The 71,787-nt window shown below is 48.5% G+C and overlaps 8 non-coding genes across 8 annotated transcripts; 3 read left to right on the top strand and 5 right to left on the bottom strand.

Moving 5' to 3' along the window:
* Positions 1-7,753: 7,753 nt before the first annotated feature.
* On the bottom strand, positions 7,754-7,825 carry TRNAP-AGG (transfer RNA proline (anticodon AGG)). Its single transcript has one exon. It is a non-coding gene; the product is annotated as a tRNA-Pro (tRNA).
* A 42,425-nt stretch (positions 7,826-50,250) lies between these two features.
* Positions 50,251-50,322, bottom strand: TRNAD-GUC (transfer RNA aspartic acid (anticodon GUC)). Its single transcript has one exon. It is a non-coding gene; the product is annotated as a tRNA-Asp (tRNA).
* Positions 50,323-50,835: 513 nt separating this feature from the next.
* On the bottom strand, positions 50,836-50,921 carry TRNAY-GUA (transfer RNA tyrosine (anticodon GUA)). The gene is given in 2 exon segments: positions 50,836-50,871; positions 50,885-50,921. It is a non-coding gene; the product is annotated as a tRNA-Tyr (tRNA).
* A 2,504-nt stretch (positions 50,922-53,425) lies between these two features.
* TRNAE-UUC (transfer RNA glutamic acid (anticodon UUC)) lies at positions 53,426-53,496 on the top strand. Its single transcript has one exon. It is a non-coding gene; the product is annotated as a tRNA-Glu (tRNA).
* A 715-nt stretch (positions 53,497-54,211) lies between these two features.
* TRNAQ-CUG (transfer RNA glutamine (anticodon CUG)) lies at positions 54,212-54,283 on the top strand. Its single transcript has one exon. It is a non-coding gene; the product is annotated as a tRNA-Gln (tRNA).
* Positions 54,284-55,344: 1,061 nt separating this feature from the next.
* Positions 55,345-55,417, bottom strand: TRNAA-AGC (transfer RNA alanine (anticodon AGC)). Its single transcript has one exon. It is a non-coding gene; the product is annotated as a tRNA-Ala (tRNA).
* A 4,603-nt stretch (positions 55,418-60,020) lies between these two features.
* On the bottom strand, positions 60,021-60,092 carry TRNAE-CUC (transfer RNA glutamic acid (anticodon CUC)). Its single transcript has one exon. It is a non-coding gene; the product is annotated as a tRNA-Glu (tRNA).
* Positions 60,093-61,436: 1,344 nt separating this feature from the next.
* On the top strand, positions 61,437-61,509 carry TRNAV-AAC (transfer RNA valine (anticodon AAC)). Its single transcript has one exon. It is a non-coding gene; the product is annotated as a tRNA-Val (tRNA).
* Positions 61,510-71,787: the final 10,278 nt, after the last annotated feature.

Here is a 71,787-nt window from a genome sequence, read left to right as displayed (position 1 = left end):
TCTCAGCCCCTTGTTTCTGGATGGGGTCTCGGCCCCTTGTGTCTGGATGGGGTCTCAGCCCCTTGTGTCTGGATGGGGTCTCAGCCCCTCGTGTCTGGATGGGGTCTCGGCCCCTTGTGTCTGGATGGGGTCTCAGCCCCTTGTGTCTGGATGGGGTCTCAGCCCCCTGGGGTCTCAGCCCCTTGTGTCTGGATGGGGTCTCAGCCCCTTGTGTCGGGATGGGGTCTCAGCCCCTTGTGTCTGGATGGGGTCTCAGCCCCTGGTGTCTGGATGGGGTCTCAGCACCTTGTGTCTGGATGGGGTCTCAGCCCCTTGTGTCTGGATGGGGTCTCAGCCCCTTGTGTCTGGATGGGGTCTTGGCCCCTTGTGTCTGGATGGGGTCTCAGCCCCTTGTGTCTGGATGGGGTCTCAGCCCCTCGTGTCTGGATGGGGTCTCAGCCCCCTGGGGTCTCAGCCCCTTGTGTCTGGATGGGGTCTCAGCCCCTTGTGTCTGGATGGGGTCTCAGCCCCTTGTGTCGGGATGGGGTCTCAGCCCCTTGTGTCTGGATGGGGTCTCAGCCCCTTGTATCTGGATGGAGTCTCAGCCCCTTGTGTCTGGATGGGGTCTCAGCCCCTTGTGTCTGGATGGGGTCTCAGCCCCTTGTGTCTGGATGGGGTCTCAGTCCCTTGTGTCTGGATGGGGTCTCAGCCCCTTGTGTCTGGATGGGGTCTCAGCCCCTTGTGTCTGGATGGGGTCTCAGCCCCTGGTGTCTGGATGGGGTCTCAGTCCCTTGTGTCTGGATGGGGTCTCAGCCCCTTGTGTCTGGATGGGGTCTCAGCCCCTTGTGTCTGGATGGGGTCTCAGCCCCTTGTGTCTGGATGGGGTCTCAGCCCCTTGTGTCTGGATGGGGTCTAAGGCCCTTGTGTCTGGATGGGGTCTCAGCCCCTTGTGTCTGGATGGGGTCTCACCCCCTGTGTCTGGATGGGGTTTCAACCCCTTGTGTCTGGATGGGGTCTCAGCCCCTTGTGTCGGGATGGGGTCTCAGCCCCCTGGGGTCTCCGCCCCTTGTGTCTGGATGGGGTCTCAGCCCCTTGTGTCTGGATGGGGTCTCAGCCCCTGGTGTCTGGATGGGGTCTCACCCCCTTGTGTCTGGATGGGGTCTCAGCCCCTTGTGTCTGGATGGGGTCTCAGCCCCTTGTGTCTGGATGGGGTCTCAGCCCCTTGTGTCTGGATGGGGTCTCAGCCCCTTGTGTTCTGGATGGGGTCTCAGCCCCTTGTGTCTGGATGGGGTCTCAGCCCCTTGTGTCTGGATGGGGTCTCAGCCCCTTGTGTCTGGATGGGGTTTCGGCCCCTTGTGTCTGGATGGGGTCTCGGCCCCTTGTGTCTGGATGGGGTCTCGGCCCCTTGTGTCTGGATGGGGTCTCAGCCCCTGGTGTCTGGATGGGGTCTCAGCCCCTTGTGTCTGGATGGGGTCTCAGCCCCTTGTGTCTGGATGGGGTCTCAGCCCCTTGTGTCTGGATGGGGTCTCAGCCCCTGGTGTCTGGATGGGGTCTCAGCCCCTTGTGTCTGGATGGGGTCTCAGCCCCTTGTGTCTGGATGGGGTCTCAGCCCCTTGTGTCTGGATGGGGTCTCAGCCCCTTGTGTCTGGATGGGGTCTCGGCCTCTCGTGTCTGGATGGGGTCTCAGCCCCTTGTGTCTGGATGGGGTCCTTGTGTCAGGATGGGGTCTCAGCCCCTTGTGTCTGGATGGGGTCTTGGCCCCTCGTGTCTGGATGGGGTCTCAGCCCCTTGTGTCTGAATGGGGTCCTTGTGTCTGGATGGGGTCTCAGCCCCTTGTGTCTGGATGGGGTCCTCTGGATGGGGTCTCAGCCCCTTGTGTCTGGATGGGGTCTCAGCCCCTTGTGTCTGGATGGGGTCTCAGCCCCTTGTGTCTGGATGGGGTCTCAACCCCTTGTGTCTGGATGGGGTCTCAGCCCCTTGTGTCTGGATGGGGTCTCAGCCCCTTGTGTCTGGATGGGGTCTCAGCCCCTGGTGTCTGGATGGGGTCTCAGCCCCTTGTGTCTGGATGGGGTCTCAGCCCCTGGTGTCTGGATGGGGTCTCAGCCCCTTGTGTCTGGATGGGGTCTCAGCCCCTTGTGTCTGGATGGGGTTTCAGCCCCTTGTGTCTGGATGGGGTCTCACCCCCTTGTGTCTGGATGGGGTCTCAGCCCCTTGTGTCTGGATGGGGTCTAAGGCCCTTGTGTCTGGATGGGGTCTCAGCCCCTTGTGTCTGGATGGGGTCTCAGTTCCTTGTGTCTGGATGGGGTCTCAGCCCCGGGTGTCTGGATGGGGTCTCAGCCCCTTGTGTCTGGATGGGGTCTCAGCCCCTTGTGTCTGGATGGGGTCTCAGCCCCGTGTGTCTGGATGGGGTCTCAGCCCCTTGTGTCTGGATGGGGTCTCAGCCCCTTGTGTCTGGATGGGGTCTCAGCCCCTTGTGTCTGGTGGGGTCTCAGCCCCTTGTGTCTGGATGGGGTCTCACCCCCTTGTGTCTGGATGGGGGCTCAGCCCCTTGTGTCTGGATGGGGTCTCAGCCCCTTGTGTCTGGATGGGGTCTCAGCCCCTTGTGTCTGGATGGGGTCTCAGCCCTGGTGTCTGGATGGGGTCTCGGCCCCTTGTGTCTGGATGGGGTCTCAGCCCCTTGTGTCTGGATGGGGTCTCAGCCCCTTGTGTCTGGATGGGGTCTCAGCCCCTTGTGTCTGGATGGGGTCTCAGCCCCTTGTGTCTGGATGGGGTCTAAGGCCCTTGTGTCTGGATGGGGTCTCAGCCCCTTGTGTCTGGATGGGGTCTCACCCCCTGTGTCTGGATGGGGTTTCAACCCCTTGTGTCTGGATGGGGTCTCAGCCCCTTGTGTCGGGATGGGGTCTCAGCCCCCTGGGGTCTCCGCCCCTTGTGTCTGGATGGGGTCTCAGCCCCTTGTGTCTGGATGGGGTCTCAGCCCCTGGTGTCTGGATGGGGTCTCACCCCCTTGTGTCTGGATGGGGTCTCAGCCCCTTGTGTCTGGATGGGGTCTCAGCCCCTTGTGTCTGGATGGGGTCTCAGCCCCTTGTGTCTGGATGGGGTCTCAGCCCCTTGTGTCTGGATGGGGTCTCAGCCCCTTGTGTCTGGATGGGGTCTCAGCCCCTTGTGTCTGGATGGGGTCTCAGCCCCTTGTGTCTGGATGGGGTTTCGGCCCCTTGTGTCTGGATGGGGTCTCGGCCCCTTGTGTCTGGATGGGGTCTCGGCCCCTTGTGTCTGGATGGGGTCTCAGCCCCTGGTGTCTGGATGGGGTCTCAGCCCCTTGTGTCTGGATGGGGTCTCAGCCCCTTGTGTCTGGATGGGGTCTCAGCCCCTTGTGTCTGGATGGGGTCTCAGCCCCTGGTGTCTGGATGGGGTCTCAGCCCCTTGTGTCTGGATGGGGTCTCAGCCCCTTGTGTCTGGATGGGGTCTCAGCCCCTTGTGTCTGGATGGGGTCTCAGCCCCTTGTGTCTGGATGGGGTCTCGGCCTCTCGTGTCTGGATGGGGTCTCAGCCCCTTGTGTCTGGATGGGGTCCTTGTGTCAGGATGGGGTCTCAGCCCCTTGTGTCTGGATGGGGTCTTGGCCCCTCGTGTCTGGATGGGGTCTCAGCCCCTTGTGTCTGAATGGGGTCCTTGTGTCTGGATGGGGTCTCAGCCCCTTGTGTCTGGATGGGGTCCTCTGGATGGGGTCTCAGCCCCTTGTGTCTGGATGGGGTCTCAGCCCCTTGTGTCTGGATGGGGTCTCAGCCCCTTGTGTCTGGATGGGGTCTCAACCCCTTGTGTCTGGATGGGGTCTCAGCCCCTTGTGTCTGGATGGGGTCTCAGCCCCTTGTGTCTGGATGGGGTCTCAGCCCCTGGTGTCTGGATGGGGTCTCAGCCCCTTGTGTCTGGATGGGGTCTCAGCCCCTGGTGTCTGGATGGGGTCTCAGCCCCTTGTGTCTGGATGGGGTCTCAGCCCCTTGTGTCTGGATGGGGTTTCAGCCCCTTGTGTCTGGATGGGGTCTCACCCCCTTGTGTCTGGATGGGGTCTCAGCCCCTTGTGTCTGGATGGGGTCTAAGGCCCTTGTGTCTGGATGGGGTCTCAGCCCCTTGTGTCTGGATGGGGTCTCAGTTCCTTGTGTCTGGATGGGGTCTCAGCCCCGGGTGTCTGGATGGGGTCTCAGCCCCTTGTGTCTGGATGGGGTCTCAGCCCCTTGTGTCTGGATGGGGTCTCAGCCCCGTGTGTCTGGATGGGGTCTCAGCCCCTTGTGTCTGGATGGGGTCTCAGCCCCTTGTGTCTGGATGGGGTCTCAGCCCCTTGTGTCTGGTGGGGTCTCAGCCCCTTGTGTCTGGATGGGGTCTCACACCCTTGTGTCTGGATGGGGGCTCAGCCCCTTGTGTCTGGATGGGGTCTCAGCCCCTTGTGTCTGGATGGGGTCTCAGCCCCTTGTGTCTGGATGGGGTCTCAGCCCTGGTGTCTGGATGGGGTCTCGGCCCCTTGTGTCTGGATGGGGCCTCAGCCCCTTGTGTCTGGATGGGGGCTCAGCCCCTTGTGTCTGGATGGGGTCTCAGCCCCTTGTGTCTGGATGGGGTCTCAGCCCCTTGTGTCTGGATGGGGTCTCAGCCCTGGTGTCTGGATGGGGTCTCAGCCCCTTGTGTCTGGATGGGGCCTCCTCAGCCCCTTGTGTCTGGATGGGGTCTCAGCCCCTTGTGTCTGGATGGGGTCTCAGCCCCTGGTGTCTGGATGAGGTCTCAGCCCCTTGTGTCTGGATGGGGTCTCAGCCCCTGGTGTCTGGATGGGGTCTCAGCCCCTTGTGTCTGGATGGGGTCTCAGGCCCTTGTGTCTGGATGGGGTCTCAGCCCCTTGTGTCTGGATGAGGTCTCAGCCCCTTGTGTCTGGAAGGGGTCTCACCCCCTGGTGTCTGGATGGGGTCTCAGCCCCTTGTGTCTGGATGGGGTCTCAGCCCCTTGTGTCTGGATGGGGTCTCAGCCCCTTGTGTCTGGATGGGGTCCTTTGTGTCTGGATGGGGTCTCAGCCCCTTGTATCTGGATGGGGTCTCAGCCCCTTGTGTCTGGATGGGGTCCTTTGTGTCTGGATGGGGTCTCAGCCCCTTGTGTCGGGATGGGGTCTCAGCCCTGGTGTCTGGATGGGGTCTCAGCCCTTGTGTCTGGATGGGGTCTCAGCCCCTTGTGTCTGGATGGGGTCTCAGCCCCTTGTGTCTGGATGGGGTCTCAGCCCCCCCTTGTGTCTGGATGGGGTCTCAACCCCTGGTGTCTGGATGGGGTCTCAGCCCCTTATGTCTGGATGGGGTCTCACCCCCTTGTGTCTGGATGGGGTCTCAGCCCCTTGTGTCTGGATGGGGTCTCAGCCCCTTGTGTCTGGATGGGGTCTCAGCCCCTTGTGTCTAGATGGGGTCTCAGCCCCTTGTGTCTGGATGGGGTCGCACCCCCTTGTGTCTGGATGGGGTCTTAGCCCCTCGTGTCTGGATGGGGTCTCAGCCCCTTGTGTCTGGATGGGGTCTCAGCTCCTGGTGTCTGGATGGGGTCTCAGCTCCTTGTGTCTGGATGGGGTCTCAGCTCCTGGTGTCTGGATGGGGTCTCAGCCCCTTGTGTCTGGATGGGGTCTCAGCCCCTTGTGTCTGGATGGGGTCTCAGCTCCTGGTGTCTGGATGGGGTCTCAGCCCCTTGTGTCTGGATGGGGTCTCAGCTCCTGGTGTCTGGATGGGGTCTCAGCCCCTTGTGTCTGGATGGGGTCTCAGCCCCTTGTGTCTGGATGGGGTCTCAGCCCCTTGTGTCTGGATGGGGTCTCAGCCCCTTGTGTCTGGATGGGGTCTCAGCTCCTGGTGTCTGGATGGGGTCTCAGCCCCTTGTGTCTGGATGGGGTCTCAGCCCCTTGTGTCTGGATGGGGTCTCAGCCCCTTGTGTCTGGATGGGGTCTCAGCCCCTTGTGTCTGGATGGGGTCTCAGCCCCTTGTGTCTGGATGGGGTCTCAGCCCCTTGTGTCTGGACAGGGTCTCAGCCCCTTGTGTGATGGGGTCTCAGCCCCTTGTGTCTGGATGGGGTCTCAGCCCCATGTGTCTGGATGGGGTCTTGTGTCTGGATGGGGTCTCAGCCCCTTGTGTCTGGATGGGGTCTCACCCCCTTGTGCCTGGATGGGGTCTCAGCCCCTTGTGTCTGGATGGGGTCTCAGCCCCTTGTGTCTGGATGGGGTCTCAGCCCCTTGTGTCTCGATGGGGTCTCAGCCCCTTGTGTCTGGATGGGGTCTCAGCCCCTTGTGTCTGGTCTCAGCCCCTTGTGTCGGGATGGGGTCTCATCCCCTTGTGTCTGGATGGGGTCTCAGCCCCTGGTGTCTGGATGGGGTCTCAGCCCCTTGTGTCTGGATGGGGTCTCAGCCCCTTGTGTCTGAATGGGGTCTCAGCCCCTCGTGTCTGGAAGGGGCCTCAGCCCCTGGTGTCTGGATGGGGTCTCAGCCCCTTGTGTCTGGATGGGGTCTCAGCTCCTTGTGTCTGGATGGGGTCTCAGTCCCTTGTGTCTGGATGGGGTCTCAGCCCCTTGTGTCTGGATGGGGTCTCAGCCCCTTGTGTCTGGATGGGGTCTTGTGTCTGGATGGGGTCTCAGCCCCTTGTGTCTGGATGGGGTCTCAGCCCCTTGTGTCTGGATGGGGTCTCAGCCCCTTGTGTCTGGATGGGGTCTCAGCCCCTTGTGTCTGGATGGGGTCTCAGCCCCTTGTGTCTGGATGGGGTCTCAGCCCCTTGTGTCTGGATGGGGTCTCAGCTCCTTGTGTCTGGATGGGGTCTCAGCCCCTTGTGTCTGGATGGGGTCTCAGCCCCTGGTGTCTGGATGGGGTCTCAGCCCTTGTGTCTGGATGGGGTCTGACCCCCTCGTGTCTGGATGGGGTCTCAGCCCCTTGTGTCTGGATGGGGTCTCAGCCCCTTGTGTCTGGATGGGGTCTCAGCCCCTTGTGTCTGGATGGGGTCTTGTGTCTGCATGGGGTCTCAGCCCCTTGTGTCTGGATGGGGTCTCACCCCCTTGTGTCTGGATGGGGTCTCAGTCCCTTGTGTCTGGATGGGGTCTCAGCCCCTTGTGTCTGGATGGGGTCTCAGCCCCTGGTGTCTGGATGGGGTCTCAGCCCCCTGTGTCTGGATGGGGTCTCAGCCCCTTGTGTCTGGATGGGGTCTCAGCCCCTTGTGTCTGGATGGGGTCTCAACCCCTTGTGTCTGGATGGGGTCTCAGCCCCTTGTGTCTGGATGGGGTCTCAGCCCCTTGTGTCTGGATGGGGTCTCAGCCCCTTGTGTCTGGATGGGGTCTCAGCCCCTTGTGTCTCGATGGGGTCTCAGCCCCTTGTGTCTGGATGCGGTCTCAGCCCCTTGTGTCTGGATGGGGTCTCAGCCCCTTGTGTCGGGATGGGGTCTCAGCCCCTTGTGTCTGGATGGGGTCTCAGCCCTGCTGCTGTGTCCAGTGTGCACCCCCACGGCTCACCTTTCTGTCCCCGAGGTTAGTTTCAATAAAAGTTTTCATCCCCTGTTCTCAGGTTCAACGCGAGTCACTTAAAAACAAACCCCTCCTGGTGCTGATGTGGGGGGTCGCTGCCCCGCCCCCTCCCCCAGCTGTTCCTGCAGCTGGCTCGGTGGTACAGGGCTCACGTTCTTCCTTTAGGTGCGTCAGGGTATGTTTGTAATCAAATGCAAAACCAACCCTGGTTATTTCAAAGTCACTTGTTTTGTTAATATTTATTGAAATATGACTTTATAAAAGGAAAAGAGGGCTCGTCCGGGATTTGAACCCGGGACCTCTCGCACCCTAAGCGAGAATCATACCCCTAGACCAACGAGCCAGCTGTGGTATGCAGAGGTACATGTTTTATATGTTGTGTCGATCTCTGCTAGGACTTTACCGGTATTTTATATCATTTTTGTCTGTTCCCTCCTTAGCCGCAGGTACTCCCAGAGGACAGACGGACGCTCTGTGGTAAATAAATAAATAATACCTCTATTTTTGACTAGATATACAATAACAGATAGCTCAATAAATAAGAGTCAAGATTCGAGGTAGCTGGAGTTTGCAGGTTTAATACAGCATAAAGGACAGGAACAGGACAACCTGCACAGGAATAGGATGGCAGCGCTGCACAACGGGGTAAGGGGGAAGTGGCGAAGAAGTGGGGACTTTAATAACAGTGTACAAGCATATATATACTTAAACGAAATACACGATGTTCAATACAATAGGCGTAGCAGTAGGCAGGGCCTGTAGCAGTCGCGAAAGATAAGGCTGAAAGTAGGTGTAACAAGAGGCGTGTACATAGACATGTGATGTAAACGTAACAGAATATGTCACAAATGGGGCGGAAACATGTAGGGGGCTACCTAAGGAGCCGGGACCTCTAACCTAGAGGTGCGCGCAAGCTGGCAATGACGTGTTACTAGGAGAAGCTGGGGGCTATGACTTCTGCGCTAGAAGGAGAGACTAAAGTCTGGAGAGTCAGAGCGACATGTACCTAAACACTATCTAGTATCTGATGTTTAGAGAACATGTTGATAGAATCCAAAAGTTATCAGGGTAAAGGCTAACAGACTCTAAGACTGGTGCATGCATTATTCTACATGTAGTGCGTGTTGAGGAATATTAAATGACCATTAATACAGTATTTCTCTTACATGGAGACGTAAAGGCTAGACCATGACGGAAACTATTGATGCGATTCAGTAGCTTAGGAATGCAGAGAAGGAGGGCTGGACTGATAACTAGAATCATAACATACTCTTGGCAGACTGGCAGGCAGAGCCAGGCCGAGCCGGGCACTGTGAGGCAGGAAGTAAGTGAAGGGTCAGGGATACAGGTGGGGGCTGTATCGCTCCTCGGAGAGGGTTCAGAAGACAGGAGCTGAATCTGAGTCCGGGCCCTTTTGAGGCCTAGAAACGGGGACTTTATAATGAAATAACGTGCACACTGTGAAACGTGGCAACGTAACTTTACATAGGCCTGATATTCGTTGTATTCACGAAAACTGGGAACTGGCATACTAGAGGTGGACACAACTGTAATTGCGTCTTAAATCGGTCATAAGGAATACATATGCATATTAATCATGCACATATAACATAAGATGGGGAACACGTAGGGACACAGAACATGGCAAAATTTACTTTTCCACATTCCCTCCTTGTCACTACGTTTCCATCAGGAAACATCTATATTCATGATACCATCTATCATTTCATACAGTATCATTTGCTCGTCTCGAATTTTCTTGGAACGGGATTTAGGACTAGGAATACAAGAGGTAGCACAAATGCCGCAAATCGCAGGGCCACATTGTATACAGAGGCAGCAACTGAATATGATCGCTACTGCAATACCTAGAAATGACAATACTTTCCATCCCCAGGCAGAAACTATACTCCAAAACCAACCGGACCATGTCCAGGTGCCTGGATTCTGGTGTAACTGATGGGCAATTTTATGAAGTCTGGTTATAGCTGAATAAACAGACGGCGCGTTATTAGGAATGAAAATGCAGCAACTAGATCCGATGACTCTACATGCTCCTCCTCTATCGGCCAGTATGACATCAAGAACGAGACGATTTTGGAGCACGACAAATCTCATAGCAGATTGCTCTTCGGTTAAATTACCTAGAGCAGAGGCAGTCTCATTCACTACTGCTTCAAGGGTTCTGGTCAATCTACGTATTAACTTACTATTCTGGATAGGTCCTATAAAAAAAAAGAAACCTTTATTGAAATCTGTATACTGTTCTAGAGCAGTTTCAGTTTGATCGACAATCGGGGACTCGATCTCCCTTCTATGTCTAATGTGTACTAGATGTGTGTTTCTATGATAATCGGATGGGGCTAGAAAAACTGGTGGCAGTAGGAAGGCAATGTAACAGGTTCCATCCCAATCGAGGGGCAGACGAACATATGCGGTCTGACCACAAACAAAATAAGAATGACGTGAAGCTTTGAAAATAGATTTCCCACTGTCACTATACTTGACAATAGTAGTACAATCACTATGTCCTACATGTGCGGAACCATTATTTCTGACACATAATTCGCCTTTGACTGGTAGTACTGAAATAGCAGGTAAGTCTGGAGTGGGATCAGACTGGACATTCAGGACCATGAAATTCGAAGAATAATTACCCAAATTATAAACTTCATTTTCTAGATCTAACCCTGTTCTGTGGGCGAGACCTTGCTTGTCTGGAAAACATGTACTGTTCAGAAGGGACATATCATTTGAAGATGACGTTAACATGGACCAGGCTCCACACGAACCATTATGTGAAAACGGATAAGGAAACAGTGGCAGAACTCCCTTCGGTGTCTGGAAAGGGGGGAGTCGACCACACACCCAACAATTAGTGGCATTGCTGGTCTGGTGTGAATAATGTAACATACGGATAAAGGAATTGTTGCGCATAGCAAGACGATAGGATAGTTCATGAGGAGGCAGATCACTAAACGTGTGCTCTACTGTAGCATTAGAAAACTTATTTACATCAGAAATTGGAAAACATAGATGAAATGCATAACTCGTGCAGGTAACCATCAAGCTTAAAAATAATATAAAACTTAGAAAAACTATACATCGGATTGAGTTTTGACTAACTCTCTCACTATGGGGGTCTATCTCATACATGTCAGATACCTGTCTAACCGTTTCACCCAGGGGGACTTAGACAATTAAACTGGCTGACTTATTTTACTAGACCGTAGCTTCTGTTTATACTCCTGTTGCGGAGTTCTCTCTAACAGGGGAGGATTTGAGGCAAAGTCATTAGCGGGACAGTCCTTGATAATAGGGCAATGTTCAGATTTGGAAGTGTCTGTAGAAGTGTCTTTGAGTCCGTGAAATTTCTTAACATGCGACAGATGCACCCAGCCTTTCCTGCCTTCCAACTTCACGGCCGTGCGGGTGGTTAGAAGGACTAACTTCGGCTCCTTCCAGCGAGGCTCCAGCGGACTTGAACGATCAAAATTCCGGATTAAGACCAGGGTGCCGGGAAGGACCTCGTGTGGCTTGACTTCAGTATTGTCGGGAAATGCAGCGGCAACCTGTGAACGACAAGAGTGTAGGGCAGACATCAAGGAAGCTAGGTAATCTGTCAGCATATTACTGGAAACATCTGTAATACTTCGGGGTCTGGGTGTACCCCACATGTTCGGGGGGCGGCCGAATACGACCTCATAAGGGGACAGGCCTGATCTGGAATGTGCGACCATGCGCATATAAAATAGGGCGACTGGCAGGGCAACTAACCAGTCTACACCTTTTTCTTGACAGACTTTGGCAATACGGATTTTCAAGGTTTGATTATGTCTCTCTACGAGACCGGCTGCTTCTGGATGGCGTACACAATGGAACTTCCACTGGTACCCTAGCAACAGGGAAACGTGCTTCATTAGTTCAGATGAGAATGGCTGGCCGTTATCAGAATACATGACCCTTGGGAGTCCATAGCGGGGGAAAAATTCACGAACCAACTGCTTGGCAGTGGTCGCGGCTGTGTAATCTGGGACTGGATATGCTTCTGTCCACCTGGACAAAGCGCATACAACTACAAGGACATACTTGAAACCTCGACATCGCTCCATCTGAATATAATCCATCTGGAGGACTTCAAAAGGGTGGTCAGGGGGCTGGAATCCACCTTGTTCCACCGGGACACTTTTACCTGGATTGAACTGGCAACATATCATACAGGTACGGACTTTCTGCTTGGCTGCAGCTCGTAAATGCTTGTTGAACCAAAGGTTCTGGATACTGTCATGGCTTTTTCTCCTAAGTGTGCTGGACTATGTGCGGTATTGATAATGACTTGAACCATAGAGTCGGGGAGAAACCATATGGCTTTTCCCTTTGTCACCCATCCCTGATCTGTCTGGACCCCTCCTTGTTCGGACCATTTCTTGATTTCTTCGGGAGTAGCATGTAACTGGATATCTATGACATCTTGAGTAGGGTCCTTAACTGTCATACAAGTAGTCTGTTCTAGAGTGGATGTCGGTGTCTTGTTAACTGGAATATCTGGTGTCTGTGCTGTAAGCTTGGCTGTTCGATCTGCTAGATCATTACCTTGGGAAATAATGTCAGTGACTTTAGTGTGTGCTTTGCACTTCATGATAGCGATAGCTGTCGGTAAATGTATTGCATCTAACAGAGCTTGAATAAGGAGACCATGCTGAATCTTGGTTCCATGAGAAGTCATGAAACCTCTCTCCTGCCAGAGCACTCCGAAGTCGTGTACAACTCCAAATGCGTAGCGTGAATCTGTGTAAATATTAACTTTCAGGTTCTTGGCGTGTATGCAGGCTTGAGTCAGAGCAACTAGCTCTGCTGCTTGAGCGGACAGGGTGTCAATACGGTGTGTTTCAATAACTTTAGTGTCAGTAGTCACTGCATACGCGGCTACTAGTTCTCCTGTACTTGTTCTCATACATGAACCATCCACATAAAGTGTCAGGTCGGGATCTGGTAAGGCAATGTCTGTCAGATCTTGTCTTGGCTTAGTCATAGTGTTAACAACTTCCACACAATCATGTGTGGCAGGATTCGAAGTAACTGACGGTAACAGTGTAGCAGGATTTAGAAAGTTGCAGCGTCTGATTTCTATGTGTGGCTGGAACAGTGTCAGTTCATAACCTGTCAAACGTGCAATTGTCAAGTGCTGAGTCTGTGTTCGGTTTAATAGAACTTCCACGGAGTGTGGAACTTGTACTGTCAAGGAATGTCCTAATACTATGGAATCACTTTGTCTGATAGCTAGTGCTGTGGCTGCAACTGACTTGAGGCACGCAGGTAGAGCCTGAGCTACTGGATCTAGTGTGCTCGAAAAATAAGCACAGGGTTTGTATTGTCCGGCTTGATCTTGTGTGAGAACAGATAATGCTGTACCATCACGTTCTGTGACAAAAAGTGTAAAAGGCTTACTGTAGTTCGGTGTTGCTAGAACAGGTGCTTGGCATAAAGCTTTCTTCAACTCATTAAAACTAAGTGTATGTTCAGATGTCCAAGGGAGAACAGTCGATACGGCTGCCTCCTGTGTCGTTAACTGTATCAGTGGCTTGGCTAGAAATGCATACTGAGGAATCCATTGTCTGCAATAAGAAGTAAGGCCGATAAAAGCACGCACCTCCTTCTGTGTCTTGGGCTGTGGAAGACTCGCTATTAACTGGATACGGTCGGGTGTCAACTGCCTACCCCACTTGGACAGTAAGTGGCCTAAGTAGATCACTTGCTGGACACAGAATTGGAGCTTCGAAGGGGACACCTTGTGCCCCATCTCGGCTAGGAAATACAGGACTGTAAGTGATGCTCGCTCGCAAGCACGTTCAGAACGGGCTGTGATCAGTAGATCATCGACATACTGGAGCAGGGCAGTGTCAGTTGGCATGTGAATATTGTCTAGTTGTCTCTTAAGTGCTTGACTGTAAATGCTAGGACTTTCTGTGAAACCTTGAGGAGCTCGTGTGAATTTATAGCTCCTTCCATTTAAACAAAAACCGAAAAGGTACTGGCTATCTGGATGAATTGGAACACTGAAAAATGCGTTCTTGAGGTCTATTACTGTGAAAAATATTGCCTCAGAATCAATAGCTGTCAATAGAGATGAGATATCTGGGACTACTGGATACTGGGGAATAATACATTTATTGAGTTCTCGAAGGTCAATCACTAATCGATATACTGGGGGTGCATTTGGATCAGTACGTTTCATGACTGGAATGATAGGAGAATTACATACATTGGAGTCAGTTTCTACAACTACTCCTTGAGCCATGAGCTCGTCAATAATTTTGGATAAGGCTGCTACAGCCTCAGGTGGCAATCTGTACTGTCTGATTCGTGGCAGGACTATACCTTGCTTGAGAGTCACACGATGGGGTGTGATCTGCATAAAACCAACATCAGTTGGACCTTGCGCCCATAGATGCTGCGGAACATTAGACAATCTCGGATCAAAATCTCGTAAAACATAGTGACCCTTGAAGTCACGTAAAAACAAACGTATTCCCTCTGGGGAACAACAAATAACTGCACCTAATTCCTTTAATGTCTTTATACCTAACAAATTTTCTGGACATGACTTCGTAAGTAATAGATCAGTAGTTCGGGACAATGGACCTACTTCTAGAGTAACTGGTTTTGATATCTCGTTTACAATAGGCTTTCCTGAAAATCCAAGGGAAACATTTCTAGAGCCTGAGAGCGGAGCCCCTGGAACTTCGTCATGACTTATAGTAGTCCTACTTGCCCCTGTATCAATCAGAAACTTTCTGTCTTTCCCTAATACTTGACTATGAACATAGGGACCTTCTTGATCTACAGGAATCTCGATGAGAGGCAAGCCTACCTCCCTCTCTAGGCTGTTTCATGAATACGCTTGATACTCTGGATACTCTGTCTGTGCATACTGGTACATCTGCTGTGTAACATGCTGTGTTGCAGCGATAGGCTGCGGTACTGGAACTGTCTGTTGTGCATTCTGTGGCTGAGAAGTCTGTGAAACTTGTTCTTGTCTAGGCGGACGTGGTCTTTCTTTAGTTTTACCAGTGGCTATATTGTGTTTCAGAACTGCACACTCGTTTATGAAATGACCTGGCTGTTTACAATAATTGCATGTCCCTTTAACGGGAGCTGTAGGATGACTGGCTTGACTCGGACCCCTCTTCTGACTGTCTTGAGGAACAGATTGTGCAACTAGTACTTTCATTTTCGTGTCTTTCATACGTATTCTCTCGTGTTCTTGTTCTTCTCTGATTCTATTCTGGTGATACTGGAGCATCTGTAACATCTGGGACGGGGTACTAGCTTGCCACGTACTTTCGACTTTCAAAACTCGATTCTTAACTTGTGGACTTGAATTCTCGACTAATTTAGTAACAAAAAGATGAGGGTATGACTCGCTACTCGTTTTCAAACCACTGTTTATTATAAAACATTTCTCAAATCTAGAATAAAAATCACTAGTGTCTTCGTCTTGTTTCTATTTACAGGCTGAGATTGCATCCCAGTCTTCCTTTTTAGTGGCTAATAATCTAGGCAAAACTTGTATTAACAGTTCAGGTAATTCTTTACATTTATCTCCAAGACCGGTACCTGGTACTCGTATCTTATCTTCAGCTTCTAGAGCTGTCCAATCAATCTTTTTCTCTCCCACCTCCCAATCTTTTTCCTTGAGTTTTTCATATATGCCCGCAGGCAACAGGACTTTTAGCATTTTAATAATATCTGGATACGTGTATTCTCCCATACGGAGCATGTCTTTTAATTCTCGGTGGAACCCTGCTGGATCTTTGTCGTGACAGGGAATTAATTTCTTCATTTCTAAGAGTTCCATCTTGGTAACTGGGGTGTAAACAAATACTCGTTGCATTTCACCACCCGCTGTCCTAACTGGGTGTACTTCTCGTAACGGATGCTGTCTATCTATGTAAAACGGTTTACTTTCCGGGGGTGAGACATGAACAAAATGCGGATTCAGAAACGTTCTATATTTGTGGCGCTGTTCTAGAATGACACTAATTAAATCGGTACCTAAACCTTTCCATCTATACTGGAGTAACTCGTTCAGGATATCATGTAACGGACCTGGATCAGAATGTTGACTCTCATACAATGTAATGAGGTGCTGGATCATATACATACCCACCAGTCGCTGCTCGGCTGGGGGCAGTTTCAGAAACATTTGTGCCACTATTTCGTCTGGAAAAGTGGTAGAATCAGTAATCCATCGGACTGCTGATCGGGCTAGTTCTTGTTCATGCATGGTACTTAACTCATTATAACCGATTCGTGATTTCAGAATTTGATCGGTGGCTTGAAATACTTGTTCTAGAGAGCCTTGTTCTGGCGCTGGAAGATGAAAGACTTTCTTGTGTTCCAGGCGTGACTGTCGGTCTGGAAATCTAGATTTACCTACATACGCTATTCTGGCGGTATTCTCGTCGTTTACCTCTTCACTAGAAGAGTCATTTTCTTTCTCGCTTCCTAGAGCTTCTTTGCGTTGTTCGTGTAACCTTATTATTTCTTTACGTATTTTCTTGTACATACTTTCTATACTATTGAGTGTTTTGTGCTTACCCTCGGCTATATTATCACTCCACCTTGTCAGAACTTTCATTTTGGTCGGATCTTTAGTCGGGGAATCTTGTTCCCGTATTAAACAATTGATCAGAAACTTTAATAACATAAACTGGATCTCAGATTTCCTGAGAGACATGACTTCACCAATACTTTCTGGATCTTGTCCTGTACGGATGAAACGATACATTCTGTCTAGATCCTCTTTCATATTCGGTAGGGTGACCAAATACTCGGACACCTGTCTTATACGTACGGAATATATAACCATACTATCCTCGCCTGGGACTGGATCATAACAGCATTCAGTAAGAAGTCGCCTGATTTCTGCAATGGACTTATATTTAGGCGTACGCTGTAACGCACGTTCATGTAACTCGACTGGCCCTAGACGTCTATTTGGCGGCGGGGTACCAGGAGGACCTCCTCCTGCGGCCCCTAAACTGGAATCGTCGACTGATACTCTTCGTGCTGGCAGAGTGACTGATGTGGCGGGAATTTGTACTACGGACTGGACCGGGGGTACCGTAACGGGTGCTGTAACAGGTGCCCCGGTGGCTGGAGGACCATGAATTACATTATTTACAGGAGCTGGTGGAACAGGATTTGCATATTCCGGGACTGTGTCGTCCAAATAGGACGAGAGAAAAATATCAGCTGCGGTCGGTTTGTGACGTAGCTTGGTCGGAACTAAAGGCGGCGGAAAATTACTGGATGCCTCCGGGGTTGCTTTTGGCAAGCCCTCAGCAAGAAGAGGATATATACCCTTAATGAGGGCATTTCTCTATCTATCTGACTGTTCGGTTTTAACTCGTTCACCTATCTCGATTAGTTCCCTTTCTTGGGCTCTTTCTAAGGATTCTCTACTTAATTCTGACTTTCTGATTTCTTTTTCGGTTCTTTTATGAGATTCTTTGCGCCATAACTCGATGGCATCTTTCTGTGACTGTCTGGCTTTCTTTTTCCATAATACTTCTTCTACTCGCATGATGCACTCGGCATCCCATGTACCCGATACGGGCCATCTATACTTTTCTTCTAACTGTTTGGTGTACTCTACCCATAAATCCAGATACAATATGGCACTTATGCCATGCTTTTGATACATAAAATGACCTGGACTGTCCCTAGGCGGGACAGGAACTGCTTCTTCTAACAGACCTTTTCTAGTTTTTAACTGACGTAATTTTGAGAACAGAGGCATGACTGAACTGTAGTCTAGACACAATACAATACACAAGGAACACGATAATTACCGAAGAACACCACTCTCATACCACGACATTGAAATACATGAATGACATTTAAAATAACAGTTCGGACAAAATACTACCTGGAATACCGAAAACAGAATACATGAATTTCTCGAAAACAGAACGGACTAGAACAGAAACTAGATGCACTGCTAAAACAGTACGAAACTTACCGGTCTCATAAAGAGACACGTCAGGACCCGCATCCACCTAAGTGGACACTTCGTGTTGGATCTGTGTACCCAAACCCTCGGACCAGAGACAATGCAATTGACCCTGTCTAGATACTACCCCAGCAACGGTACTCACCGGGCAGCAAGAACGGAAGGCCTCGGACTGGACTGGACTGCTACGACGACGGACGGACGAACTTCGGACTTCTGTTACGGGTGGGCCTCCGGATACCTCGGACCTTGGACTCTCGGCTTGGGCTCTGGTCGGGACTCGCCGCGTTCCTCCACCGCCTCGTCTGGATGCTGGACCGCAACCTCCGTCTCCTCCGTGGGCCTGAGGGATACTTGAAGCAGAAATATCTGCACGTGCACGGTATGGTTCCGTCACGGCTGCAGAGGATCAGGGGGCTTGCGTGGCTTCACCGGCGCGTGGGGAAAGGGCAAGTCCCTATTCGGGCGCCATTATGTGGTAAATAAATAAATAATACCTCTATTTTTGACTAGATATACAATAACAGATAGCTCAATAAATAAGAGTCAAGATTCGAGGTAGCTGGAGTTTGCAGGTTTAATACAGCATAAAGGACAGGAACAGGACAACCTGCACAGGAATAGGATGGCAGCGCTGCACAACGGGGTAAGGGGGAAGTGGCGAAGAAGTGGGGACTTTAATAACAGTGTACAAGCATATATATACTTAAACGAAATACATGATGTTCAATACAATAGGCGTAGCAGTAGGCAGGGCCTGTAGCAGTCGCGAAAGATAAGGCTGAAAGTAGGTGTAACAAGAGGCGTGTACATAGACATGTGATGTAAACGTAACAGAATATGTCACAAATGGGGCGGAAACATGGAGGGGGCTACCTAAGGAGCCGGGACCTCTAACCTAGAGGTGCGCGCAAGCTGGCAATGACGTGTTACTAGGAGAAGCTGGGGGCTATGACTTCTGCGCTAGAAGGAGAGACTAAAGTCTGGAGAGTCAGAGCGACATGTACCTAAACACTATCTAGTATCTGATGTTTAGAGAACATGTTGATAGAATCCAAAAGTTATCAGGGTAAAGGCTAACAGACTCTAAGACTGGTGCATGCATTATTCTACATGTAGTGCGTGTTGAGGAATATTAAATGACCATTAATACAGTATTTCTCTTACATGGAGACGTAAAGGCTAGACCATGACGGAAACTATTGATGCGATTCAGTAGCTTAGGAATGCAGAGAAGGAGGGCTGGACTGATAACTAGAATCATAACATACTCTTGGCAGACTGGCAGGCAGAGCCAGGCCGAGCCGGGCACTGTGAGGCAGGAAGTAAGTGAAGGGTCAGGGATACAGGTGGGGGCTGTATCGCTCCTCGGAGAGGGTTCAGAAGACAGGAGCTGAATCTGAGTCCGGGCCCTTTTGAGGCCTAGAAACGGGGACTTTATAATGAAATAACGTGCACACTGTGAAACGTGGCAACGTAACTTTACATAGGCCTGATATTCGTTTTATTCACGAAAACTGGGAACTGGCATACTAGAGGTGGACACAACTGTAATTGCGTCTTAAATCGGTCATAAGGAATACATATGCATATTAATCATGCACATATAACATAAGGTGGGGAACACGTAGGGACACAGAACATGGCAAAATTTACTTTTCCACAGCTCCATGGCAGGGTCTCCGGACTCAGATATTCTTCTTTCAGCAAATGCCTGCTTCCTTTGATTCAAAACTACAAAGAGAAGGAAACATCCACCACACACCTCTGCATAATATTGTAGGAGAGGATCACACATTGAGGGCTTCACTTACAAGAAACGGACGCTGCAGCATTGAGGCATCAGTTTCCTTGCGCCCGCACCAAATGCGACACTATGGATGCGCTATATTTACAATACAAGGCTCCATGGCGCACAGATTAACAGATGCGTCAGAAATTCTGACACATCTGTTGGCGCAAAAGTGATGCATTGCTGGAGTTGCTCCTAAAACTGATGCAACTCCAGCAATGCGTCAGAACACATAGGCAAAAACGGCCCTGTAACAAACTCGGCCCCCAGGGGCCCAAAATCGGCCCGACCGGTGCGGCGCACCGGGGGATTGCCCAGTGCCCACCTATGGCCAGTCCGGCCCTGGTTGGAGCAGGCAAAAGGATTTTAACTCAGTGAAATCATAGAGTGACGCAGTGAAATGTAAATTTCACTGCGCCCGCTCTACACCGCTTTTTGCGTGGAAACACCTACCCTGCATACTTTATACCTGACGCAGGTATAATGTACCGCAGTGCTCTACAAACTGATACACTGGACGCAACGTCAGTTTGTAGATATGGCACATTGTGGTGCACTGATTGCGCCGCCGCTGCATCAAAAAAAGTGATGGAGCGGGGGCACAAGGGGCTTGTAAATGATGCCCTGAGTCTGTCAACTTTATAAAAGTGTAATTCCTATTTCACTCAGGCTGAAGCGTTTACATTAGGAAAGTAAGAACATGTATTTCTCAGACAGGGATCATTCTACATTATTAATGGATCCATAGCACATGGGTTACATTTTTTAATTCATAAAGTCTATTTCAGTCCAATTAAGACAACAGACACTAAAGGGTTAAAAGGTCACAGCATGGCACTAATAAGAAAAAATCCCAAAACAATTAAAAAGGAGTTATGTTATGTTACAAGTTTTTATATAGCGCTCAGCTACCCCAGCCAAGGGGCGTCCCGGCGCTGTCAAATAGCAAGGAGGGCAGCTGCCTCTACAAAGCACGGCAGGCCCTAACATGACAAGCCCTAGGATTTAGTCTGAGGGAAAAAGGTAAGTCTTAATGGCTTTCCTGAAAGTCAAGAGATCATTTAAGCCAAGCAGCTGGGACGGCAAGGCATTCCATAATTTAGCAGCCAGATAGCGGAAGGAGTGACCGCCCATCCGAGAGCGTTTCACCCCAGGGACCGCAACCAGGTGCTGGCCTTCCGACTGCAAAGATCGTCGTAAGTAACGAACAAAGCATAGGTGGAGTCACAAGTTTTAGGATCTTGAATGAGAGACAGAGAGCCTTAAATTGAATCTGTTTAGCCACAGGCAACTAATGGAGTTTACTTAAGGTGCCCTCAACCGGATGAGAGCGAGGGAGGCCAACCAAAATTTTTGCTGCCGCATTTTGCACCCGCTGCATTCTTCCAATCTCTGCCTGGTTGGCCCCTAACAACAAGGAGCTCGCATAGTCCAAGCGAGAGAGAATAGTCGATTGCACTATGAGCTGGCGGGTAGGAGGATCAACATTTTTTAAAATAAGTTTGAGATTCCGTAGGATCCCAAAACATGTGCCTGCCGTTTTCTTGGTGTGGGTGCTAAGAATGAGAGAGGAATCTATCCAGACCCCAAGGATTTTCACTTCTGATTTTGAGTTGGGAAAGTTCCCCAAAGTATTGGGCCACCATTTTTCGCACCACGCAGAAGCGTTTTTTCCCACTAATAAAACCTCAGTCTTACTCGCATTAAACTGCAGATAATTAGAGGTCATCCAATTAACCACTGCCATTAGGCCACTCTTAAACCTGGTGGCACTCAAAACGGAATCCTCTGTCAGTGCCACCACTAGCTGCGTATCGTCAGCATATGAGACCATTGAGAGATCCCATAGCTTAGCAACCGCAGCCAAAGGCTGTACGTAAAGATTGAATAACGTAGGGCTGAGTGCCGAGCCCTGTGGGACTCCCTGCTCAATGGGTCGTTCTGTGGAAAGGAACAGGGGAGTGGAAACCCGAAAGGATATTCCTGTTAGAAAGGCTCTGAACCACTCCAGAGCGAGTCCCCCGACACCGGCTTCTTCCAGGCGATGTAACAAAACTGCATGCAAGACCGTGGCGAAGGCAACACTCAGATCCAACAGGATCAGTGCCGCCGTTTGACCAGAGTCCAGGATGGTCCGCAGATGTTCCGTCATACTCAAAAGTGCCGTCTCAGTGCTGTGACCGGGTCGGAAGCCATGCCGCTAGGCATCCAGAGTATTGTTAGAGCAGAGAAAGCTGATAAGAATACTATTGACGTGGGATTCTGCCACCTTGGCTGGCCAAGGGAGCAGGGAAATAGGCCTGAAATTCTCAGGTTTGGTGGAATCCAACATAGGTTTTTTAATAATGGGGGATACCCATGCCTGTTTCCATCTTGCCGGTATCACGGCTGATTCAAAGGAGGAGTTAATTATCTGGCGAAGAGGGTTAAGCACAAGCGCCGGTGTCTCCCTATATTGGGCAGGTTTTAAGGGGTCAGCAAGGGAGCCATACTTGATTTTCCCACATAGTCTAATGAATTCATCATGGGAGATTTCAGGAATCACCGTGAGTTTGGTAGTTGACTCAGCACTAACAGGGGTGGGTAAAGGTGTAGGCAAAAAGGATCTATAAATTGCACGCACTGTTTCGACAAAGATGGAAGCTAATTCTTCGCAGTGTGTTTCAGAGACAATTACCAGTGTCGAGGCTTTTTTGGCGAGTCTAAACTATGTTAATTTATTTTCAGCCTAGCTGTAAGCCATCAAAAAGTCCAACACCATATCCAATATGATGCAATTCCACAATATTCAATTTTCAAGAGTCTTGAAATTACGTTTCATAATCCAACTTCTGTTCATCTTTCAGAACAACACTTTTTACCAATCAGCCCAGTCAATGCGTTTCGCCCCTGAGGACTACATCAGGGTTCTGCATCCCAGTACCACATATTTCGAATGGTGTTTAGTTTACCGTCTGGTTCAGTGTCTTCCTGGGGAATCAGTCTCTTTCCCTGGGTAGTATAGTGCCTCCCTGATTTATCTCATCCGTGTGTCGAGGTAGAATGTCATGAAAAAGCACCTAGATTTTGGTTGCTCGATAGTTGTTGCTTATAAGAATGTGAGGTCACGAAAAGTAGGGCGTACAAGTTTAAAAGATATACAGTAAATCGCACTAATGCGACGCTAGGGCCCACACTGCTGGTGTTTATTTTTGGTGTCTAATAAGAGATAATGCCTAGTCAGGAAGGGTGCAGATGGTGTAAGCTCCAGAGCAGAGTGAGAGGGCATCAGGGTTACATGCTCACTCTATGACGGGCTGTGTCTGTGACCCTTGGCCAATCACAATCACTGGTGCATTCCTACTAAGGAAAGACACCTTTCCCCTTTAGGGAGTGTCTGCTGTCCTTGGCAGAGCCAGACAGGCCTTTTATTCCATCAGGCATTTCCCCAGTAGGCTACAAAACACAGTACACATGGAAAGAGGAAAAATTCAAGAGAAATACAAATATTTCTGCTCTTTATGCTGACTTTGTGAAGGCGTACGATTTTGGCGCTGCCCCAGGTTCATGTGATTAAGTAAATCTGGGGCAGCACCAAAATCCATGGGTGTTGCATGGGAAAACCCAGCATCAACACCCATGGAATGATTCCTACCGCAGAGTACGGCAACACAGTTACTTGCGCTTCTTTGTCTTACTCTATATCTATGAGGCCATGCGACGCCCCACAAAGTGACTTTGTGTTGCCTCATAGATGTGATTGAGGCGCCTGAGCCATTGGAGCATCAAAAAAAGTGACGACCCGGCAGTGCAGGCACCATTTATTGTCCGAAATATACGGTTGCTGTCCACGTGTCTTAATTAAGCAGCTTTCGGTACTTTCCACTGTAATGCAATGTATTAGCCCTAGTACTTTTCCATAGAAATAATTGCAATATTACAGCACGTACCAGACATATTTCTAAATGTGACATGCTGAAATTACTTGTGGCTCAGCTAGCATCCTTCGCTGTTCTGGTATCTCTCTTAGCCAAGCCTTGCGTTTGTGGTAAATAAATAAATTATTACCGGATCTATTTTTGACTATAATCAATAAACAGGTAGCTCAATAAATAAGAGTCAAGATTCGAGGTAGTTGGAGTTTGACAGGCTTTAATCAAGCATAAAGGACAGGAACAGGACAGCCTGTACAAGAGTAGGATGGCAGGGCCCGACAGCTGTCGGGCAGGATCTGGGAATTGGCTAGCAAACTTTAATATCCGGGCACAATATATATAGTTAAACAAAATACATTACATTCAATACAGTAGGCGTAGCAGTAGGCGGGGTTTGTAGCAGTCGCGAAAGATAAGGGCAAAACTGATGCAACAAGAAGGCGTGTACAGGGCGTATACATAGACATGTGATACAAACGTAACAGAATATGTCATAAACGGGGCGGAAACATGGAGGGGGCTGTCTGAGCAGCTGGGACCTCTAACCTAGTGGTGCGCGCAAACTGGCAATGATGTGTTACTAGGGAGAACTGGGGGCTATGACTTCTGCGCTAGAAGAGGAGACTAAAGTCTGGAGTGTCAGAGCGACATGTACCCAGGCATATCTAGTATCTGGTGTTTAGAGTACATGTTGATAGAATCCAAAAGTTATCAGAGTAAAGGCTAACAGACATTAAGACTGGTGCATGCATAATTCTACTTGTAGTGCGTGTGCGAGGAATATTCTATGAATATTAATACAGTATTTCTCTTACATGGAGACATAAAGGCTAGACCATGACGGAAACTATTGATGCGATTCAGTAGCTTAGGAATGCAGAGAAGGAGGGCTGGACTGATAACTAGAAACATAACATACTCTTGGCAGACTGGGAGGCAGAGCCAGGCCGAGCCGGGCACTGCGAGGCATGAAAGTAAGCTAAGGGTCAGGGATACAGGTGGGGGCTGTATCGCTCCTTGGAGAGGGTTCAGGAAACAGGAGCTGAATCTGAGTCCGGGCCCTTTTGAGGCCTAGAAACGGGGATAATTCAATGAATTAACGTGCACACTGTAAAACGTGGCAACGTAGCTTTACATAGGCCTAATATTCGTTGTATTCACGAGGACTGGAAACTGACATACTAGAGATGGACACAACTGTAATTGCGTCTTTAATTGATCAGAAGGGAATACATGCATATCGATCATGCACATATGACATAACATGGGGAACACGTAGGCACATACAACATGGCAAAATTTACTTTTCCACATTCCCTCCTTGTGCCCTACGTTTCCATCAGGAAACATCTATATTCATGATACCATCTATCATTTCATATAGCATCATTTGCTCGTCTCGAATTGTCTTGGAACGGGACTTAGGACTAGGAATACAAGAGGTAGCGCACATGCCGCAAATCGCAGGGCCACATTGTATACAGAGGCAGCAACTGAATATGATCATTACTGCAATACCTAGGAATGATAATACTTTCCATCCCCAAGCAGATATAATACTCCAGAGCCAACCGGACCATGTCCAGGTGCCTGGATTCTGGTGTAACTGATGGGCAATTTTATGAAGTCTGGTTATAGCTGAATAAACAGACGGCGCGTTATTAGGAATGAAAATGCAGCAACTAGATCCGATGACTCTACATGCTCCTCCTCTATTGGCCAGTATGACGTCAAGAACGAGACGATTTTGGAGCACGACAAATCTCATAGCAGATTGCTCTTCGGTTAAGTTACCTAGAGCAGAAGTAGTCTCATTCACTACTGCTTCAAGGGTTCTGGTTAACCTACGGATTAACTTACTATTCTGGATAGGTCCTATAAAGAAGAAGAAACCTTTATTGAAGTCTGCGTACTGTTCTAGAGCAGTTTCAGTTTGATCGACAATTGGGGACTCAATCTCCCTTCTATGTCTGACGTGAACTAGATGTGTGTTTCTGTGATAATCAGATGGGGCTAGAAAAACTGGTGGCAGTAGGAAGGCAATGTAACATGTTCCATCCCAATCGAGGGGCAGACGAAAATATGCGGTCTGACCACAAACAAAATAAGAATGACGTGAAGCTTTGAGAATAGATTTCCCACTGTCACTATACTCGACAGTAGTAGTACAATCACTATGTCCTACATGCGCGGAACCATTCTTTCTGACACATAATTCGCCTTTGACTGGTAGTACTGAAATAGCAGGTAAGTCTGGAGTAGTATCGGACTGAACATTCAGGACCATAAAATTCGAAGAATCATTACCTAAATTATAAACTTCATTTTCTAGATCTAACCCTGTTCTATGGGAGAGACCTTGCTTGTCTGGAAAACATGCTCTATTCAGAAGGGACATATCATTTGAAGATGACGTTAACGTGGACCATGCTCCACACGAACCATTATGTGAAAACGGATAAGGAAAGAGTGGCAGAACTCCCTTCGGCGTCTGGTAAGGGGGGAGTCGACCACACACCCAACAATTAGTGGCATTGCTGGTCTGGTGTGAATAGTGTAACATTCTTATAAATGTATTATTTCTCATGGCAAGACGATAGGATAACTCGTGAGGAGGCAGATCACTAAATGTGTGCTCTACTGTAGCATTAGAAAACTTATTTACATGAGAAATTGGAAAACATAAATGTAATGCATAACTTGTGCAGGTAACCATCAAACTTAGAAACAATATAAAACTTAGAAAAACGATACATCTTATAGAGTTTTGACTAACTCTCTCACTATGGGGGTCTATCTCATACATGTCAGATACCTGTCTAACCGTTTCACCCGAGAGGGACTTAGACAATTAAACTGGCTGACTTATTTTACTAGACCGGAGCTTTAACTTATACTCCTGTTGCGGAGTTTTCTCTAACAGAGGAACTTTCAGTTCAGGATTCAGATCAAAGTCTGGTTTCAGGCAGTCTTTAGAAATGGAACAGTTCTTTGAGAATGTTTTTTCTCGAACTCCATGGAACTTCTTTACATGGGACAGATGGACCCACCCCTTGCGGCCTTCCAACTTCACGGCCGTGCGGGTGGTCAGGAGGACAAGTCGCGGCTCTTTCCAACGAGGCTCCAGCGGACTTGAACGATCAAAGTTCCTTACGAGGACGAGGTCGCCTGGAATGACCTCATGCGGTTTCACTTCGGTATTGTCTGGAAATGCAGCGGCAACCTGGGAACGACAAGAGTGTAGGGCAGACATCAAGGAAGCTAGGTAATCTGTCAACATATTACTGGAAACATCTGTAATACTGCGGGGTCTAGGTGTACCCCACATGTTTGGGGGGCGGCCGAATATGACCTCATAAGGGGACAGACCTGATCTGGAATGTGCAACCATCCTCATGAAGAATAGAGCAACTGGCAGGGCAACTAGCCAGTCTACACCTTTCTCTTTACATGTCTTGGCAATACGGATTTTCAGGGTCTGATTATGTCTCTCTACGAGACCGGCTGCTTCAGGATGGCGCACACAATGGAACTTCCACTGGTACCCTAACAAAAGGGAAACATGTTTCATTAACTCAGATGAGAATGGCTGGCCGTTATCAGAATACACGACCCTAGGGAGTCCATAACGGGGAAAGAATTCACGAACCAACTGCTTGGCAGTGGTCGCTGCTGTATAATCTGGAACTGGATATGCTTCTGTCCACCTGGACAAAGCGCATACAACTACAAGAACATACTTGAAACCTCGACATCGCTCCATCTGAATATAATCCATCTGGAGGACTTCAAAAGGGTGGTCAGGGGGTTGGAATCCACCTTGTTCCACCGGGACACTTTTACCTGGATTGAATTGGCAACATATCATACAAGTACGGACTTTCTGCTTGGCTGCAGCTCGTAAATGCTTGTTGAACCAAAGGTTCTGTATACTATCTAACGTGGCTTTTTCTCCTAGATGTGCTGGACTATGTGCGGTATTGATAATGACTTGAACCATAGAGTCGGGGAGAAACCATGTGGCTTTTCCCTTCGTCACCCATCCCTGATCTGTCTGGACCCCTCCTTGTTCGGACCATTTCTTGATTTCTTCGGGAGTAGCATGTAACTGTATGTCTATGACATCTTGTGTAGGGTCCTTAACTGTCATACATGTAGTCTGTTCTGGAGTGAATGTCTGTGTCTTGTTAACTGGAATGTCTGGTGTCTGAGCTGTAAACTTGGCTGTTCGATCTGCGAGATCGTTTCCTTGGGAAATGATATCAGTAACTTTCGTATGTGCCTTGCACTTCATGATAGCGATAGCTGTCGGTAAATGTATTGCATCTAACAGAGCTTGAATGAGGAGACCATGCTGAATCTTGGTTCCATGAGAAGTCATGAAACCTCTCTCCTGCCAGAGTACTCCGAAGTCGTGTACAACTCCGAATGCATAACGTGAATCTGTATATATGTTTACTTTCAGGTTCTTAGCACGTATGCAGGCTTGGGTCAGAGCAACTAGCTCTGCTGCTTGAGCAGACAGGGTGTCAATACGGTGCGTTTCAATAACTTCAGTGTCAGTAGTCACTGCATACGCGGCTACTAGTTCTCCTGTACTTGTTCTCATACATGAACCGTCCACATAAAGTGTCAGGTCGGGATCAGGTAATGCAATGTCTGTCAGGTCTTGTCTTGGCTTACTCATAGTGTTAATAACTTCCACACAGTCATGTGTGGCAGGATTTGAAGTAACTGACGGTAACAGTGTAGCAGGATTTAGAATGTTGCAGCGTCTGATTTCTATGTGTGGCTGGAACAGTGTCAGTTCATAACCTGTTAAACGTGCAATGGTCAAGTGCTGAGTCTGTGTTCGGTTTAAAAGAACTTCCACGGAGTGTGGAACTTGTACTGTCAGGGAGTGTCCTAACACTATGGAATCACTTTGTCTGATTGCTAGAGCTGTGGCTGCAACTGACTTGAGGCACGCAGGCAAAGCCTGGGCTACTGGATCTAATGTGCTCGAAAAATAAGCACAAGGCTTGTACTGTCCTGCTTGATCTTGTGTGAGAACAGATAATGCAGTACCATCACGTCCTGTGACAAAAAGTGTAAAAGGCTTACTGTAGTTCGGTGTAGCTAGAACAGGTGCTTGGCATAAGGCTTTCTTTAATTCATTAAAACTAAGTGTATGTTCAGATGTCCAAGGGAGGACAGTCGATACGGCTGCCTCCTGTGTCGTTAACTGTATCAGTGGCTTTGCTAGAAATGCATACTGAGGAATCCATTGTCTGCAGTAAGAAGTGAGGCCAATAAAAGCTCGTACCTCCTTCTGTGTCTTGGGCGGTGGAAGACTCGCTATCAACTGGATACGGTCTGGTGTCAACTGCCTACCCCACTTGGACAGTAAGTGGCCTAAGTAGATCACTTGCTGGACACAGAATTGTAGCTTCGAAGGGGACACCTTGTGCCCCATCTCGGCTAGGAAATACAGAACTGTAAGTGACGCTCGCTCGCAGTCACGCTCAGAACGGGCTGTGATCAGTAGATCATCGACATACTGGAGCAGGGCAGTGTCAGTTGGCATGTGAATATTGTCTAGTTGTCTTTTAAGTGCTTGACTGTAAATACTAGGACTTTCTGTGAAACCTTGAGGAGCTCGTGTGAATTTATAGCTCCTTCCATTTAAACAAAAACCAAAAAGGTACTGGCTGTCTGGATGAATGGGAACACTGAAAAATGCATTCTTGAGGTCTATAACAGTGAAAAATGTAGCTTCAGAATCAATAGCTGTCAATAGGGATGAGATATCTGGGACTACTGGGTACTGGGGTATGATACATTTATTAAGTTCTCGAAGGTCAATCACTAATTGATATACTGGAGGTGCATTTGGATCAGTACGTGTTAGACGGACCGGGAGGGTCGGCCGAGGATAAGGGGAGAGGTCTCCGGGGAGAGCCGTCTCCAGTGAATCGTACAGACAAGTAACTTCCCCCCCACAGACGGACACCACACAATGATAAAGTTCAACGATACTTTATAGGTAATTCTCAAGTACGGTAGAATGGTACAAGGAGGTCTGGACTCAGGGGTCCCCTCTATTCTGGTCTCTGTTTGGGAAAAGGGTAGCGGGACAGTCTTGTTACCAAAGAGATGGAAATAGCTCTCAATCCTCGAGCTCGGTGGTGTAGATGAACGGGCCGCGGCGGAGCCAGCAGGGCCCGAGATGGATGAAGGAAGACGACGGTCCGCGGCAGAGCCAGCAGGTCCCGATGAAGGTGGTGGTTACAAACGGTCCGCGGCCACGCCAGCAGGTCCCGACGAAGGTGAAGGATAGGGTGGTTCCCAAAGCCGCGGCAGCGCCAGCAGGCAAGACGAAGGTGCACAAGACAGAGCTACGGCAGCGCCAGTAGTCCGTCAAGGATGAGTTCTTCTTTGCGTCTCTCGACTCCAAGATACAACTGCCGTCCGGCTCTGGAGCTGCCCCAGTTATAGGGCTGGTGTGCTTTGATGTCCGGACCCTCGCACTTGGAGGTCGGGAGGTCCGGGATGAGGGGGTTCAGACACCCAGCAGGGGGGTGGAGCCAGCGCCCGGGGAGGCGATGGGCGAGCGGTACTTGGCGGGGGGAAGCCATCGACACCTCTTGCTCCCATTGACTGACCAAGTAGCCCGCTCACCTCCTGGGTGGATGTTGGTGCCGGAATGTCTGAGGCCTGGCCGGGCCCAGGGTTGAGGTCGATCGGGGGCCAGGCGGCCTCGTGGTGGTGTGTCCAAGATGGCGCCCAGGATGGGCGCGCAGACCGGCAGTGGGTCGGCCTATGCGGTCAACAGGTTCGAGTGTAGGGGTCCCTGCGGGGACGGTGGACGTGTAATGGTGGTGTGTGGTACTTGCGTGGCTGGTTCGGGCCTGGTTGTGCCGGGGGAGAGCGGCCCTTCATGTGGCCTGTCCAACATGCGTCCCCCCCAGCTGAAGGCGGGGAGAGTTACCCATTCTCTTGGGGACTCTTTTCGTCGAGGCGGAAGAACCGGGACAGGCCATCTGCGTTGGCGTGATCTGGCCCAGGCCGATGTTCAACTGTGAAGTCCATCCCTTGTAGGGAGATGGACCAGCGTAGTAACTTCGGGTTTTCCCCCCGCATCTGCATCAGCCACTGCAGGGGTCGGTGGTCGGTCTGTACCCGAAAGGGTGTGCCAAAAAGGTAGGGCCGGAGCTTCTTGAGGGCCCATACCACTGCAAAGGCCTCCCTCTCTATGGTGCTCCAGCGTTGTTCCCGTGGTAGGAGTCGCCGGCTGATGAAGGCCACCGGCTGATCACGGCCTTCGGTGTTCACTTGAGACAGGACTGCCCCAATGCCATGGTCGGAGGCATCCGTCTGGACGATGAACTCCCGGCTGTAGTCGGGGGCTTGGAGCACAGGGGCGGAGCACATGGCGGCTTTCAATTGTTCAAATGCAGCTTGACACTCTGGGGTCCAGTTGACTTTCTGGGGCTGATTTTTTGACGTGAGCTCTGTGAGGGGCCTCACGATAGTACCATAGTCTTTCACGAACCTTCGGTAATAGCCCGTGAGGCCCAGGAAGGCCCGTACCTCGGTCTGGGTAATGGGGGGCTGCCAGGACTGGATGGCGGCAATTTTTAGCTGCAGAGGGGCCACCAGGCCGCTTCCCACCTGGTGCCCGAGGTAGGTTACAGACCCTTGCCCAATTTGACATTTGCTGGCCTTGATCGTGAGGCCAGCTTGCTGAAGGGCGTGCAGCACTGCTCGGAGGTGGCGGAGGTGCTCGGACCACTGGTTGCTGTATACAGCGATGTCGTCTAGGTAGGCGGCGCTGAATCCTTCGAGCCCCGCCAGGACCTGATTGACGAGTCGTTGGAATGTTGCTGGGGCATTCTTCATGCCGAAGGGCATGACTGTGAAATGGAAATGGCCATCGGGAGTGGAGAAGGCAGAACGTTCTTGTGCCCGGGGGGTGAGGCCGACTTGCCAGTAGCCCGCCGTTAGGTCGAAGATACTGAGGTAGCGGGCAGCTCCCATGCGGTCGATTAGTTCATCTGCCCGGGGGATGGGATGTGCGTCTGTCCTGGTGACCGCATTCAAGCCCCGGTAGTCGACGCAGAACCGGAGTTCTGGTGTGGTGCCGGGGGCAGCTGCTTTGGGGACCAGTACTACAGGGCTGGCCCAGGGGCTGTCTGAGGGCTCGATGACCCCGAGCGTGAGCATTTTGGCTACTTCCTCCTGGATGCAGGCCCGTACCCGATCTGGCACGCGGTAGGCCCGGTGGCGGATAGGGGGGCTGTCCCCCGTGTCCACATCGTGCGTACACCAGGAAGTGACACCTGGGGTGAGGGAGAACAGGCTGGCGAATTGTGACAGGAGAACCTGGCACTCCTGGCGTTGCTCTCGGGTGAGGGCCTCTGAGAGTCGGACCCCCTCTACGGAACCATCTTTCTCCCGCGTTCGTAGGAGGTCCGGGAGGGGCTCGGAGTCCTCTTCAGCCCCATTGTCTGTGGCCATCAGGAGGCTGAGTTCCGTCCGTACAAAGTGCGGTTTCAGTCTGTTAGCGTGGAGGACCCGGAGGGGGTTCCGGGAAGATTCCAAGTCGATGAGATAGGTAGCCGGACCCTTGCGCTCGACCACTTTGAAGGGCCCGGTCCACTTGTCTTGTAGGGCGCAGGGTTCGGTGGGGGACATCACCCATACCTGTTGCCCAGGTTCAAATTCGATGGAGGAGGCATTCCGGTCATACCACCTTTTCATGTCCTCTTGACTGGCCTCTAGGTTGGCTTTTGCTAGTTCTCGGAATCGCCGGGTCTGGTTGCGGAGTGTTAGGAGGTAGCGGAAAACATCTGGTGGGTTCTTTAGCGGGGGCATCTCCCAGCCTTCCTTAACTAGGCTGAGCGGCCCGCGCACGGGGTGTCCATATAGCAGTTCAAATGGGCTGAAGCCCAGGGACTTCTGGGGAACCTCTCGATATGCGAAGAGGAGGCACGGCAGCAGCACATCCCACTGGCGACGGAGGGGCTCTTCCAACCCCCCGATCATCCCTTTGAGCGTGCGGTTGAACCGCTCAACGAGGCCGTTTCCTTGAGGGTGATAGGGGGTCGTGAACCGGTAGGTAACCCCGCACTGTTGCCAGAGAGATTTCATATATTTCGAAATAAAGTTCGTGCCCCTGTCACTGACGACCTCCCGGGGGAAGCCCACCCGGGAGAAGATCCCCATCAGAGCCCGGCCGACTACCGGGGCTGTCACAGTCCGCAGGGGAACAGCCTCCGGGTAGCGGGTGGCGTGGTCCACTAGCACCAGGATGAATCGATGGCCTTGTTTTGTGCGCGGGTCCAGGGGCCCTACGATATCGATTTTCATGACTCGAATGATAGGAGAATTACATACATTGGAGTCAGTTTCTACAACCACTCCTTGAGCAATGAGCTCGTCAATAATTTTGGATAAGGCTGCTACAGCCTCAGGTGGCAATCTGTACTGTCTGATTCGTGGCAAGACTATACCTTGCTTGAGGGTCACACGATGGGGTGTGATTTGCATAAAACCTACATCAGTTGGACCTTGCGCCCATAAATGCTGTGGAACATTTAGTAATCTTGGATCAAAATCACGTAATACATAGTGACCTTTAAAGTCACGCAAAAACAATCGGATTCCTTCTGGGGAGCAGCAAATTACTGCACCTAATTCTTTCAATGTTTTAATGCCTAACAAATTTTCTGGACATGACTTCGTAAGTAACAAATCAGTAGTTCGGGACAATGGACCAACTCCTAGAGAAACTGGTTTTGAAATCTCGTTAACAATAGGCTTTCCTGAAAAACCAAGGGAAACATTTCTAGAGCCTGAGAGCGGAGCCCCTGGAACCTCGTCATGACTGATAGTAGTCCTACTTGCCCCTGTATCAATCAACAACTTTCTGTCTTTCCCTAATACTTGACTGTGTACATAGGGACCGGACTCAGATTGTTGTCCCTCATACAGTGTAATGAGGTGCTGGATCATATACATACCCACCAGTCGCTGCTCGGCTGGGGGTAGTTTCAGAAACATTTGTGCCACTATTTCATCTGGAAAAGTGGTAGAATCAGTAATCCATCGGACTGCTGATCGGGCTAGTTCTTGTTCATGTATGGTACTAAGTTCACTATAACCGATTCGTGATTTCAGAATGTGATCGGTAGCTTGAAATACTTGCTCAAGAGAACCTTGTTCTGGTGCTGGAAGAGGAAAAACTTTCTTGTGTTCTAGACGTGAATGTCGGTCTGGAAGTCTAGATTTACCTACATACGCTATTCTGGCGGTATTCTCGTCTTCTACCTCTTCGGTAGGAGAGTCGTCTTCTTTCTCGGACACTTGTGCTGTTTTACGTTGCTGGTGCAACCTTATTATTTCCTTACGAATTTTCTTGTACATACTCTCTATACTACTGAGTGTCTTGTGTCTTCCCTCGGCTATATGATCACTCCACTTTGTCAGAACTCTCATTTCGATCGGATCTTTAGTCGGATAATCTTGTTCCCTTATTAAACAATTGATTAGAAACTTTAATAGCATGAGCTGAATCTCAGCTTTCCTTTGAGACATGATTTCGCCAATACTTTCTGGATCATCCCCTGTACGGATGAAACGATATATTCTGTCTAGATCTTCTTTCATATTCGGTAGGGTGTCCAAATACTCGGTCACCCGTCTTACGCGCAATGAATATATAACCATATTATCATCGCCTGGGACTGGATCATAACGGCATTCGGTAAGAGCTCGCTTGATATCTGCAACGGACTGATGTTTGGGCGTACGCTGTAACGCACGTTCATGTAACTCGACTAACGTTACACGTTTGTGTGGCGGCGGGGTACCAGGAGGACCTCCCCCCGCGGCCCCTAAACTGGAATCGTCGACTGATACTCTTCGTGCTGGCAGAGTGACCGATGTAGCGGGAACTTGTACTATGGGCTGGACCGGGGGTACCGTAACAGGTGCTGTAACAGGTGCCCCGGTGGCTGGAGGAACAGGAATTACATTATTTACAGGAGCAGGCGGAACAGGATTCGCATATTCCGGGACTGTGTCGTCCAAATAGGACGAGAGAAAAATATCAGCTGCGGTCGGTTTGTGACGTAGCTTAATCGGAACTAATGGCGGCGGAAAATTACATGGTGCTTCCGGGGTTGCTTTTGGCAAGCCCTCGGCAAGAAGAGGATACATACCCTTAATGAGGGCATTTCTCTGTCTGTCTGACTGTTCGGCTTTTACTCGTTCACCTATTTCAATTAATTCCCTTTCTTGGGCTCTTTCTGAGGATTCCCTACTTAATTCAGACTTTCTGATTTCTTTTTCGGTTCTTTTATGAGATTCTTTGCGCCATAACTCGATGGCATCTTTCTGGGACTGTCTGGCTTTCTTTTTCCATAATGCTTCTTCTACTCGCATGATGCACTCGGCATCCCACGTACCTGATACGGGCCATCTATACTTTTCTTCTAATTCTTTGGTGTACTCCACCCATAAATCTAGATACAATATGGCACTTATGCCATGCTTATGATACATAAAATGACCTGGACTGTCCCTAGGCGGGACAGGAACTGCTTCCTCGAGCAGACCTTTTCTAGTTTTTAACTGACGTAATTTCGTGAACAGAGGCATAACTTAGACTGGAGTCTAGACACAATACAATACACGATAAACACAATAATGACTTTAAGAAAACAAATCACTCATACTACGACATTGAAAACACATGTAATAACATTTAACATAACAGTTCGGACAGAATATTACCTAAAATACTGAGAACAGAACACATGAATTTCTCGAGAACAGAACTTACTAGAACAGAAACTTTACTAGAATGACTAGATGCACTGCTAAAACAGTACGAAACTTACCGGTCCCATAAAGAGACACGTCAGGACCCGCGCCCACCTAAGTGAACACTTCGTGTTGGATTTGCGTACCCAAACCCACGGACCAGAGACAAATTAATTGACCCTGTCTAGATACTACCCCAGCAACGGTACTCACCGGGCAGCAAGAACGGAAGGCCTCGGACTGGACTGGACTGCTACGACGACGGACGGACGAACTTCGGATTTCAGTTACAGGTGGGCCTCCGGATACCTCGGACCTTGGACTCTCGGCTTGGGCTCTGGTCGGGACTCGCCGCGTTCCTCCACCGCCTCGTCTGGACGCTGGACCGCAACCTCCGTCTCCTCCGTGGGCCTGAGGGATACTTGAAGCAGAAATATCTGCACGTGCACGGTATGGTTCCGTCACGGCTGCAGAGGATCAGGGGGCCTGCGTGGCTTCTCCGGCGCGTGGGGAAAGGGCAAGTCCCTATTCGGGCGCCATTATGTGGTAAATAAATAAATTATTACCGGATCTATTTTTGACTATAATCAATAAACAGGTAGCTCAATAAATAAGAGTCAAGATTCGAGGTAGTTGGAGTTTGACAGGCTTTAATCAAGCATAAAGGACAGGAACAGGACAGCCTGTACAAGAGTAGGATGGCAGGGCCCGACAGCTGTCGGGCAGGATCTGGGAATTGGCTAGCAAACTTTAATATCCGGGCACAATATATATAGTTAAACAAAATACATTACATTCAATACAGTAGGCTTAGCAGTAGGCGGGGTTTGTAGCAGTCGCGAAAGATAAGGGCAAAACTGATGCAACAAGAAGGCGTGTACAGGGCGTATACATAGACATGTGATACAAACGTAACAGAATATGTCATAAACGGGGCGGAAACATGGAGGAGGCTGTCTGAGCAGCTGGGACCTCTAACCTAGTGGTGCGCGCAAACTGGCAATGACGTGTTACTAGGGAGAACTGGGGGCTATGACTTCTGCGCTAGAAGAGGAGACTAAAGTCTGGAGTGTCAGAGCGACATGTACCCAGGCATATCTAGTATCTGGTGTTTAGAGTACATGTTGATAGAATCCAAAAGTTATCAGAGTAAAGGCTAACAGACATTAAGACTGGTGCATGCATAATTCTACTTGTAGTGCGTGTGCGAGGAATATTCTATGAATATTAATACAGTATTTCTCTTACATGGAGACATAAAGGCTAGACCATGACGGAAACTATTGATGCGATTCAGTAGCTTAGGAATGCAGAGAAGGAGGGCTGGACTGATAACTAGAAACATAACATACTCTTGGCAGACTGGGAGGCAGAGCCAGGCCGAGCCGGGCACTGCGAGGCATGAAAGTAAGCTAAGGGTCAGGGATACAGGTGGGGGCTGTATCGCTCCTTGGAGAGGGTTCAGGAAACAGGAGCTGAATCTGAGTCCGGGCCCTTTTGAGGCCTAGAAACGGGGATAATTCAATGAATTAACGTGCACACTGTAAAACGTGGCAACGTAGCTTTACATAGGCCTAATATTCGTTGTATTCACGAGGACTGGAAACTGACATACTAGAGATGGACACAACTGTAATTGCGTCTTTAATTGATCAGAAGGGAATACATGCATATCGATCATGCACATATGACATAACATGGGGAACACGTAGGCACATACAACATGGCAAAATTTACTTTTCCACACGTTACAAAAGAATCTTTACTTTCAGTAGCTTCAGTAACTTTTAATTAATTTGTTTGTGTCAACATTCTACAGGCCTTTAAGGTAGATATTTTGTATCACATTATAAAGGCAGCTTCTACTCTACAAACTAGAGAGGAACAAGCATTTGTAATGCACTAGGTCTCGCAATTGCGAGATTTTGAGCTATTGGCATTGTAAATAACAATGCCTTTTATTTATATGTTTAAAAAACCTGCAATAATAAAAGGCATTGTCATTTACAATACCAATAGGTCAAAATGTATAAAATACGAGACCTATTGCATTGCAAATGCTTGTTGTTTACAAACGCCCCATGCTGCTCTTTCATGTTAATAGAGGCCACGCCCCTTTCTTTAGACGAGCCGTGTCTAAAGAAACATCAGCGGCTGCTATTAAAATGAAAGCGCTGTAAGGGGTGCTTATTTTTGTAAAAGCGTCCCGTGAAAGCACGCATGACGCGCTGAATGTTGAAGGAAAGCATGTAGTGCCCGCAGTAGGAGAAACTCATTAAAGAAAATAGTGCTTACAGCAGCCACGACCACTGCAGGTGAGAGCGCTGGGGCGGTGGGGCCAGGTGAGGGGGGATATTGAGAGACTCTCGAAATTCCATCTCACGCGGCCCCACCGCTGTTACCTGCAGTGGTGACGGCTGGCTTGCAGACTAAAAAAAGACCTACTGTGTAACAACCGAACTAAAAGGGCAAGTCCTAATGGGAGCTTACAAATGAGGACAAGGCAGTATTAAGGAGGGACTAACAAGCCTATTAAGGAATCAGGAGCCAGCATTTATGAAGGACAATGGTACAGGCCAATGACAAATATGGGCGGAGAGTGGCCGGGACTCCAAGTACAAATTCCAGAACAGCATGCATCGTAGACCAGCGCATTCGCTGCCCAGGCTCGACCTAAAAATATCAGTGACCAATGAACCAAGAAAAATAGAAAGTACAATGCGTGGGTCAGAGCTTCTTCTCAGGGACCTTGCAGGAGGGCAGCCCCAGGTTTCCCAGACATGCATGTGCATGAGCGCCTCCCCTGGACAGTAGGGTGACCAACCGTCTGTAAATTTCATGGACTGTCCAGAATTTGGATCTCACATCCCTAGTCTGTGACAATCCCTTTTATGGATGGCTTTTGTCTGTAATTTTGGGCATTGGGCAATAGCACTGTTCCCCTGCATGATGCCTCAGCTCCCTGATGGGGCCGCCTCGCAAACTTGACTCATGACTTCTACTTTTTCAGATTGCCTATGTTCAGGGGCATAGTGAACCCTACCCCCACCCAACCCCTTGCTTTAGGAACTACAGCAAGGGTGAAATTCTTGATGGGCCTCTTCTATCTGCAACTCTGCAGTCAAGGGCTCAGTTTATAATTCATATGAAAAGGTGGGCGAGTGAGTAATTGAAGGGATGGGTGGATGGCTGGATGGATTAGGGAAAGTGTGAATGGATGAATGAAAGGGTGAATGGATGGATAATGAGAGAATGGATGGATGGATGAGTGAGTGGAAGGATGGATGAGAGAAAAGGTAAATGGATGTATGGGTGGAAGGGTAGAAGGATGGGTAAATGGGTGGATGGATGAGTGAAAGGATGGATGGATAAGTGAAAGGATGGCTGATGGGCGAGTGAATGGGTGGATGGATGCGTGAATTGATAGATGGATTGATAAGTGACAGTGTGAATGGATGGACAGATGAGTGGAAGGGGTCCCAACAACAAGCAGCACTTACCGGCGGAAGCTCCGGCCGTGAGGGAAACGGCAACGGCGGGGCAGTGCAGCAGTGTTTTCCAGTGCCGTGAGGGGAACGGCTGTAATTAACCACAAATCCCAGGTGCCCCAGTAGCAGCACATCGGCGCACCGGTGACGCTACAGCCAGCGCCCGGAGGCGCTATTTAACATCAGAGCGCCGAGTGCTCTGGGGGTCCCAACAACAAGCAGCACTTACCGGTGGAAGCTCCGGCCGTGTGGGAAACGGCGACGGCGGGGCAGTGCAGCAGTGTTTTCCAGTGCCGTGAGGGGAACGGCTGTAATTAACCACAAATCCCAGGTGCCCCAGTAGCAGCACACCAGCGCACCGGTGACGCTACAGCCAGCGCCCGGGCAAAGGGCGGGCCGTCTGTGGCCGTCCGGGGCCGGGAGAGGCTGGGCAGGGCCATGTCCCTTGGCAGTACAATCATCATTGCAGACAGTACAGTAGGACTAAATGGCAATGGAACAGATCTGATCCTCAAATATTGACCTTATATTTTTTATTGTCCCCTATTACTATTTTGTATTTGTATTGGTTGTTTCTACATCCCTGAAGGCTATATCCCAAACCTTATTAAGAATGGGTAAAAAAACTCCTGCTTTATCGTGGTCGCAAACTAGGCTGAAAACTATCACCACCCCTGTCCCAAGTTTGACTGCGTTTGACAAAATGCTACAAAAAACTATAGTGGTTGTGGCTACAGTCATAGAGAACACCGAGAGACGCCTCTCACTCCCTCCAAGCATTCTCCCATTTACCCAATTAGTAAATACATCTATGGCCCTGGCTAACTTCTCTGAATCTTTACTCATGGACTCTTATGCAGGACTTCCTGGAGCCGTGAATAATGGGAATAGTTTAAAATAAGACCTGGCATTGATAGAACATTCCCTTATGGGTAGCAGGCTTTCATCTACCCCTACTCTGCAGTTGCCCCCGTCAGATAAAGATTCTTTATCACATGAAACTGGTGACTTGGTAGTACTGGAGGGTTCAGACATCTACCCACGTAGTGAATTAGTAACTATGGATGGGGTAAACATCGATAGCCCACCAGCACGAACCAGGGGGCAGAAAGCAAAGAGTAAAATGAAACATGTTATCAATGAACAACTTACAAATAAACAAAGGGGTAAAAGTAGCCGCACATATCGGAAGGTGACACAAAATCCTGCTGGGCAAAGAGGTGATAAGGGTGTGAATCAGCTTAATGCTATAGATGCCCAATCCCTTGAGGATAACACAGAGGTGGGGATGCCAGATTCTGGGTTCGTATGGAGACTCTGCTTTCTACTTTATTAGGGCCTATCTGTCTAAAGATGTTAAATATTGAAACCAGGATGGCCTCTATGGAAGAACAAATAGTAAAAATTGCAGAACGCAGTGAGATTTCTGGCGTCAAGCAATGTTTGCTACCACGAGCATCCACTTCAAACGGGGCATTGCCAAAGATCATCCCAAATAATAAAAACAAAGATGGGGGAAGGAAATAGAAAGATCAGAACTTATATATAAGGGGATCACTAATGCCATAAATACCAACAAGGGTCCATCGTCTGTTGGTAATGACTCAAACAATAAGAATAACGCACCGAGCAATAGTAAGGGAGTTACACAGGGGATACAACATACCCCACTTAAGGAGACAAGGGCAACCGCCCAAGGCGGGGTTGGGTCTACAGGGAAAACTGACATGGAAGAGAGGAAGGGCTCCTGCCCTTCAGGAATTTCAAAGCGCAGTGACATACCCCGGGTAGTGAATTTACCCCCAGAATGCAGTACCTACGTCACTGTCCTTTGTAATGTACCTAAATTGCAGGAAGGTCAAACGGAAACGCAAGAAACACTTAGGAACAAAACCCTTTATTGGATGACTAACAATTGTAATTATCCCATATCTAGTGCTGAACACATATTACTTACTCAAAGAGTGGGATGGATAGGCCCAGCTCCTAATACTTTTGACGGGGACTGTGTGATAATAAGTTTCAGGTCACCAAACTGGGCGCATGCAACTTTAATTAACGCCCCCCCCACCATCATGTACAGAGTATAATATGACACTACTACCTTTGGGGTATTTCTATAAACATTTATGGGCCAATCACCTAGAACCTGAACGTAGAATGCTGGGCCCCAACCTTAACATTAACTACTTACCTTTTCCACGAATAGCTCATCCAATGCGACTCCTCATCCCGCTGCTTAACAGATTTGAATGTTTGACAATGATGGAGGAAAATGACTGACATAAAGTCTCGGAAAGGGTACCCCAGGTCACAAGACGGGCCAGTTGACAGTAGATGGTACCCCTGAAATGGGTTGGGCTGAAAGAAATAGCCTAATTACTAACATAGGCGATCATTTGGGGAGTAGGGACGACGGAACCCATGAGGATAGCGTGACTTGTAATCCAGGTACAGTAACTACTGCAGAGCGTTTGGTAAATGGGGACGAGCAGTTAAACGAATGTCTAATTTTAGATCTAAATGTAGAGTCTATTGGGGGCCCGGTTGGTTTAGGACAAGAAGGGTACACATTAACAACCTGGAACATCGCAGGCCTGAAGAGAAAGTTGGATACCACATTTTGGCAGGATTTCATCAGAGATGGTAGTGACTTCATCTGCTTACAAGAGACATGGAGTACTGAAGAGGTTGTAGTGGAGGGTTATACCTCTTTCTGCTTAAGTGCTGTACCCTCCCAAACAGGAAGAGCCAAAGGTGGGTTATTGCTGCTCATATCAACAAAACTAGTGGGGTGTAAAATTACAAGTTATGCATCAATTGGCAATAATAGCCAAGTCCTGAGACTAACCTTTCCGAAGGGTAAGGACTTGGTTTTAATAAATTTTTATAATAATAATTTTAATAAGGAAAGACAATCACCATTAGGCCCATTAGAAAAGGAAATAGATAGAGTATTAAATCTCTCCAGAAAACTCGTAGTTATTCTGTGAGCGGGTGATTTTAATATTCGTGTTTGCCCAGCGGCACTAACCAATTCTTGTGGATTAATGAAGTCCCATTGTACCCCCTTTACAAATGATGACAATACTTTACATTTTTTGCATTGTGATTATGGCATGGCTATAAATACATTTATGGCAAAATTCGACCTTGAGCTTTTAGATTGCCCTATGACTAAAGGCCATATCAAATGCCCAACATTTACTGGGAGGAATGGGAATAGTAACATAGACCACATTGCATTATCTGAACATAGTTTTTTTACTGATCTCTGGGTAACAGAGCAGGTGGTCAGCGACCACAATAGCATCTCTATAGCACTACTAGATTGGGGCGGGAAAAAAGTTAACAATGAGGACCGACTTGTAGATATTGTCCCTGTTAGGCCCAATGGGATGAGAATAAAGTGGGCTAGTGTGGATCCACCAAAGATTCAAGCAGAGGTGGTCACCAGATGCAGGGATGCTATTGATTGTTGCTTAAATAAGGATGTTATACCTGGAATTTTATTAACTAACTTTGCAGAAATAAATAATGTAATCAAGAGTGTATTAACAAAAATCCCTAGAGTAGACAAACAGGGTGGCACAAGGTGGTTTGACTCAAAATGCACCCAGGCTTTACAGAAACTTAAAATGGCGTTAGGGTCTAAGCCTCGTAATCAACTGTTAATCCAGGAACTTAGAAAAAGTTATAAAATAATTTTGCTCACACATAAAAAAGATCTGAGAACTGCAGCCTGGGACCAATTAAATATGGCTGCGGACACCAAAAACAGCAAACTCTTTTGGGAAACTGTTAGTAGCCCTTTTTTAAAGGAAAACTGTGTACCCGAATTAACATCTTACGTTAATTACACCGAATGGATCCAACATGTTTCTAATATTTTTAACCCGGATAGGTTGGCGTTAAATTTTAATTTAAATTTATTTTTAGATAATGATGATACGTGGCCAAGACTACCGCTGTTAATCGATGTGGAAGAGGTGCGGGAAGGGTTGATAAATAGCAAAGGGGGAAAAGCACCGGGACCGGACGGCGTCCCAATAGATCTATATAAGGATCTGATGGACTTGTGGGCACCAATCCTAACAATAATTTTTAACAAATCAGCTATGGGGAATTTTCCTGTATCATGGGCACAGTCAATCATTGTTCCATTACATAAAAAGGGATCACGCACAGAGGCCTGTAATTACCGGCCAATCTCATTACTGGACTCCTCTATTAAGGTAATGAGCAGGGTACTCCTAAAAAGACTGGAAACCTGGGCCACAGATTACAGAGTATTAACTCCAGTCCAATTTGGATTTCGGAAGGGTTTAGGCACGATCGAACAATGTGTAAATCTGGATCTACTCATCAGCAAGTACACAGTTGCCAAGGAGGGTAACTTGTTTCTGTGCTTTGCTGACCTGAGTAGCGCGTTCGATCTGGTGGACCATGCCCTGCTATGGAAAGTGTTGCTTGAATCTGGAGCCCCTGAGGAGATAGTATTCTTCCTGGCAAGAGTATACGAGAGGTTAACATGCAGTGTGCGTTATGGGCCCACAGGTGAGCGAACCCCTTTCTTCCCTGTAAAAAGAGGTATAAGGCAGGGGTGCGTATTGGCCCCTGTGGTATTTTCCCTCTTTATCAACCAAATAGCTACAATTTTAAATAACATCTCGGCAGATGCACCTAAAATTGACGATACAGTGGTATCTGTCTTGTTATTTGCCGATGATGCTGTTTTAATTTCCCGTACCCCTCTAGGCCTCCAGCGACTTATTAATGAATTTGTAAATTTTATAAAGGATAGGAAACTTTTAATTAATAAATCAAAAATGTATACCATGGTTTGCGGGAAGAAGAAGAAGACACTAAGGCCTTTCTTTCTCGAAGGTTCAAAGATAGAAGCCGTCACATATTTTTGTTACCTTGGTGTTACTTATGAACATAATAGTAAATGGGGAGGGGAGCAAGAAAACATTAGACATAAAATGATAAGGAACACAAATGGAATTTTTCGTTTTGCTAGCAAATTAGGGGTGTAGATTACAGAATATGGTAACCATATATAACACTAGATGTGTTTCCTCAGCCTTGTTTGGAGCCGGAATATGGGGCCATTCATCTACAGACCAACTTCAAAATAACGAAAATTGTTTTTTAAAACAACTCCTGAGTGTCCCGGCTTCGGCCTCTACTGATTTGATCCACCAAGAAACCGGCCTTAATTATATATCGGATCTAGCAGCTCTACGCCCTCTACTTTTGTGGCGTTCGATCTGGTATAAGAGTGAGACAGAGTTCACTCAGAAAATAATTCAAGATTGCCTTAAATTAGAGTACGCTTCCCGCATCCCATGGCTGAGTTATATTATACATTGGTATGGTATACTGTTTGATTTTAATATTTTAAAGGTGTCCGAATACACAATCCCCTTTTCAAAGAAGGAAATTAAGGATTCCTTCTTGTCCTTTAAGAGGGGAGAGCGACTGAAACTAACTAGGACCCAAAAGACTGTTGTGTTTTATAGGCAACTTGAACTCGAAAGTGGTTTTCAGGCTTATTTGTCCGATGTGTCCAGATTGTCACATCGCTTTGTTTTAATACGCCTGAGGCTGGGCATTGTACATCACTTGGTATCCTTCCCAGAAATAGGAGAGCGATCTACTATGATATGTCCATGTGATAGTACCTCTAGCCAGAGTTGTTGTCATTTTTTACTTTTCTGTAAATTTTATACATTTTTACGGAAATTTTACCTGAAGCCTATCTTTTTAAAATATAACGTTCGTACAACAGTGGATGCAATGAACTTACTATGTGCCCTTGAGAATACGGATATTTGCTTTCGGGTTGCATTGTATATATTGAAATGTAGAGCAGCCAGGAAATCCATAATATTTTAATCAATTGCCATGGTGAAACTGTATACAAGCACATGACACTTTTTTGTCGGGATGGAAATATGTTTATTATATGTTGCAAGAACCCGAATGATTACTTAGGCATATGTCACTTTAAAGAGTACTGGCTAAAGTCCAAGCTAAAGTACTTCTTAGCACTATGCACTTTTATTGTAATATTTTTGTTATGCTGCTACTATTTTGTATGTGATTGTTCGAAGTATTTTTAGGCATATGTCATTTTAATGAGTACTGGCTAAAGCTCTAGTTGAAGCACTTTCTAGCACTATGCACTTTTACTGTAACACTCCTTTCGTCTGCTGCTACTAGTTTGTATGCGATTGTGACCGCACTGATCCTCTCAGACGCGGCCGCTCCACACACTGCTCCCGACCCTGCCTGATTGCACCGTATCGTAGCGCTCCCAGCCTGACTGCATACCGCTACCCCGCCTTGCTGACTAACGCGCCTCGACATTATTTAATTAATGTATTATTTACTCGTTATTCAATTAAGTTTGCAACGCAAAAGGGCCAGATTGCTGCTTATTTGTATTCCGCCTGGCTGAACATTTTATAGCGCTAGTTGACAAAGTGCGCTTTTTAGTTGTGCTGCGCTGCCTGCTGGTCTCTTGGGTGTACGATTATTTTAATTGCTTTGCTCTGATTGATGTATGTGCCCGCCTTGGCTCGCTGCCATTTTGTGGAGATTGTTGTGCCTACCTGACCGGATATCCGACCCACACCCGCCTCCCAGCTGCCCCTCCCTCCCACTGACACAGTAAGGCCATCGCTCCCACGGCCTCGCTGTGACCGCCCTGATCCTCTCAGACGGGGCCGCTCCACACACTGCTCCCGACCCTGCCTGATTGCACGGTATCGTAGCGCTCCCAGCCTGACTGCATACCGCTACCCCGCCTTGCTGACTAACGCGCCTCGACATTATTTAATTAATTTATTATTTACTCGTTATTCAATTAAGTTCGCAACGCAAAAGGGCCAGATTGCTGCTTATTTGTATTCCGCCTGGCTGAACATTTTATAGCGCTAGTTGACAAAGTGCGCTTTTCAGTTGTGCTGCGCTGCCTGCTGGTCTCTTGGGTGTACGATTATTTTAATTGCTTTGCTCTGATTGATGTATGTGCCCGCCTTGGCTCGCTGCCATTTTGTGGAGATTGTTGTGCCTACCTGACCGGATATCCGACCCACACCCGCCTCCCAGCTGCCCCTCCCTCGCCCCTCCCCCCTCACTATCCACATATGACAGATACTCTTGCGCGCAGCGTTCACGCGCAGCGATCGCGCCCAATTCACGCCGAAGGTGCGCCAAAGGTAAGCCCGTCTACGCCCGTCCGTGCCTGGACCGTGCCCAGCGCCAGACCCCCTGGTCCCCGCCACTCCCAACCCTCTAGAGTCACATATGATGCCACTTTTCTCCTCGCCCTCAACCCCGGACGCACCCCACTATGCTGCGAAGCTACCCCAGGACGTACCCACGGCCCATTCACCTGCCTCTCCTGCAAGTTCAACTGCTTCAGGACCCTCACCAAACCCACTTCCTCCACACACAGCTCCGAACTCAACAGCCTGAAATGCATCCTACTGAACACCCGCTCAGTCCACAGACATGCAACAGAACTCTGGGACCTAATCGACACTGCGTCACCTGACGTCGCCTTCCTTACTGAAACATGGATGAACGCATCTTCTGCCCCCGACATAGCCATAGCTATACCGGACACTTACAAGATCATTCGAAAAGACCGCACCAATAAAAAAACTGGAGGAGGCATCGCCATCGTCCATAGAAACACCATCAAAATCACAACCAGCTCTGACGACTATCTTGCAACCGCCGAACATCTCCACTTTCAGATCCACACCGACCCCAGGACCACCCTTAGAGGCACCCTCATTTACAGGCCTCCAGGCACGAGATCTCAATTCAGCGACGACATCACAGACTTCGTCAGCCCGCACGCCCTCGCCTCCGAGAACTACATTCTTCTAGGAGACCTCAACTACCACCTTGAAAACATACTCGACAACAACACCACCACCCTTCTGGACAACCTGTCCAATCTCGGACTCAAACAACTTGTTGACACCCCCACTCACACAGCCGGACACACGCTCGACCCTATCTTCACCTCCAGCAAGCACATCTCCTTCGATCACACTACAGCTCTCCACTGGACGGATCACAGCTGTGTTCACTTCAGCTACAAAACCACCCTGACCCACAACTGTCCACAACCCATTCCCCGGAGAAAATGGAACAAAATCACCACCGACCAACTCCTCACATCACTCAACCAAAACCCTCCCACCCTAGCAATGGACCCTGACCAAGCGGTCACCAACTTCAGGCAATGGATTACCCACAGTGCGGACGAACTAGCACCCCTGAAAAAACACCAGTTGAAATCATCCAGCAAAAAGGCTCCCTGGGTCAGTGATGACCTTAAAAAATCCAAGAAGACATGCCGCACCCTGGAGAAGAATTGGAGAAAAGAACCAACCTCAGACAACATGGCCTCCCTCAAGACAGCCACCCGCAAACACCACCAACTGATTCGATCCGCCAAGAAATCAGCATTCAAGGACCGTCTCGACAACAATTCTCATAACAGCAAGGAACTCTTCAATATCGTCAAAGAATTCACCAACCCTTCCGCAGCATCCAACGACATCACTAACTCCCAAGACCTCTGCGATGCGCTATCCTCCTTCTTCTACAACAAAATTGCCGACATCCACAACAGCCTCAAGAATACTCCCAGTGACCAACCCGCCCCACCCCCTTCAGATCCCACCCCTCCAACTAACAACCTCAGCTCTTGGAACCCAATCACCATTGAAGACACCATTCGCCTCATGAACTCAATCCACTCTGGCTCGCCTTCTGACCCCTGTCCCCACTACATCTTCAACAAAGCTGACTCCATCATCGCTCCCCAACTCCGCAATGTCATCAACTGCTCTCTCAACTCTGCCACCTTTCCAGAAATCTGGAAACACGCCGAACTCAGCGCCCTTCTGAAAAAACCCACAGCAGACCCCTCAGAACTGAAAAACTACCGACCCATATCCCTCCTCCCTTTCCCGGCCAAAGTAATCGAGAAAGCCGTCAACAGCCAACTCGCCGCCTTCCTTGAATCCAACAACTCCCTGGATCCCTCACAGAACGGCTTTCGAGCCAAACACAGCACCGAAACCGCCCTCATTGCGGCGACCGATGACATCCGAGCACTCCTGGACAACGGAGAAACAGTGGCCCTCATTCTACTCGACCTCTCCGCCGCCTTCGACACTGTCTGTCACAGCACCCTCATAAAACGCCTCAACAACATCGGCATACAAGGAAAAGCCTTGGACTGGATCATCTCGTTCCTAGCTGGGAGAACCCAGAGAGTCAGACTCCCCCCATTCTACTCAGAGCCCACCGAAGTCATCTGCGGCGTACCTCATGGTTCCTCACTCAGTCCCACCCTCTTCAACGTCTACATGAGTCCTCTCGCCTCCATCGCACGTCAACACAACCTCAACATCATCTCCTACGCCGACGACACCCAGCTAATCCTTTCACTCACCAAAGACCCCAACACCGCCAAAACCAATCTTCACGAAGGTATGAAAGAAGTAGCCGAATGGATGAAACAGAGCCGCCTAAAACTCAACTCAGACAAAACGGAGGTGCTCATCCTAGGATCCTCCCCCTCAGCTTGGGACGACTCATGGTGGCCTTCCGCTTTGGGATCAGCACCCACACCCACAGACCATGCACGTAACCTTGGCTTCATTCTAGACTCCTCTCTCTCAATGTCCAGACAAGTCAACGCCGTATCGTCCTCCTGCTTCAACGTCCTTCGCATTCTCAAAAAGATCTTCCGCTGGATCCCCCTCGAGACAAGAAAGACTGTCACCCATGCACTGGTCACGAGTCGACTAGACTATGGCAACACACTTTACGCCGGAATTACAACAAAATTGCAGAAAAAGCTCCAGCGTATCCAAAACGCGTCAGCGAGACTCATTTTAGACATCCCGCGCCAAGAGCACATCACCGGACACCTAAAAAATCTCCACTGGCTTCCCGTCAACAAGAGAATCACTTTCCGCCTTCTTACCCACGCACACAAGGCCCTTTATAATCTGGGACCCGAATGCCTCAACACCCGGCTGTCCTTCTACATTCCCACCCGCCAACTAAGATCATCCAATCAAGCCCTCGCCGCAGTCCCGCGCATCCGAAAAACCACCATGGGTGGCAGATCATTCTCCTTCCTGGCTGCCAAAACCTGGAACTCACTCCCCACCCACCTTCGCCTTACTTAGAACCACATCTCCTTCAGAAAAGAACTGAAAACCTGGCTATTCGACAAATAGTGAACCCCTCCCTCTAGCGCCTTGAGACCCTCTGGGTGAGTAGTGCTCTATATAAATGCCCGAACTTATTGTTAAATTATTCTTAGTATTTATTAAATAATGTTGCTCCGTTGGTGCATCACTTCATGGGCCAGCTATGGAAGGTACAGTTACGTTTCCTTCCAATTTAGTAGGGTAATTATAAAATTTGCATTATGATGATTTTATAACATATAATTTGGATGTATTCTTGTTTTATTGTTGCTTTTATGGTTGTGTTATGCAAACCGAATAAAGTTTTCTAAGAAGAAGAGTGGAAGGATGGATGTAAGGATGGATGAGTGAGTGAAAAGGAGGGTAGATGGACAAAAGGATGGATAGTTGAGTGAAGGGGTGAAAAGGTGGATGGATGAGAGAAAGGATGGATGGATGAGTGATAGGGTCAATGGATGGATTCATGAGTGGATGAGTAGATGGATGGGTGGATGGATGGATTGATGGCTAAGTGAAAGGGTCAATGGAGAGAGAAAGGGAGGATGGATGGATGACTGAAAAGGTGAATGAGTGGAAGGATGAATGACTGGGTGGATGAATGAGTAAGTAAAAGGATGGCTGATGGGTGAAAGGGTAAACGGCTGGATGGATGAGTGCACGGATGGTTGGTTGGAAGAGTGGATGGATGAGTGTACGGATGGATATTGTGAAGTGGTGGAAGGATGAGTGAAAGTGTGGATAGATGAATGAAATGATGGATGGAAGGAAGGATACATGATGGATAAGTTAGCAAATGGAAGAATATGTTTGGATATTGATGGGCTTACTTATATACTATTGCGCGACCTCCTCTGATGTGTCTGTAAAACGTTACTTTTGTCTCAAAGTTTTGTCCTGAATTTACACCCATGCCAGTTTGTCTCCCTACTGGACAGGGTTTTACTTACAATGCAGGGGCCTGTAGTCCTATCATGTCCCAATACAGAGGGTAAACACCGACCTGTGTTAGGTACTCATGCTGGACCTGGGAATATAAGATCTCTGATGAGGGTGGAGGGGCGTGCACGTCCGCCCAGTGGCACTTTTACTTTCACAATGTGTCTGTAAGTTTTACACTTTTACGCTTAAATAGATAAATGTGACACCTTCGTATAAAACAATTCCCCATTCAGATCCCGCCCCATCATTCTATTTGTTTAGCATGAAGAATACTCGTTAAAATGCATTTTCCATGTAGTTCTTTGATTTTAATATCATATATGTTTATATAAATAATAAGCCTCAATTACTTTTTACTTTTTCAATTACTTAAAAGAAAAGGCACAAATGCAGTCCAAAAGGTAAAAGACTTCTAAATATTTTAACATGTAAAGGTGTGGCCATTAATAAAAAGAATCAGCAAATTGTAATATCAGTATAACTGTATAAATTGCATTTAAAAAAGGTTTTCTATCGTTAAAACGTTTGCTTAGTTTAAAAAAAAGTGAATCTCCCCGTCGGGGAATTGAACCCCGGTCTCCCGCGTGACAGGCGGGGATACTGACCACTATACTAACGAGGATTTGATGGGTGCACAGTCGCTAAGCAGCTCCTTGTCGCGGCTTCAACCCGCCCTGTCCCGCCTGTGACTGATGGGTCTCATTTCCAGCTCCTCGACACCAACGCAAGGGGCCACAGGTTCAACACACACACTCCCTCCCACAATACACACAAACGCACTCCTCCCTCACACCTCACAGCAGCCCTCTCGCCTCCCAGCAGACGCTCTCAGCAGCATCCCCTGATGCCAGAGTCGCCACAACCAGCTCCCAGGGCTGCTCCAGACGGGGCCCGGCCTGGCTCTTCAGCCCAGGGGCCCCTGGCTCTGTCTGATGAGGGGGCATTGCAGCGGGGGCTGCACACAGGGAGGGGGGCGGGAGACTCTCCCACAAGCCTCCCCCCCCCCAGCCGGAGGAGAGAGCTGGGCTGTAAAGGTGAAGAGAGGAGGCAGGAAAAGCCCAGGCATATGAGGGTCTGAGAAAGAGGCGCTTTCTATTGTGAAGCAGAGGGGAAAAAAGTGAAGAGTTTACAAAAGTCCTTCGAGCCGGATTTGAACCGGCGACCTAAGGATGAGAGTCACTCCACTACAGTCCTCCGCTCTGCCAACTGAGCTATCGAAGGCTAGGCTGGTTACACATGACTAGGCGCTATATGGCATTAGAAGTGGTTCTGGACTGGGCACTATTCTGTGTCTTAACACTTGATAAAGCTGCAAACCCGACAAATATTTAACTAACAGGGAAACGTCTGAGTCTTGACTGATTTTCATGATATATTTACAATTATTATTTTGGGATCCAAAAGTTAATAATGGGGTTATGTTATATAGTTATATATATATATGTAGCGCTCAAACACCGTAGGTTTCCTGGTATATTTGTTTTTTATTTATTTAGGGTGTTTCGTGTTTACTGTTGGATACATTATTGCTGTAGATCCTGGGTAACATGTGTTATGGTCTTTTAAGAGTTATTTTTTTAGTTCGGATGTTCTTTGTAGCATTAAATACTTAAATGTGTTTTTGCGGTTCGTGCATTTTAATTATAAAAATGGTAATCACCATGGGATCCACAAGTTAATAATGTGGTTATGTTATCTAGTTATATATATGTTAAACTTCATCAGGTGTAACATTTTATGTTTTGCTCTGTGACACCAGGGGCTGGTTTTACTTAAAGTTCAGGGGCTGGTCCTTGTAATAGGATCTGTTTAAACACCAGAAGGTGACAAGAGGGCTGTCCCCTCTGACCTATCAGAGCTCTTATATGCTGTGGGTGTAACAAAGATGATAATAGGAGGAGACTGGGTTGAAATGCGGAGCCATTGTCAGCCCTTTGCCCCTCAGCAGCATCGCCTCAACGTCAGTCCCACCTCCTCTATAAAAGAGGCCTGCAGGAATCCAGTCTGAGGGGTCAGAGGGCAATCAGAGGTTACTGGGCCATAGTTGTATCAAGGAGGGGTGTTTACTTCTGGTGCCCCGGGGCCTCCGTACTCTGGGCCCCCAAACTAGGGACCAGGCCCCCCTTTTAACACCTGACTCAGAATAACAAGACAGAGCAGCTGAAAGCTTACTTGGGGACCCACATGTATGAAAGGAAGAAATGGGGGAAATAAACTGCACCCTGACCCTATTAGTGCACACTTTTTACATCCGGTATAAACATAGATACATATTTTGATTTATAACTTGTTTACATTTGACATGAATAAATATGGAATCAGTTGTACTTTAGAATGTTTAACCTGCCCTCCCATGCTTCAGTCGTATCTTATCCTACCCGATTTAAAAAAAAAATAAGTTTTTCCATTCGGTTCTTTTAAATTGAAATGATGTCAGAAAGGAACAACACAGCAGAGAATGATTACAAATGTGTGTTTATTGCTTTTAACCTCAGGGGCCTTATTTATGAAGGCCTTGCGCCGCCGGTGCGCCACTTTTAAAATGGGAAAAAGTGACGCACTGCGGCGCAAGGCCTTCATAAATAAGGCCCCAGGGGCCTCATTTATGAAAAGTGACGGCATCGCTGCGTGAAAACAGTGATGTGTCACTTTTCACTCCGCCCTCCTTGTGACACCAATGATACGTCATATTTAATGTATGACGCATCATGGCGCTCGGAGTTACAGATACGTCAGTATTTCTGACGTATCTGTAAGCGCAGAAGTGACGCATTGCTGGAGTGTGTCACAAAAGTGACGCAACTCCAGCAATGCGCCCTTTTCACATGGGGCAAGCTCCATGTGAAAGGGCCTGCATCAGTCTTACGCCTGCTGTGAGGCAGGCGCAAGATTTTGACGCAACGGCGTCCTAAAAGTGACGCAGTGAAATTTTATAGATTTCACTGCGTCACTTCTACGACCCTTCCTTGCGTCAATACGCCCCCCTTGCATACATTATACCTGGCGCAGGTATAATGTAGCGCAGGGGTTTACAAAGTGACGTATCTACCTAGATGCGTCACTTTGTAACTATGGTGCAACAAGGCACATTATTTACGCTGCTGGTGCGTCACAAAAAGTGACGCACCGGCGGTGTAAAAGTGACGCACGGCCTCATAAATGAGGCCCCAGATGTTTACTTTTGTAAACACACACCGCAGAGGCTCTTCCCTCCGCTCTCCCAGAATGCTGTGCGGGATTATTCGGGGTCTGCCCCTGTCAAGGCTGCTGATGCCCCATTGCTGCTCCAGGGCCCTGTGGGCTGTGAGTGCTGTGGCGGTGCTGCCCCCTGGCGGTCAACCTGAGCATCTGAAGATACCAAGGAAGCAGCTGGCCGGTCACTGGAGAGCGGTCTGTGGGGCCCTCAGCCTGGTGAGGAGACACAGGAGTGAAGTGTCCTGGGGAGAGGGGCGTGGCTTTGTCTGGCTCCTGGGGGGGCAGTAAGAGTCAATGTGGGGGCTGCTGCTGTCCTCTGGTCCTGGGTCTGGGGAAGTTCCAGGGTTGTAAATAATGAGACATGAGCAGGTTGTGGCACAAATCCTGACCCCTCATTCCTTCGGGTTTGTCTGGAGTGGGGGGGGGGGGGTCTGTGACCCATTGATGGTCAGACTATAAGAATGATAGTATAACTATAAATGTACCAGAGTGATGGGACAGAGACTGAGCCACAGGGGTTACTGACAGCCTCCCATATGGTCTAGCGGTTAGGATTCCTGGTTTTCACCCAGGCGGCCGGGTTCGACTCCCGGTATGGGAAGTACAGCTTTTTGCTAATGCAACATTATAAAATGTATTTTATTCCATCCAAACTAAAATGGCTCTGAAAGTCCTAATAATCTCTCTTGCTTTCTATCAGTCTAAAGCCCTCTGTGGTTTACACCGACCCCTCAGCTCCTGTTCCCGCCCCAGCCCTTCCTGTTCAGCTGCTGTAGTATTAATGAACGCTACAGATCAATACTGTGAAGGGTTAATCGATGTTTGCCTTTTATCACACAACAAAGAGTACAGATTATATCAATAGCGCGTGGATTACAAGGCACCCGTGCCCTGAGCTCTCACCGTGTGAAATGCTCGTTTATTTCCTGCTCCGCCCCTGCTGTGGAAGAGGCGCTTTCAGAGTCTGTGTTGTGACATTAATCTCGCGCTGTGTTGATTTATAGGAGATGAGCATTTAGGAAGTTTGTTTATTCTCTCCTCTGTGGTGGCAGCTCCTGTGTCCGCCGTTTCTCGGCCCTGCACTCCTCTAAGAGTACGTTAAAGCTCTGCCCTAAAAGGACAGTTTAACGCATCAAAGAGTCATTTCCATGTGTTGGTTAAAAACAAGTTGTGTGTGTCCTGTTTAAGGATTGAATTGTAAAATTGACTTTTTTATGTTGGATGTTTAAGCAGACACTATTGACCACTAGAAAGTCAGCAAGTGACTGACGCCGCATCCTTACATGATTGAGCGGTGACGCAAGCAGTGTCCAGGCGGTTCCATGGTGTAATGGTTAGCACTCTGGACTCTGAATCCAGCGATCCGAGTTCAAATCTCGGTGGGACCTGAGGATTTTCTTATTTGATTCCAATTATTCTGGGTCTTACGCAGAGGATCATTAGTATCCCTAACATACCCCCTCCCTTCCTGTTTTCATTCTCCTGGTCTCTGCTGATATCCATACATTATCTTTAGGCGGTGCTGGGCGGCTCGTGACGCTGCACACAGGTGTTTTATCATTCCTGTGCCTGTGTAGACACCTTTCTCCTGTGGATATCCATACATTATCTTTAGGCGGTGCTGGGCGGCTCGTGACGCTGCACACAGGTGTTTTATCATTCCTGTGCCTGTGTGGACACCTTTCTCCTGTGGATATCCATACATTATCTTTAGGCGGTGCTGGGCGGCTCGTGACGCTGCACACAGGTGTTTTATCATTCCTGTGCCTGTGTGGACACCTTTCTCCTGTGGATATCCATACATTATCTTTAGGCGGTGCTGGGCGGCTCGTGACGCTGCACACAGGTGTTTTATCATTCCTGTGCCTGTGTGGACACCTTTCTCCTGTGGCTGCACAACAGTAACACACACAGTGTGGACCGGACTCCAGCGCCCTTCACACCGGATAACTTACAAGGAGACACACAGACGGGAAAGCAGTGTGGAAAAGAAAGGCTTAAATAAAGTGTTAACGGATACAAATTAAAAATGCTTTTTGTTTTATTTCTGCTCTTTATTGGTAACGGTTGATGACGGTTTCCTCGCTGCTGCACCTTCGGATTATTTGGAAGATAGTTCAGTTGGTGACAGCACAGGTCCCCCCCACCCCCTTCGGTTTTGTCTCCATGAGAAGCCCATACTAGTCCCCAATAAACTTTTTTCCTCTTTACACACTACGTTTAGCAAAACCAAATGAACCATTTTCCAAACACCGACGCTTGGTTTTGGCAAATTTAACAAATTGCAGGAGAAGTTTCTTATTTTAATAACAGCAACTAAATGAGCACTTAATCACATAACACCCTCTGAAAAACCAATAAACGCAATTAAATGAGTAAAAGTGCATTTAATCACATAACACTCTCTGAAAAACTAATAAATGCAATTAAATGAGTAAAAGGCATAATTTGGAGAATGCGGGCATCGATCCCGCTACCTCTCGCATGCTAAGCGAGCGCTCTACCATCTGAGCTAATTCCCCTCCACAACATCGAGGGGCAGCGGGATTGATAACGCATTCTCCAGACCGGTCCATTTTCATCTTAAATCACATTTCCCTTCCTAAAATGAGCCTTTAGACAGAGGTTTGCTCTGTAAATGGAAATGTATATGTAAATGTACAGGAATTTATATAGCGCAAAATCACCGAGCGGTTTCTAAGCGCTTGCTTAGGGAACCCGTCCTGGTATTCCCCTGTGAGATAACCCCAGCAGGGTATCCGCAAGGTGAAAGCCAGGCATCCCACCGCGAAGGGCCGTTGTGGAGATTACGCAAGCTATTGTCCAGAGTCGCAGAGTGTGAACCCGTGAATCGAGTAGGCACCGGAGCAAGAATTGTTGAGTCCATGGACATTTTAGGTCTCAAGACCCCGCCGAGCCGGGAATTGAATCCTGGTCCCGGGCTGACCTCCGCTTCCAGGTCTGCCTCCTCTAACCAGTGAGCCACACTTCTCCACACTCTGTGATCTCCAGTTGCTCAAACTGTTGCCATTGAAGCGTCTGACAGAGCTCGTGCATGTCGTGTGCTCGTGCATGTCGTGTGCTCGTGCATGTCGTGTGCTTGTGCATGTCATGTGCTCGTGCATGTCGTGTGCTCGTGCATGTCATGTGCTCGTGCATGTCGTGTGCTCGTGCATGTCTTGCCCTCGTGCATGTCGTGTGCTCGTGCATGTCGTGTGCTCGTGTGCATATCGTGTGCTCGTGCATGTCATGTGCTCGTGCATGTCATGTGCTCGTGCATGTCATGTGCTCGTGCATGTCATGCGCTCGTGCATGCCTTGTGCTCGTGCATGCCTTGTGCTCGTGCATGTCGTGTGCTCGTGCATGTCATGCGCTCGTGCATGTTGTGTGCTCGTGCATGTCTTGCGCTCGTGCATGTCGTGTGCTCGTGCATGTCATGTGCTCGTGTGCATGTCGTGTGCTCGTGCATGTCATGTGCTCGTGCATGTCATGTGCTCGTGCATGTCATGCACTCGTGCATGTCGTGTGCTCGTGCATGCCTTGTGCTCGTGCATGTCGTGTGCTCGTGCTTGTCGTGTGCTTGTGCATGGTTTCATGTAGACACCAGCCCCTGCCCCAGTTACATCATAGTAGTCTGGCATTCATCGGAGTGACCCTGTTGTGCCCACGGGTGGCAGAACGGGGGTCTTCGCCACACATCACATTTACTCCAGGTTCACCTCACTCATCCTTAGTGCTCTTTAAACTCGCCTCTGCAGGGTGCTGCTTTGTAAGGGTTTTCTGTGCACAATACGGCAGGTCGCGTTTTATTAAAGATTTCTGTAAATTGTCAGAATTGGCAAAATATGAGATAATCTCATGTGAATCATTGACCCTGCTGCTATAGAAGCGTCTGGCACATAAGGTTGGCGCATAAGGCTGGCGCATAAGGCTGCGCGTGTTGTTTCCTGTAGATAGGGGCGTTCATTGAGCGTTCTGCTGTCATCAACCCTGTGCACCAATTATGTAATAACAGCTGGGCAATCATCACACTGAGGGGCTTATTATCAAAGAGAGGAAAAGCCCCTCTGCGTGACTTCTCCTCTCCTTGTAAATATCACCCCTTCACTCGCAGCGCTGTGCGTGGAAGGGGCGTTCCATGGGTATTGCTGTGGGTGTTCCCACGCAACACCCATGGAACAAGCACATCTCCAGATTTACGAGAAATCGTAAATCTGGAGATGCGTGTGAATGCTACGCCACCCTAGAGGTGGCGTAGCAAGGCGCAACGAGGAGAAATGTTTTCATTTCTCCTCGTTTTTCCCTCTTACAATGAAAGAGGAAAAAGCCTCTTGTGATTGTATTTGTGCAGGAAGGGGCACCCTCCTGCACAAAAACAATCTCGCCACTACGCAGGCATCCTTGCGCCATGGTGGAAGGGTGCCTGCGCCGGCGCATGGCTGCAGTTTGTGCGCCAGCGCAAGGGAAGCACAGAGATGCGACATATTCTTGAAAATATGTCACATCTCTGTGCTTTCCAAATTAACGCATCACAACGCAGCACAATGACTTGCTGCACCGTGCTGCGTTACTTTGTTGTAAATCTGCCCCTTAGAGATTACAATTAAAATTAAAATTCTCTGTGAAGGGATTTTAAATTAAAGGCTAAAAATGAAGTTGTAGCAGCACAAGTAGAGCCAGAGTGTCGTGGAGGCTGTTGGCCTCACTGAGGCACTGTCTGCGCCGAAGAAATTACAGAGGCCGGTTTAGGAGCTTAAAACAACAAGCATTGGCGTTGCCAATAGGTCTCGCAGTAGGAAAGTTGGAGCTATTGGTTTTGTAAATGACATTTTATATTTATATATTGTTATTGACAATGCCAATAACGATATATAAATATAAAATGTCATTTACAAAACCAATAGCTCCAACTTTCCTACTGCGAGACCTATTGGCAACGCCAGTGCTTGTTGTGGAGTGTGGCATTACTGCAAGAGCTGTCGCCTTTGGAGTTGGGGAACCAAGTTCGAGTCTCTGCGCTGGCTCAGCATCCTGTGAAAGAGGGCAAACAACTTGGTTGAAGCTTTTATTCGATATGCAAGGGCAAACAACTTTATTCTCACCGAGCCTAAAAGCGCTCCAATAGTTTAGGGTCACTCTATATATAGCGGAACTATATATATATATATATTTTTTAATTTATTTGTTTTGCTTACTGGGACCGAGGGCATTTGAGCGCTTTTCATGAGCACCGTATAATGTAACAGAAGGTCAGGTTCATGTTTTTGAAGACACTGGGAGATGAAATGATTGCTCAGTACTACAGTGTGTTGATTTATGCTGGAACTGGAACCTGGCCCCCGACCCGCCTCCCCTCACTGCCAAGGTATGCAGTGTTTCTGCCACTTCCAAGGTATACAGCTCTGGCCATGTGTCCACATCTCCTCCCCTAGATCGGTGAGCTTATGGCAGAGCCTGTTCAGACAAAGCAAGAGTAAGAGGGGTGACAGAAGAGGAGAGGGAGACAGAGAGGGTTAAGCGAGGGAAATGAAGACAGATAGAGAGAGAAAAGGCATAGAGACCCAGATGGATACAAGACAATAGACCCGTTTCACGCGGGAGACTCCCGATTTGTAAAGCAAAACGTGTGCTTTATTATAACTGTCTCCCTCCTGAAGTCTCTGCTTCTATAGAAGTCAATTGGGAAAATATATTTACCTTATTTTTACCTCAAAATCTCCCACTTTCTCGTTCTAAAATGTTGGCATGTATGCAGATGTAAAGGGAGTGGGGAGGCTGAGGGGGAGGTGAAGTAAGAGAAAGACAGAAGGAGGGATAGAGAGCGAGAGAGAGAGCATGAGAGAAAGAAACTAGAGATTGACTAAGAATGTTTGGAGATCTGATGCCTCTGAAAATGAAGGAGCTCTAAATCACTTTTAGATGCTGTCAAGAGAAAGGATGCGTTTTGATACCGCGCGAGAACGTTGCTTGCAGCAGAGTGCGTGTGCGAGCTCCATGGACCTTCGAGGCGCACACCCAGGCGCCATGAAGCCCTTCTCTCCGCCTCGTTACAGTGAAAGGCGTTGTCTCATTGTTCACACTCGACAAATCATTGCGATCGGTGCTTTACAAAATAGACCCGTTTTCTAACCGATAGCTGTTGAAACCTGTTCGTGTTGTTTTACAATTTGCAGAGGTTGCCCCGGGGGACTCTGAGCTATGCACTCGAGATAAGATAACACCAGCAAGAATGTAGCCAGGCCTCATTGATGGATGCCAGATGTCGCTCTATACCTGCCTTCTGCTCGTGGGAGTTAATGCCTGTGTGCGAAAGCGCGATGCGCTAGGAGAGTGTATGCTGGCAAATGGCCGGAGGGAAGCCGGATGGGGGCGGGAGAGCCTGGTGGGGGGAGGGGGGCGGGAATGCGAGCGAGGGGAGGAGAAGTGTGGCAGGCGGATTAGGGAGATGCGCGTGCTTGTGTGGTCACGTGACCCTCACATGCTCACGTGACCCTCACATGCACTGTGGAAAAACTGCAGTGGTTTGACGAGTCGATCGAGCCCTTGAATTTTCGCCTATTACATTCGCAAGCGAATGATAATAGGCGGAACCTAAAAAGAGGTGTGGGGTAGCCCAGTTTATGGGTTTATCTCTGAAAAATAAAACTGCAACGTTCTCAATAGAATTTCGATTTATGTTTGTGGTTTAACAAAAGTATTTCTTAATTACTATACATATTTGATGTATTTCTGTAGTTTGAGTATTGTTTTAGTTTAACCTCTTTCAGTCAGTGTCCATGGCTTCCAATGACCCATTCAGTAGGGGGGAGGGGGCGTCAACAGAAATCAAAAGATTAATAAAAAACCCTGTGTCACTAAGATGTTAAAAATGTTAACTATGTGTTATCCATGCCTCGAATATTGGGCCCATCATTAAGTAATCAGTGTGATTAAACATGACATTCTTGTGTAAAAGGACGGTGCACCAAAGGGAGTACTCGAAAGCTCCAGATCTTATTTCAAAAATTCTTTTATTTTATTTGATTCCCATTAAAACAGACTCCTCAGCTGGAAATTCTATTTTAAAAATCCACCTAAAGCACAATCAATCGAACAGTTGTGAAATAAAGAGTAAAAACATCACTTTTCCCTGACCGGGAATCGAACCCGGGCCGCGGCGGTGAGAGCGCCGAATCCTAACCACTAGACCACCAGGGAGCGCTCGTGGGCATTCCCTTTTCAGCCCCTCATGACTACAAAGGTGCAGCTGTGAGTGTGTGAATGTTGCATTGAGGCGCTATTTATATTCACATTCATCCTACCGATGCTTTTACAGAAAATCCACAACACAGGAAAGTGTCATATAGAAGTTAACCAACTGTCTTGCAAACCACAAGGTAAGGAAACGAACAAAACAAAGATGCACTTACAAGAGAGACCGAGGCCAGGGTGACAGGGAGAGGTCCAAGGATCTCCCTTCAGTGAGAGACCTCAGGTGTGCGGCGTTCAGTGATCTGCATTCAGTGAGAGCTACCCGTGTGCACAGGGAGCTCTTATCTGTGCATCGGTCACTGGTGTTCAGTGAGATTCCTCTTAGCTGTGAGTGTAGTCATTCAGCTGTGCAGGGTCAGTGATCTGGATTCAGTGAGAGAGGTCACTGCTCTGCAGCTTTCACTCATATTCATTGATGGGTATTTCAGCTATGCAGGGTTCAGGCACGAGCATCCAGTGAGAGCTCACGTGCGCTGATGTTTTCAGTGACATGCAGTCACTGAGAGTCTGCTCACCTGTGCGGGATCAGAGAAATGTGCATAGAGTGAGAGATCTCTTACTCGTGCAGCCCAGAGTACTGTGCATTCAGTGAGACACGATGCTTGTGCAGCATTGAGTACTGTGCATTCAGTGAGACACGATGCTTGTGCAGCATTGAGTACTGTGCATTCAGTGAGAGACGATGCTTGTGCAGCATTGAGTACTATGTATTCAGTGAGACACGATGCTTGTGCAGCATTGAGTACTATGCATTCAGTGAGAGACGATGCTTGTGCAGCATTGAGTACTGTGCATTCAGTGAGAGGTGATGCTTGTGCAGCATTGAGTACTGTGCATTCAGTGAGAGTGAGACACGATGCTTGTGCACCCTTGAGTACTGTGAATTCAGTGAGACACGATGCTTGTACAGCATTGAGTACTGTGCATTCAGTGAGACACGATGCTTGTACAGCATTGAGTACTGTGCATTCAGTGAGAGGTGATGCTTGTGCAGCATTGAGTACTGTGCATTCAGTGAGAGTGAGACACGATGCTTGTGCACCCTTGAGTACTGTGAATTCAGTGAGACACGATGCTTGTACAGCATTGAGTACTGTGCATTCAGTGAGACACGATGCTTGTACAGCATTGAGTACTGTGCATTCAGTGAGAGACGATGCTTGTGCAGCATTGAGTACTGTGCATTCAGTGAGAGAACTTTAGAAAAGCTTCCATACCTCTGCATCTCTCCAGCTGCCTCCAGGGCTCTCTTCTCATTGCAGCTAAAGGTGCCTCTGGCCCTTCCCATGGGTTTCCGTAGTGTAGTGGTTATCACGTTCGCCTAACACGCGAAAGGTCCCCGGTTCGAGACCGGGCGGAAACACTTTTTTTTCCCTTGGAAAAAAGTAACTCACAATAGTTCATTACTTTATTATTATCATTGAATCTAAGTTGTGGCAAAAAAAGTGAAAGTTCTGGAAATAAAAAGTGGGGTCAGATGGAAAACAAATCTCCCCTCTCTAGTGGAGAAATCTTCTTGACACATTGTTACAAACAGTATTATCAGGTGTTCCACCGAAAAGTGAGCAGACAATCGTGGTCAGGGAAATACAATATAAACTGGTGACAAAGTTCGACACAGTCCCCTTGCAGCACTGACGGGACGTGTGGTTTGGTATAAATTAGAAGTTTGCTTGTGATCAGGGGGCTTTGGAGTTTGTTTCAATCACTGAGACTATAAATGTATTAAATGCACAATTTTGGACGTCACAGTTGGCCGCGTGGGCAAAAAGCAATGTCTGATTCTTAAATGTAAGTGGAAACTTCTATAATAGGTGGATTCGCTACTTGTTTTAAGAAACCCGAATGATAACAGAGGAAAAGTTAGAGCGATCGAAATAAAAGAGTAAAAAGCAAAATCACTTTCTGTTAAAAAACTCCATTTTGAATCTGCTGAATAACAAAAAAAAAATTCTCCTCGCCCGAATAGGGACTTGAACCCTAGACCCTCAGATTAAAAGTCTGATGCTCTACCGACTGAGCTATCCGGGCTTCATGAAAGGTGTGATAGGTACCGCTATCCTTCATTATGTGAATACTGTTCCAGTGTGCATGTTATCTCAGGAACACTTCCTAGCCTTGGTCCACGTGGAATTCAACCTCCTTAAACAAACATTGCTCACTCCAGCCCCCTGAAGCCAGCGCCTGGACTCTCACTTTAAGAGTTCCAGGCGCCCCCAGTCTGTTTCCATAAACCGGCCCCCAGTCTGAGACCGCAGAGGCAGGAGGGGTTCAAGTCTCACATCCACAGATTGTATATTGAAGATATTGCCAGAAGCTGAATCACTTAAAAGTGACGCAATGATGACGTAATTGAAGTAAATCAAAGTGCAGTGGTGCAGATTTACAAGCCCCATGCGCCGCTGGTGCATCACGTTGTGCATCAGGTGGCACAGCCTGCTAAAGGATATTTACAAGCACAGGTAAAGTCACCCTGCATGACTGAACCTGTGCTTGTAAATATCGCACCTGTTCACGCAAAACTTTGGGGCAGATTTATGATGACTGGCACATCCCCAGGGATGCGCCAGTCATCCTGCGCCGCTGCTCCGCCACCCATGGTGCGCCGCATTTACAATGCGGCGCACCATGGGGCAAAAACGGCACAGATGCGTGACGCATCTGTGCCGTAAAGGTGGCGCATTGCTGGAGTTGCGTCGCAAGCGCGACGCAGCTCCAGCAAGGCTCGGGGATGACCCATCTCCACAATACTGCGTCAAGACCTACGCCTGCTTCAAGCAGGCGCAGGGTTTTGACGCAGCATTGTCCTGAAAGTGACTGAGTGAAATCTCATAGATTTCACTCAGCCACTTTTAGGAGGCGTTCCTGCGCAGGAACGCCCCCCCCTGCGCAGGAACACCTCCTTATGGCGCAGGGCTTTACAACGTGACGCATCTCCTAGATGCGTCACGTTGTAAATAGGGCGCATTGTTTGCGCCGCCTTTGCGTCAAATAAAGTGACGCACCGGCGGCGCCAGGCCTTCATAAATCTGCCCCTTTGTGTGTTAGGCGCGGGAGATGGGTGTTGCTGTCACAAAAGCAATCTCCCCATGGCGCAGGCATCCTTGCACCATGGTGCAAGGGTGTCTGCGCCCGCGCATGGCAGCTGTTTCTGCGCCGGCGCAGGGGAGAGCCCAGGAATGCCACATATCATTGTAGATATGTTGCATTCCTGTGCTCTGAAAGTGCCGCAGCGTGGCGCAGCCAAAGGGCTTGTGGAGCCGCGCTGCGGCACGTTCGTATAGATTTGCCCCAGTGTGTGGGAATCCGCTCAGAGAAAACACAGCCAAGTGACTTCTGACCCAGATGGCTTTAAAAAGGTGTCATGGCTCAAATGTACAACCTTTCTGCACCGTGACAGATTAACAGAACTAACACGACCCATCTGTGGCAAACATACCCACTGGCACAGGACAAGGGATGAAGCACCCCCTCCTATAGGCTTTATAGGCTCGACTACAGGCAGTGGCACAAACAGCTAGGAACACACTCAAACATTACTGGCTCTACAGGCAGTGGTAAAAATAAGTGTGCACACATTGACAGACACTACAAGCTCTACAGGCAGTGAGGCAAGCAGCTGGGCGCGGACTCACAAACATTACATGCATACAGGCAGTGGTACAAACAGCAGTGCATACACTGAGAGACATTACAGGCTCTACAGGCAGTGATGCCAACGGCCATGTTCACGCTCACAGCACAGGGCTGGCGCTAGGCATGCGCAGCTGTCCAGGGCCCGCACTCAGCCCACCAATATGGGCCTCGCGCCAGTGTCCCCCCAGCCCCGCCTGTGCCTCGCGCCTATGCTGCAGCACTGCGAGGCCCAGGGGAGGGGCCTCCCTCTCCTCGGCCCCCCCAGGCATGTGTAAGGGAAGGGAACCTTCAAAGAAGAAGCAACTCTCCCTCTTTCAGCCCCCGAAGAGCTGTGGAAGAGACGCTCGTGCAATCACCACACTCCAAGCTGTACAGAAGCGTAAAAGGCCATTTATTAGGATAAGGCTGCAAACATACTAATGAACTTTATCAAACTTAACAACAATTCCAAATCTAACTCCTGATGACAGGTACCGTTTCATTCTCCCCGCGACATTTCAACTCACCATCTCATTAGCCTCACTCCTCCCCATTTCCCTCGCTGACCTCATTCTATAAACACAATCTCTCCCTTGAAGTTCATTCCGCTGCTCATTGCACCCAGCACACCCCCATCCGTCACCTGTGCACCCCTCCCCCAGGGCTGGAGATGCCGGTACGTGACTCACCATCCCGCCAACCAGGAAACCCCCAGAGGGCGGTTACCTGCCCCCACCTGAAAAAACCCAGTGCACCTTTCGCGTCATGCTTCCAAATTCCAAATCGTTTTTTCGGACAAATGAGACCCCAACGGCATCGCCAAACTCATGTAGGCCAATTTCTTTTTATATGTATCCTCTGCCACCACTGTACCGTCCGTCATGACCCCGGTACCTACCAGCTCTTTCTTGAGTTCTGCAGGTTCCACTATTGTGCCTGCCTGTTCTTTCCCCCCTGGGAGCTGCATTTCACAGCGCCTGTTGGCTGCATCGCAGGTTCCGCTGTCTCAGGCCCCGCCCTCCTCTAATTAATTTCTAAGGGGATTGCACCGGGAGACTTTTCCTCCTGCCTCTGTGCTTCACTTCTCCAGGCTGACACTTTGTGCCCCACCCACTGCTGCACTGCAGGGGTCCTGAGCCATGCAGATGATAACGATGCTTGTCAGTGTCTGGCAGGGCCGGACTGGTCGTAGCGGGCATTGGGCATTTACCAGGTGGGCCGGAGGGGTGGGGCCAGTTTTGTGCTCGTGGAGGCCAGTTTTACAGCAGTACTTCAATATCGGCCCTCCTGTAACAAAAGAGCGAGTAGTGCTTCTAGCTAGCACCAACCCCTGCTCCCAGGACCGGTCGAACAGCAATCTGCCAGGGCTGGTTGTGGTTCCCAGTCTAGCTCTGGCATCTGGGAGGGCGCCTTACCACGCAGGAGGGGCCCTGGGCCACGCAGGTTAAAGAGGTGCTTGTCAGCATCAGGTAGGGGGCCTTGCTGCACCAGAGGGCTCCTGCGTCATGCAGTTGTAAGAGATGTTTGTTTGTGTCTGGGATGAGGCCTTGCTGCACAGGAGGGTCCTGCACCATGGAGGTGAAAGAGATGCTTGTCAGCGTCTGGAAGGGGGCATTTCTGCACAGGAGGGGTACTGTGCCATGAATGTTCAGGATCCCCTTTAACTATTGGGATGCAAATAGGGTTGTCACCTTTCAAGAGAAAAATGCCCTCCATTTGTTGTTGTTTTGAGTGTCTGCAGATGCCAGGACAGGCTACTAAATGGGACTTTAAAGAAAATCGTATTTTATTTATTCATTTGTAACATGACTTTTTTGCCTTTGTTTGATTGAATTATTAGTCAGGAATTGTGCTGCTTTAAAAAACAATTAAAAGTGGTTTTTTTTTGTATTTTCTGTTTGAAGTATGTACAGATAAGGGCTAAAAATAACGGCTTTAGGTGATTTTGTTTATTTTTGTACCAGCCTGCGAATGTATGAAGTTACAACGCATACATTTACAATGCATGCCTTTACAACGCAGTTTTTACATTGCAACATCCTTTACAACGCATTCTTTTACATAGCATGCCATTACATCGCATTTTCAGAAACTACCTTTACAACGCATTCCATTACATCGCATTATACCTTTACAACGCATACCATTACAATGCATACCATTACATCACATTTAAGGTAAGTGTTGGATACTATAGGGGTAATAATTACTATTCTAACTCCAGTGAGTGCAACAGTATGGTAAGTGTCGGATAGTGTTAAGGTACTATGCGTTGTAATGGTGTGCGTTGTAATGACTTGCGATGTAATGCCTGCATTGTAGTGACATGCATTGTAATGACATGCGTTGTAGTGACATGCAATGTAATGGCTGCGTTGTAATGACATGTGATGTAAAGGATGTTGCAATGTAATGACTGCGTTGTAAAGGTTGTTTATTGAACAAAAACCATTTTTGCAGTTTTACATTTGGTGAACTCAACCCGAAGGCATTGGAGCGCTTTACATGAGTACCAGTTACATAAACAAGGACACATTCTTTGCTTAGGCACATGGGGTTAAGTGGATTGCCCAGAATCACAGGATGTTGAGCTGATGCCAAGACTGGAACCGGTTCCTCAGTTCAAAGTTGGCAGCTCTAGCCATAACGCCACATCCTGAGTAAAGAAAGGGTGGCAGGCAGAAGCCACTTTAAAGCTTGACTCGTTCTGGGATCGAGATTCCAATTGGACCTCGAGCTGAGCCAGAGCCAGGAAGTACGCCTTGGTGTCTATCTTTCACATTAAGACTGTTTCCATGTGCTGCCATACTGTCAGTTCAATGGACGAGGCACAGAGTGAGAGAGTATTATTTACCCAAGCTCACATAGGGGCATATTATCAAGAATGGCGTTAAAATTATTGCCGCTTTAGCGGCAGGAAACTGCCGCTAAAGCAGCGATAATGAGCTTGATAATATGCTCTTGTGAATTCCAACAGAAGTCCAGGTTCTGGTGTTAACCTGGGCTTCTATGGGGATTTACAAGGGCATATTAGCAAGCTCATTATCGCCGCTTAAGCAGCCATAATTTTAACGCCATTCTTGATAATATGCCCCATAGTTTGTTGAACAAAAATTCTCCAAATCTTGCCACAAAGGGAGCAGCTGAGCAATTAGCAGGGCTATTGAAATTATGCAGCCAGGGAGGGTAAATTGTGTGGCAAGGTTGAGTAAATTATGTGGTAAGAAAAGGAAAATTATGTGGTGCACCGTGGCACATTTAATGATAGTATTATTTCATTATAAACTTGTTCACACTGCCTAGGAATTAGTTGCATCTCATTAGTGCCAGCTTAACATGCAAATGTAGCAATAAGCTACAGAAAGGTCACAGGCAAAGATTTGCACAGGCTCTTTGACTGTTCACATGTTGCTGTGTTTATAGTAACTTTTGAACTATTTCAGCTAGAATATTGTTTTGTTAAAATCGGTACACTATGGGGCCGATTCCGATTCTGTAAAATCCTTTACAAATAGCCGTACGGAGCATATTTCCCGTACGAATCGTACCCTTAAACGTCCCCGTACGTACGATGAAGTACGATTCAGACCCAAAGCAGATCTCCGTACGAATCGTACGAAAGACCATACGACTTAAAAATCCGTATGAATCGCATTCGTAACACGTAGTTTGCGACGTCTGTACGGATCGAAGCAGCATTTCCTGACCCAGCAAGTATGATTTGTCTCGTCAACACTCCGTACGACTCTTTTTCTACGGGAGCTCAAAACATCTGGAAAAGCAGATTTCCCCCCCAGGTACGGTGCGTACACCACATGATTGCAGGGGTACGGTGCGTATACCCCATGATTGCAGGGGTACAGTGCATACACCCCATGATTGCAGGGGTACGGTACGTAGAGGTACAGTGCATACACCCAATGATTGCAGGGTACGGTGCCTAGGGGTACGGTGCATACACCCCATGATTGCAGGGGTGCGGTGTGTATGTGATTGTGTGCCTCTCCGTACAAATCGCTCATACGCGACGTTTTCCGTATGAATCGCGTTCTCATTCCCCAGTCCGGATCGCACTTGTTGGGTCGTACATCAAGTTTACGATTTGTACGGTTCATTGTGAGGGTCCGTGTCGTACGGATTTTCCCTTGCTTTTCATAAGGTTCGCAACGATTTGGTCGTATATTTGTCAAACAAATCGTACTACCCGATTCGGACGGAATTCTACGAGTCGTACGGAAAGGGCTATGGATTCGATTTGGTCGTACGTTTGGTTTACCGAATCGGAATCGGCCCCTATGTGGGAGATGATGGATTACGTGGCATATGCGGACAATCTATAATTATGTGAAAAATGCAGAAGCCTCATAATTCTAGTGGCCATGGCAATCAGTTCAGAAAAGTGGTTGCGCAAGATCACACACTTTGGCCAACTGGGAGGCCAGGATTTAAAGAATGTGTCTCCTAGCTCCATAATTCCACCTAGTTCACTAGACTACAACTTGGGTGTCAGTGATACCGATCACAAGGTGAAGGGGCTGGTCCTCCAGGAAATTGCTACTCTGTTATTATGAGCCCTACCTAGCTTTAGCACATGTTGTTTGTTTCACTCATCTAAGGTTAAAACATACCGAATGGACCAGGTCCTGAGGTAGGGGTACTTAATGAACACTATGCATGGTAGATCTTTATATTTACCGCTGGTGTTTGAAAGCTGAAGACTATTTCATTCTAATTGGATACCAGAGTTCATTTTCTAAAGTTTTTGCTTAAAATGTGCAATAGTGAGCAGTCAAGGCTTATTCCAGGAGGTGGTAAAGGTATTCCAACTTAAATATAGTATAAAAAGTAATCACATTCACAAACTTGATCTCCCGCTGACTTATCTTTTAACATGGCAGATTTCAAATGAAGCACCAAAAATCTGATATGTGACTCATGGTTCCCCTACTCCCAATGAATATCTCCTGACGTCTCTGCACACACAACGTGGTTCCACATGCGCAGTGTTTCTACAAATACACAACTTGTCCACTGAAGTGGTAATGGAGAATTGGCCACAGTCTTTGGCCTACACTGTGATGACTGGGGACCAGACAGAATACCCTTCCCCTGGGATTGCATTGCTACTCAATTGTTGTTAGACCGATTGTAGAGCTCCCCCTGCCCCACCAATTATGGTTTCCTTTCCTGGGCCTCGCAGCACTAGATCATGTTTGTGAGCAGCGGCAGTTGGCATGTAGGCAGAGTGCGGGGGCGGGCATATCTGGTGTCTTACGTGCATGCATGCAAGGTGAGTGGTGTGTAAATAAAAAAGGTAAAACACTTACCTTGCTAGCTGCACACCTACCGATGTCAGACGCCCTCCTCGCTCCGGTCTCCTCGCGCTCCAGTAAATTCCCTTAAGCAATCATGGTGCTGCTATCATGCTGGTAACCAGCATGAGAGATGCGCCAGGATTGGCGAGAGCGCCCTCTCCCAGCGCTCTCAAGAGCACTGGAGGCCTGTGCTTTCTCTAACCCAGCTGTGTTAAGACAGCTGGGTTGGAGAACTTTAAAGTGCGCATGTCTGGCTGGCTGTCACAAGAGAGCCGGCCAAAAAGACATGCGCACTTTAAACTGAGGTGCCCAGCTCCCTGCTGTCTGTCAGCTGCAGTGGCCCCGACCCATCCTAAGACTCAGTTCAGAATGACGAGGATAGAAAATAAAATGGTAATAAACTAACTTTATTACCATTTTATTTTTCAACCATGGGGGGCATTTTGGGCAGTGGGGCGATGCTCCTCCATCCTAATAGAGGATACGCTCCTGGTTGTAAGGTGTAGGGGAGAGAAGGAACCTACCCTATGCCTCATAGTAATGGTATAGCATTGCAAGGCCTTGGGGAGGGCCCTTCCCCTTAAGCCTCTCAGCTATGCTTATGGGCTGGCAGGTAAGTAGGTTAGTGTCTCCCTCCCCTAATCCTCTCAGCTATGCACTATGTTTGAGGGCGCACTTAACGTGGGCCCTATTGAAGCTGCTTCACAGCTCTGTACTAAGGCTCTGTGCATGGGTCCATGTCAGAGTCCATGTCCTGTGATGTAATGTCCTGTGATTTCACACGTTATGCAAATTAGAGGGGCCTTGTATATTCCCTCTCTGCCTGGGCATAGCCGTCAGTCAGGGCCATAGCCAACAGTAGTGCAGCAGGCCAGATTTACGAGAAACTGCTAACGCATCTGTATAGATGCGTCAGTTTCCCTGCGCCTGTGTGAAAAAACCCTTGCACCACCATAGATGAGCGGTATTTACAATACGGCGCATTATGACGCAAGGATTGACAGATGCGTCAGAAAGTCTGATGCATCTGTCGGTAAAAAAGTCACATATTGCTGGAGTCATGTCACAAGTACGATGCAACTCCAGCAACGCGAGTTGCGGCCTATTCCCAATACACTGCATCACTCCTTATGCCTGCTTCAAGCAGGCATAAGGTTTTGACGCAGTGGCGTCCTAAAAGTCACGCAGTGAAATCTTTTAGATTTCACGGCGTAACTTTTACGAGGCTTTCCTGCATGGGAACGCCCACCCTGCATACGTTCTACCTGACGCAGGTATAATGTGACGCAGGGCTTTACAACATGACGCATCTCCCTAGATGCGTGTAGCCTGGGGTTGTGGACCAGGGTTAATGGGAGCACTGGTTGCTGGGTCTGGGTCAGGTCTAATGATTGTACCAGGTTGCACGTTAGGGACGAGATGGACACCAGGTCTTGCAGGTAAAGAGGGTTTTATTGTGATCGCACGTTTGGTATTGAGCATCAAAGTTCTCCTGGTTCTAAATGTGAGTCTTTCCCGGGCAAACTGACTGGGATCCGTTTTGGCAGCACGGGTGTTCACTTCTCCTGTCTTCAGGTCCCCGGGCTTATCCTCAAGGTCTGGTCATGGAGGTAGCTCGCCGCTCCGGATCCCATGTAAAGGAAGACCAACAGAGAGGGAACCGTTAGTTCTACTGTCTTCCGGGGAGTGCACCTTTGGGACCGTGTGAAGTGAGGCAGGGAGGGGGTCACCAGTGTACAACGTGCAGCTAAACCACCGTCGGTGACGTGGGGAGGCTTTACAGGAAGTGAGGGTTAAACGCGGGGTAAAGGAAACAGAAGGAAGGGAAAGACGCGGAATAAACGAACACGGGTCTATTTACACTAATTACACAAGCTTTCTTCCCGCCCACACCGCCATACGCTGCGGGACCTGGGTCAGCCACGCTCCTCCCCTGGGAGAGTGGCACGGCGGCTCACGGGGTCGTTGGCCTCCTGGCACTCCGTTGTTCTCGTCTCCTCCTCCTCCGGGATATTCCTCGGGGTTCCTTCGTTGTCCTTCGCAATCGCCTTCTTCTCTCCGTCCCAACCGCTCTCCGACGCCGCTCCTCGCCTTCTCCTCCTCCGGGGTGATGTCACACCCCTCGTTCATTGCTTCCTGAGGTTTATCCAGTCCGAGCTCGCTGACGTATACAGGAGGAGTGGTCTCCTCCTCCTCCGAGAACGCCCACTTAAAGGCGCCGTGTTCCTCCTCATCCAGGTCGTCCAGTCCTGTCTCCCAGGGGTCCGTCTGTAAGGAAGGAGGCACAACAGGGTCATTTCCGGGAGCCCACCACTCCTCGGTTATACTCCGCCTCACTCCGTTACAATGCGTCACGTTGTAAATTTGCTGTCTTTTTTTCATGCGTCTGTTGGGTCACAAAAGTGTTGCAAGGGGCTTGTAAATCTGCCCCTAAGTGCTCAATATTCCAAATGGTGGCTTTATTTTAACGTGCAGCCAGTGAACAAGAATTAGGAGATGCTTTTAATTTGCCTCTCTTCCATGGGCCTAACGGACATTTTTCCAGAGCTGGGCCTCGCAGCCGGCCATGATTGGACTCTCAGGGGAGGAGGCACCAGCCCATGAATAAGGCTGTGAGGCTCATGGGGTGCCCCTCTCAGAAGGATAACTATCAGTAGTGCAACAGGTGCTGTGGTAATAGGGATCATGGAAGTTAGGGATCCAATGCACCC

This window comes from Lissotriton helveticus, chromosome 1_2 (assembly GCF_964261635.1).
Source record: "Lissotriton helveticus chromosome 1_2, aLisHel1.1, whole genome shotgun sequence".
NCBI classification, from domain to species: Eukaryota; Metazoa; Chordata; class Amphibia; order Caudata; family Salamandridae; genus Lissotriton; species Lissotriton helveticus.
Note: the sequence above shows the minus strand (reverse complement) of the source record. Positions and strands in the feature narration are given on the sequence as shown.